Genomic DNA, 62216 nt, shown 5'->3' with positions numbered 1-62216 from the left:
AAGCTATCCAATTTTACTTTATGTTCTTGCCACATCACAACATCTCATTTGTGTTCATATGAATTATCAAGTAGATTTGGTTCAACATATTGTTAATTGTTTCCATTTGAGTCTGATTTGGATTGACTGGCCACGTAAGAAGAAAGCAACTCGCCACTTGAATTAAAATACACCCTATCCTACGGCCCTTACCCCGCCAAAACTTTTTTTTGATTTAAGGTTGATTGATGCAGATCTTTTATCGTTAATATTTTGTATAATTAAGTTAAGAAATATAATTAATAGGAGACTTTGTCATATTAAATTTCCTTTTTTATATCATTTTTTTATAAGATATAACATTTTCAAATCTTTTCTGACAACTTAAAACCATAAAAAAGTAAGTGTTTGGTTAGAAATGATAGAGTATAAATCTATTCCTGGGGTTTCAACCACTAGCTTAAGCTTTTGGTTGAGTTGGTCCTTTGATATGGTATCAGAGCCAGCGTGACAAAAAGGTCACGGGTTCGAATCTCATCTACCCCTCCTTTCTCAGTGGAATATTTATGAGGGAGACCTGTGCTGCATCCACACCTCAAGCCCAAAGGGCTCTTGCGTGAGGGGGCGTGATAGAGTATAAATCTATTCCTGGGGTTTCAACCACTAGCTTAAGCTTTTGGTTGAGTTGGTCCTTTGATAAGAAACAATTAGGGATTGCAGTGAGTCTAGGATCCGACCCGCTTTTAAGGATTTGGTTTCATTTTTTTGGACCAATGGGTACAAGTCAGATCTGAATCTAACAACTTATGGGTCAAATTCGGGTCCCGTTATCTCAGACCCAGACCCACCTTAGATTCGAATAATGGGCTCGTCTAAAATCTTTAAAAATAAAAAGTAAGTTATACTTAAAACTAAATTTGTAGAACTATATGATATTGTTAATAGTCAACTGTCTTTATTATAAAAGAGTCCAAACTACTCCTCTCTTCCTTCCACGACTACTATAGTACTACTCCTCCCATTTTGTCGTAACCACGCATATTCCAGTAGTCCTCGCAGAATCGCCTCTTTGTTTTAAACCCAATGGGTCTGGGGCGGGGTCTAGATCCATTTTAGAAATTTTGAATATGGGCCTAATTGGATCCACCTCATATAGGATAGCAATATAAAATGCATATCCAATAACCTGATTCATCTTATTTACAAAAGAGGATGAAAATCCAAAATAAACAGATGAAATGTGGGTAATGGATTGGGTCGGATCCACCCGTTAGTCACGCAATCCACCCGATTCACATGCGGATGATGGATGGACAAATATGGATGATGGATTATGCGGGTAATTGATAGATCGAGTGGGACGAATGGAAACAGGTGATAGATGCGGGTGAAGCTCCATCAGATTTGAACCCGATCCATCTACATCCTTCGCCCATATGTGACCCATTGCCGCCCCTAAACAATCACTTTCAGATATTAACTAAGTCTTATCAAAATAATGAATGCACAAAAGAGGAGAACTTCACTACATAAATTAAAGAAGAACAATGAATGCTTATTGTTTAAATGGTTGTTCATTGAAATTCTGCACTTTAATGATGCGTAAAAGTGGCCTAAGGCGCAATATTAAGGTCTTAAATTGCCAAAATAAATTAAAAAAAAAGTTTGTCGCAAAAAGCGACATATAAAAAGTTTGTTGTAATAAATTTTTCAATATAAATTCATATTTTAAAATTTTATGTCTCAACAGATACTATATTCCATATTACAAACTACTTGGCTTTTGATTTCTCAAAAATCGAAGCTTTTAAATCCCGTGTGTGGCCCTTGTTATAATATAAAGAATAAAAATATATTTATCGCAATAATTATATTATAATTGAATTTATATTGTATATCATGTTTCTTGTAATATTATTTTCCTACATTGTTATGAATTTCGGCTGGTGAAATGGTTAATAATGAGAATATTTAATTTTCTTTTAGGTCTATGTAAACTTTTTTATCAAAAAAAAAAAACTTTCAACACAATTACTCAAAATTTTGGACTTAAGAAATAGAGGGAGCGTTATTTCGTAGATGTAAAATCAGAGAAAATGGTTAATGATTCTATCAAGTACTCTTTTAAAACAAGGATTTTAACAACTAGCAAAAAAAATTCTCTATTATATAGGAAAAGGGGGAAGACTATGGTGTACATCATGATTTTCTAAAACTTAAAATATACCCTTTAATATCCACAACATACATTAAGTAACTTAAAAAAAAAAAAACTATCCTGAATTTTTTTTTCTACAAATCAATTCAAAAAGTCAAAACTAATAGGAATTAGCCCAAAAATATAGAAGGTATCTTAAAACCATAAATTGATTAAAATATTTGTAATAAAAATGAAGAAATAAAAACAAATCAACTTGAAAAAGAAACTAATAAAATAAAATTCAAACTTAAGAAATTGGCGTGCTTAGTTTTGTTTTTTAAATGATATATTTATTGTAAGTTCAGATACTTTGTTTATTGCATTGAAAAATAATTGTCAACTTATACTTTTATAAAAAGTTTTCGCTGCACATGTAATATATGCGCATAAAGTTAGTTATTTGAGAACATAAAAGTCCGACCAGAAAAAATATTATCATACGTATCGCATGCATAAAAAGCTAGTAGTAAAAGATGCTAGACCAAAAGATTGTAGATAATCGTAAGTCTTGACTCTTGAGTCTTGAGTATCCAATATCAGTGTAACCAGGGCAGAGCACTGCTGCGTGCCTAAGCATGGGCCAACCCAAAAGCCTAGTAACCCTTTGTTCGTGGATCTCAAGCAAAACTCTCTTGGACCTACTGGGCTTTTTAATCTGATTGAACTTGCTTGTAAGGATCAATTGCTAAGTGCTATACTCGTAGATATATGGCCATATAGGTTTTATAATCGATTTACTGCTAGACAAATGATCATCATAACGTATTTAGATTTTAGTAGAGGTATAAGCGGAATGTAAAGAGTACATAATTCAATCTAGTCCAGTCTAAACTTATCGGATTGAATTGGGCTGAAATTTTTTTTGGACGGGATTCAATCTTAAAATTTTCGAGTCCAAATATTTTTGGACTGGATTTGGACTCATCTCTTTGGAGTGCAATAAGTCCAGTCCAAAAAGAAAATTATATATATATATATATATATATATAAAAGATGTACGTGACTTATTTATTGAATGGATATATTAAGCTTAATTTTTCAAATTGAATTATGAGAAAACGTTGTGAATCATTGAATCTAAATCGCGGAAAAAGTAATATAATAATCAGACTGGACTAAATTCGGACTCAAGAAAAAAATTATCAGACTGGACTGAATTGGACTAAACTCAAAAAATATTTGAACCGGACTTGGACTCAATTTCTCGAGTCCAAAAAATTTTGGACTGGATTTGGAATTGGCAAAGTCCAATCCAGTCTAATTCGTTCACCCTTAGATTTTAGGGTGTATTTAGCGATAGAGGCAGTAAAAGTTGGCACGACCCACTAACCCGACCCAAAAATAGCGGATTTGGGTCAATATTTCAACCCATTCAAGTAGTTGAGTTGATCCGACATGACCCATTTATTAAACGGGGTGGGTTAACGTTGAACATTTTAACCCGAATCTGATACGAGAACCTGTTTAACTACTATTCTACTATCAATATTATTCGTTGGGCTTGAAATAATTTGAATATATTTCATTAACACATAAAATTTATTCTCTGGTTGTCCGTTTTGATTTATTTAGGTAAGATATTAGTATACAAGGTGTGGGTTAAGAAATATATGGCATACATTTGATTAGTTTATGTGTATATGTGCTCTTCATAAACAAGTCAATAAACAAGTTAGGTAGCCCGTTTAATAAACGGGCCAGGTTAGGGTTGAGTGTTGTTGACCTGTTTAATAAATGGGTCAGGTTATGATCGATGGTGTTCAACCCGTTTACAGATGGATCCGACACAATCCGTTTACCAGATGTGTTTAGTGGAAAGGAAAGTGTTTTTTTTGAAAAATTAAACTATATTTCATATTTCTTTTGTTTGGTAATGGATCGGATTTGAGAAGGGAAAATATGGGTCAAACTTTATTTTTCAAGGGAATAACTTTAATTCCCTTGTGACACACGAGAACCCACACTTTCTATCATTATCAAAAGTTTCATCCATCTCATTTGACAAAAATACTATCCATCTCTTCAACGAGCTTATATAGACCACTCATCGTGAGAGGCCAAAATGGCCTCTAAGGGGCACGTTTGACATTTCGCGCAAAAAGAGAAAAACACAGACGCTGAAATTGGTACCAACTTATATCAAAGTTCTGTAAAATTGGTACCAATACCAAAATAATTTATATTTTGGTACCTAGTGTAAGTGAACTTTGGCATCAACTTTGAGTTTTGGTACCTAACCCCCCTAAACCTAACCAGCCCTCCCCAGCACCACCACCTGACCCCCACCAACCCCCCCTCCCCCTTAGACCCGCCTCCCCCCTCCCGCGACCCCTACACACAGCAGCACCCTCGCCGGAAAAATGCACGCTATCTCTCTCCTCTGTTTTTTGCGGGAAAATTGCACCTCCACATACACTCTCTATCTCCTCTATTTCGTCGGCCCTCTGTATTTCGAAGGGGAGGGGTCTGCGAGATTCGAACGGGAGGGGGATGCCGGCTGGGGGTGGTAGGAAGGGGGAGGCGTGGCAGGCTGGGGAGGGGGTGAGGCAGGTTGGGCGTGGTGGGGAGGGGGAGGTGTTGCAGGCTGGGAATGCTTATGTGGCACTAAAGTTACATTAAATTGTAAAAAAATATCTTTTTTTTAACACAAAAGATCGCATAAATTTAAAACATCAGTTAGTTACAGCTTCTAAACTAAACATCCACCATAACCACAAGATTACAACCTTAGATAAAGATGGAGAAACCTTCCTACATACAATAAAACAAGACAGCCACCGATAAAACACAGCTAAGCCATGGGATTGACCAATTCCTGCATGTAATCTTTCATCATACATTGAGGAGGAGAAGTATGAGTAGTCTTGTCCACCTCCATATCCATCCCGAATCTAGCAAGCTTATGGGCTACCATATTCGCGTTGCGTTTTGCATGGAGGAAAACTACCACCCAGTTGGTTTTGAGAAGCTTAACAATATCACAAATGATGGCGCTCAACTGGTGATGGGGAAGCTGCTCAGCTCTGTCAAGCATTATCTTGAGGGCTTGCGCATCAGTTTCAACCTCAAGTCTAGAGATGTTATGATCTTTAGCGAGAGAAAGACCTTCCCTTATGGTTATTAACTCTGCTGCAGCCGGGTTAACGGCTCCAAACTTGATGGAGAAACCCATGAACCAAGAACCATCAGTTCTTCTAATCACCCCTCCACCGCTAGCTTTGTCATTTGCCTTCCAAGAACCATCTGTGTTTAACTTCAAATAGCCATGAACAGGGGGTTTCCAAGCAATTGGGTGCTGAGGATTAGTATTCATCCTGCCCTGATTCTGAAAAACAGTGCGGTTATGAATGTAATCAAGAAAGAAGTGATTATATTGGGAAGAAGGTCTAGCCATGGCGCCTTCAAACACCACCCTGTTACGATTTTTCCAAATATGCCATAAAGCAATAACAAACATTTCTAACCAATCAAGGGATTGCTTGAGATTAAAAGTAATCCAATCGTCCCAATCAAAATTGAAAAAACAGTGAACATCTAAGGCTTTAGCTAAATGGCAATTTTGAAAAATTCCTTTCCAAAGAATAGCAGCATGAAAACAGTTCCGAAATAGATGCAAATGAGTTTCCGGATCTTGAACACAACACTGACAGGTAGCATCAAAACCTTGAATTTTTTTTTGAAGGTTAGAAGCAGTAGGTAAAATTTCATGAGCAACATTCCAGAACAGCATTTTATATTTAAAAGGAACTTTAATCTTCCATAATTTTGGCCAGAAGTTAGGAATTTGAGAAGGTGCATGAAGATTTGGGTTGAGTTTTCGATAGGCAGATTTAATAGAGAAGTCACCATCCGATGAGAAAACCCATCTTAACCCATCCTGGACGGAAGATATTGTAGACAAGGGAATAGCTTTGATTTCCTTGATAATCTCATGGGGTAATAAATAGGCAATCTGATCAAGAGACCAAGTTCTATTTTTAATTATATGAGCTACCCTCCAATGAGCTATTGAATCCGGAATAACAATGTCAGTACACTTATAAAGAGGTTCCCTCCCAACCCAATGATGATACCAAAGTGAAATATCCTCCCCATTCCCAACATTCATGATAATACCCTGAGCAAGTAAATCCCTCCCTTTTAAAATATCTCGCCAAATAGTAGACTGAGAGGCATTGGGAATGACATCCATGAAGTTAGTTCCTTTACAATATTTGTTGTTTAGAATTTTAACCCAAAGTTTCGAAGGTTGAGTCAGGAATTTCCAGCCTAATTTAGCCATAAAGCAAAGATTCCAGTGACGCAAATCTCTAATCCCAAGCCCTCCTTCCATCATTGGTCTGCAGACATGATCCCAGGAGGTATGAGAGATATAATGTCTTTGACCAACTTTGTTCCATAAGAAACGTTTAATATTCTTTTTGAGGTCATTAAGAATACCAATGGGCAAGAGATTAGTTTGCATTACGTGCAAGGGGTAAGAGTTTAGAACAGATTTTATTAGAGTACATCTTCCCGCCATATTTAAAAGCTTTGTTTGCCAACCCCTTATTTTATCAGTAGTTTTATCTAGTAAATCTAAGTAGTCCAACTTTCGAAGTTTATTAGGAGAAATATGAACCCCTAGATACTTCCCAAAATTAGAAGAGACATGCAAACCACTAAAAGAATTTAGAGATTGTCTAAAATTATGGTCCATTTTTTTTGGGACAATGATAGTAGATTTAAGCTTATTAAGAAACAAACCTGAGAGAGCGCCAAAATCATTAAGGACTTCCATCATTAGGCTCAGATTATCCCAAGAAGCTTTCCCAAATAAGAAAACATCATCCGCATAAAATAAATGAGATAAGCCTATATCACGAGTGATCATAAGAGGTTTCCAAGTTTTAATGTCCAATTTTTGTTGTATGAGAAGGGAAAGGCGCTCCATACAAAGAACAAAGATATAGGGAGATAATGGATCCCCTTGCCTAATACCTCTCGAAGGACAAAAATCCGGAGTTACCTCTCCATTCCAAAGAACAGAAATGGTAGGGGAAGTAACAACACTCATGATCAGGTCAACCAGGTGCTTTGGGAAATTAAAACCAACAAGAGTTTCTCTAATAAAAGACCATTCAAGACTATCAAAGGCTTTCGTAAGGTCAATTTTCAGGGCCATAATACTCTTATTTCTTTTAGCACGATTAAACAAGTGGGCTACTTCTTTTAAAATAATAATGTTTTCGTCAATGGTTCTACCCTTTATAAAACTAGATTGGAGTGGACTAGTCAGATTTGGCATGAGGGTTCTTAAGCGAGTGGCAATGGTTTTTGTTAAAATTTTTAAAATAGTGTTACACAAACCAATAGGCCGAAAATCACCAATTGTAGAGGGAGCACTTTTCTTAGGAATCAAGCAAAGATAAGACCTATTAATACTTTCAGGAATACAACCCTCAACAAGACATTTATTCACAAAGGAAACAATAGGCTCATGGAGATCCTCCCAATACTGTTGATAAAAAACAGGTTGAATTCCATCAGGACCTGGACTCTTGATCGGGGACATTGACTTAACCACATGACTAAGCTCCTCTAGAGAGACTAGCTTACCTAAACTTAAAGCGTCTTCCGAAGCAAGAGCAACAGGAGAAACAAAAGAGGAATTAAGCAAGCTAGAAGAGTGCTTAGTTGAGAGAATGTCCATGAAGGCTAGGCGAGCCATATTTTTTAGGATTAAATCGTCATACACCCAAACCCCCCTTGAATCCTGAAGAGCATGAATCTTCCCTTTTGATTTTTTAATTTTCGCAAGCACATGGAAATAACGGGTATTAAGATCTCCTGAACAACGCCAATCAAACCCCGCCTTTTGGGCCCAAACCCGCGTTTATAAGATGGATTTCATTAAGATCATTGAGCAATTGAATTTCCAGATTAGAAAGAAAGGAACACTACTACAAAATAGGGAAAAGATAACACATCTATAATAACGAGTATTATAATAACTGTTATCTTTAATAAAAATTAACATTTTAATCGAAGGAGCGTTATCTAAAGTTGGAAAATCGTCAATATAAAAGAAAAGACTTAACCCTTTATAAATTAGGCATTATCTTTTATCCCCATTCATAACTTTATATTCTCTAACATAACATTTACTATAATACACCGTTATCTTTGCTATTTTTTTTTAGAAAAAATTTAATTCCCTAAAAAAACAAAACAAAATTAATAGGCTTCCCGCTAGTTTGTACTTATCTAAAACCGCACTAAGTAACTATTCAGTTCTCGTTAATCCTTCACTTAGCAGTTATTTCTTAGGGTTACATCGCCCCAAACATAAACACAATAACTTAGTAAGCAGCTTCATTGTCCTTCTCACCGGCGTCGAGAGAAGCAGTTAGGAGGAGGCCGGCGATTGTTGGAGAAGCGGTGGTAATTGCCATGCGGTGGAACAGATGGCTGCTTCATCGATGAAAACGAAAGTTGCAGCTTTATTCAGATGTTGTTGTTGTTGTGGCTGCTGCTGCGATTGCTGGTTTGTCGACATTAGACTAGATCGATCTTCTCTTCTATTCTATTGTTAGAGTTTTTGTTTTGTGATGTTGTGTTTTTGATTTGTTTTTTTCAGGCATTTAAGCAACTGAGAAATTCGAAGATTAGCTGATATTATGGTTCAATTGGGCAAAGATGTAAGTATATGAGCCTCAAATGTTAGTACACTTTGAAATTTTCGATTTTTCAAATTTATTCTTAATTAATAGCTTATTTAATTTTAAAATGAGTTTTAGGATGCATCTGAGTTTGGTGGATTAATTTTTTTTTTATTCCATATACTTTGTTAGTAGTTGGTTCATTGATATTGGCCTATTGGGGGCATAAATAGCGTGGCTGGCATTCGTGGCTTTGGTGCTTATCGAACACAAGTGTGTTTCTTTTACAATTTCATTAATTTATTTTAATTGTATTTTTGTATGATTTTTCGGAAATTTATTTGAAGTTCTGATTATTATAGATGATAGGAAGGAAAACCTCTTGTGTTGAATGTTGTTAGAAAAGCTGAGCAAAAATTATTAATGATCCGTAAGTGTTGTTGTAATTAGGTGATTATTTGGATTTCGGTACCACATTTGATTGTTGTGTGTTTATTTGTGAGAATTGATTCATTTGTGGTTCAAATTATTTGAAGGTCACGTATGAAGGAGTATCTTCCGATTCTCGGATTGGTGGGCTTCTATAAGTTGTCTGCTAAACTCACTCTTGGTGCTGACAGGTGAACCTTTTAAACTTTTTTTTGTTGATTGTTGTAGTTTTATTTGATTGTTGTAGCATCTGTCATTGAGCTGACAAAGAAGAGTTACCACTTACCACAACATAAGTGCAGAAGGTACGGCAAGTCTAAGAAACTCAGGAATACCATGAAAAGCCTCCTTCGAGATACCAGTCCATGTCTCTTTACAAGTAGGAGACACCCTCACATAGACAGCTAGCAACAACAGATTAATCCAATATGATATAGCATTCGACAATGCTGCGCCTTTGTAGCCTAAACTAGACTTAAACACCATTAACCAACAACAAGTATATGCAGCAGAGTTATAAATCCAGTAGTAAGCATCACAGGAACAACATTGTTTTGTGCTTGAAGAAATCCAATGTGAGATTGAAGGAGACCATATGCAAATATGCTAGGAATCATGTAATGAGCATAGATTCCTGCTTCAGCTGAGATTTCAGGATCTTGTCCTAAAAATGCAAGAATTTGACCTGTATTTACCCATATAAAGGCAAGGGGAATGCTGATGCAGATGAGAACTACCATTGCTCGTTGCTTGTGTATGCCTAGCATGTGGTACTGCTTTGCTCCGTAGGATAGACCACAAAATGTGTCCAAAGCATTTCCCATTCCTTTCTATCAATCGCAGGTGTTAGTTCAGAGATATTTTAGTCATCTTACAGTTTACATCAACATAAAAAAGAACAGGCATTCCCATAACAAGAAAAAGAATAAAAAGGAACATGCACAACAACTTTCCGATAAAGAGACTAGTCGGATTGATGTCTGATTTGTTGCGTGTTTTACATCTGGGTATTGTTGGTTAATTGTTATTACTTCTATTAGTTTGTGAAAACAAGAAATTTCATGAATCTTTTGAGATTTATTAATGGTGGATGAGGTCTTTTAATGGTGTATTCTCATGAATCTCAATATCATTGCGTAGGTTGGTTGGGATGAGTCATCTGCTTGAGAAAGGTGGCATAGGGTTTCTGTTTGGGAGATTGAACCTGTAACACCTCCATTTTTCATATGCCCTCCACCATTCCTCAGACCAAAGCATCGAAGGATACCAGGAATGCCAGGTACAATCAATATACTTCCGCAGTTAACAACCTCCATTTATAATGGTTCACACGATAACTAGTATTAAACTCAAATATGATTTTCTTTTCTATGGATCGAGGAGTACTTTGTAGTACTGGTATGGTGCTTTCTTGAACCTTAATAGCGTGTTGTGAAAATTAACTTGGAGGGAAAGGGGATGGGGTGAGTAGGAAGATCTATTTTCCCTTATTTGGACACAAGATGGTGAACATGAATGGAAAAGTTATTGAAGGGGATATATTTTTCTCCCTTTTTGATTACACCAAATCCTACCATAGATTATAAGTACACATTTATGTCATTCTCTGATACTTTTTCTAGCCAGCTTGAGTAGAAGAACCCTACTTTCTTTTAGAAAGTTCGTTAATTGATACAGTACCATTTTACAAGCATTAACCCAGACTTACAAGTATGACACTCAAGCCTGTGATGTGGTAGGGTGAGTAGATATACGCTGTTACTCATAAATTGAAGTGGTAAGCCTTCAAAAGATTTTCACAGCTCAAGACAAATCATAGCAGAACAGAAAAGGGCCAATAAGACATGTTGTTGTTGTTACAGTCCACTTTGTCTGAATATTTTCAAATGTTAGATATACTTTGTGGTACCAGTATTGAGGTTGTTCTTATTCAACCTTTCTTAAAGTGGTTATGATTTAGTCTTCGTCTGTGATAGATGATGACCCTGATGCTGACAAGCTATTGTGGTTCTAGCTTCTGCTCATAACCTCTGATTTAGTGGAGTTTCTCAATACTTTTCTTGCAATTGATGACTGCTTGATGGTAACCGACTTGCATTTAAATTCGCATGTTTGCTCCTGTATGGATACTTAAAAGCTCCAGCTATTTAACTGCTTTGGTTGGTTATCCTAGTCCACAATTGTTAATTTGTTTGACTAGACTTTTTATTCCGTAGATTCTTAAAGAAGAAGTGCGAGATTTACTGGATTCTTCGCTATCGACGAAATCAGAAACTGCTCAGTAAATGTACCTGGAAAACCACCAATCCAGATACGTGAATCGTCTAATGGTGTTATTACTCTAGCGGGATCTACTGAAGTAGAGGTCAGATCTTTGAAAGAGATGGCATCGTGTCTTGAACAAGGATCTCTTTGTCGCGCTACTGGGAGTACGAACATGAACAACCAATCCAGGTGTATATCTAGACATTATCAGAATGAACTTTATATCTTCATGAGTTTCTATATTGATTCAATATACACCCCACCATGTACTGCAAATAAATATTTTCATTTTGGAGTATGCCATCAAACTTGATATTGGATTATTCTGAAAAATGCGGTACAAAGAAAATGAGAAACAAGATTCTACAATCTACATTGATATAAGAATACTCATTGTGAGATAACATGATAATGCGTCTTGGAAATTGTTTCTCAGGCACCATGCCGTATGTAGAAGCCTCATGAAAGTATGTTATATTCTGGAATAATTGAAATAATCTTTAGGGAAGCTGAATCAGTAATTGCTATGGCAATTTTTTCATATTTGTATTGCAAATTGCAATTGACTAATCATGGAAGCTGTATTCTGCTTGTTGTATGTTGTGAAGCAGTTACGTCAAGGGCCTAAGTTACAGAAAGACTGACTATGCAATTCTCTCGATAGATTGTTATTTTTGACCTGTTGTCAGCAAGGCCGTCTTGAAAACTTTCACAGCTCAAGACAAATCATAGCTGAACAGAAAAGGGCCAATAAGACATGTTGTTGTTACAGTCCACTTTGTGTGAATATTTTCAAATGTTAGATATACTTTGTGGTACCAGTATTGAGGTTGTTCTTATTCAACCTTTTCTTAAAGTGGTTATGATTTAGTCTTCGTCTGTGATAGATGATGACCCTGATGCTGACAATCCATTCAAGAGGACAATACCATGGCTTGGATATGATCCAAATGCTTTGACAGGCTTGAACTTAATGCAGTGGATGAACATGCCACAAAATTCATCTTTGGCTAATTCGATGCAGGCAAATTTTATGAACATGCCACTTATGTCTTGAGTAATCTACTCTTTCTTATTTCTACCAGTTTCTATTTCATGCATTTGGGATGTTGCATCTTCTTAAGCTAAGGGATCTTCCAAGGTTGATAACCCATCGATTAATTTGCAGCTCATTAACTTATTTATTAGTTGATATCGGCTTTATGACCTAGTTAGTTAGCCTTTCCTAATTTTTTCTTATGTAAAATCATCCTTCTATTGCAGCAAGTAGCAGCTTCACAGGTGCTGCTGCAGGCGGGCAATCGACTTTGACTGATGATATTCCATCATGTTCTACTTGACCTTCGACAAACAATGATCCTAATGGCCCTCAAACAATCATGAACAGCAGGGGTCATCGAAGCTTTGCCTTGGGAGAGGGTATAAATCAACCTTCTGCTAATCTTATGAGTTGTAATGGTTTGGAAGCTATGGATGCTTAAAACTCATTCAAAGAATTGCATCAGAAAGCTGACATCAGAAAGCTATGGAAGCTTTGCCTTGGGAGAGGATATTATGTGTGTCGCTACATGCTTGAGACGGTACAGTTGAGACGACTAGTCATTCCAGATAAGGTACTTAAACATTAGTTATAATTTGGCTTTTTTTAATTTCTATATGATTATTACGAATCTTTTAGACTGTAGATTTGTATCTATATTATATTAGAGAGATGAAGAGTAGTTTGGGTAAATTAGTTTAAAACACTTGATTATTATTTTATATCTGAATGATCTTGCTACAACTATGATAAATTAATTTGTGCATGATTGATTATTAAGTTTAATAACTTTCCAAGTTTTTATATATGAATACTTATATTGTAATTACCTTTATTGTAGTACTATCAAGGCTTTCGTCCAACCTATTCTCAAGAGAAAATTGATGAACTCGATGAGTTGTGGATAACATATGTCAGAGATCAACACGAAGCACAAATGATGAATTAGTTCTAATTTTCCACCTAATTTTTTTTTTATCTTAATCCACTTTTGGACATACATTATAATTTTGGATTTGGATATTGATATCATGTGGATGTGGCGTGTTTGATCTTTGTTTATGATTTAGATTAATATTGATATGTATATATAGTAGTTTTTTTAGAAGTTTAGAATTATGAATATTAGTTGAATTATTTTTGTGATATAAAGAATTTTGGAAGTTTAGAATATCATATTCAATTTTTTGATTGTAAGATCTTATGGGTTGAATATTAATTATACAACAGATATAGGTATTGTACTGTCCTATTAAAGAATTGTATTGTATGACATTGTTATGATGCGTACTACAATGCCTACGGCCAATAATATATGCGTGAAATGATAATTTGATTTTTTTTTTTTAAAATATCATAGATAATAGTTATAGGTAATATATGTTATATATATTATAGGAAAACATAACAGTTATTCAAGAGAAGTGTTAAATTTTCCTTCTTTCAATTTGTCATATACATAGTAAACATAACACTTATTTACAAAATGTGTTATCTAGCGGTATAACATGTATTATAAATGATTGTTATGTTTTCTCTGGCAAACATAACACTTCAATCAGGTGTTATGTTTACTTTACATTACATTGACTTGGATAACACCTCAAAACTGTTATGTAAAGCCTTATTTAACAGTTATCTTTGCCCTTTTTTGTAGTAGTGGAAGAATTACAACGAGCTAAAGCAATTTGAATGCCATTTAACCTAGCATAGATGTGTTTTTTCTTTTGAAAAAGGTTCCCAAAAATGTGGCAATCCCAAGATTTAATATTATTTAGGAAATTATCTCTACCAACTAAAAAATCAACAGTAGGGTTAAACCAATTATTGATGAAAAAAATTTTAAAGTCCGGATGAGCTAACCAAACTTCTTTGCAACGGAAGGGATACATCTTTTGGTTTGAGGGAGAAGAAAGATTAAGATTAACACAAACCGGGCAATGGTCCGAATAGGACCTATGAAGGTGACTTACCTGTGTTCCTGGAAATTCAGAGATCCAGGTATGATTAGCCAAGGCCCGATCGAGTCTCTCTCTGATAAGAGCAACCCCTTCCCTTGCATTAGTCCAAGTGAACGGGTTACCATCAAACCCGAGGTCAACCAAGCAAGCAGCATCCATGAAGGAATTTAAAGCCTTACACTGAGAATTACGGAACGCCCTACCTCCGGACTTTTCTGCCTGAGTTCTAACCTCATTTAGATCCCCGACAACCATCCATGGGGTCTGATCCGGCGGAAGATTTTGCTCCATGTTCTTCCAAAGCTCATGACGTTCTCTAGCCGTGCTAGGAGCATGCATGCCCGTGATAAGAGCTTCCGAGTGATTAGGGCTGAACTTTGATAGGTTGTCGTACACCCGTCAAAAATAATTCCTGCAAAACCTTCTAACAATGTAGTAGGGTAAGTAGGGTCGAATCCACAGAGAGATGGTCGTTTTAATCTAGCTTCTAAGATATGGAGAAACTAAACAAGATTAAAGATATTTGAATTAAAGTTTTAAACTAATTAAACTACGAAAATCAAACTAAAAAGGATCTAGGGTAATGGTTCACCATGTTTATAACTATAATTTATCAGAATATCATCAATAGTTCAATCAATCAGATATCTAGAGCACAGGTTAATCCTTGGTCAGGCATTAACGCTCTCAAATCAACATATGCTAGTACGGTCGCTCAACATAATCAGAATTGCTAATTGTAGGTAAGTCTCTAAAGAGTACTATCTCTCGATCTATGACTCGATATTAACAATATTTAATCAAACAATTGATCAGATTGCAAAATTAACAAGAAAACACTAATCAATTAGAGAAATCAATAACTAATCAAACCATGAATAAATATCAATCAAATCATAGCATATAAACATGGATTCCCAAAACCCTATAAATAAAAACTACTCTAACATGAAATAAAGAATAAAAACTACATCTCGAAAGAGAAAGGAAAACATAATTAAAAGAAATCAATGAAAGAGAGAGAATGAAATAATAAAACTAATGAATTAAAGAAGAACATGAAAAACTAGGGTTTAAACTAAAGACTAGAGAGGAAAAAAAGAGAGAAAACTAAACTAAACCCTAAAACTAAAAATAACGTGAAAGGGGAGGAGGAGAGAGAAAAAGAATCAAAACTAATCTAAATAATATCTTTAACCTAATATGACTAGGAAAGTAATTTACAAGATAAGGAAAGTCTTAATAAATCATTAATAGGCGGATTAGTCATCCGCGCGTACGCGTGACAGATTCCAGCAAACAGTGCAATCTTCCGAAAGATAACCTTGACTAAAAGTCTCCTCGGGGCGTGCCACCTATCGTTGGAAAGCTCTTCAAGTCTAGTTTCCAAATCTGCTGGAATTACTCATTTTAAGAAGTACATCAAAAGTTATGATCAGAAGAGTAGACATGACTCTTTTTTCACATTTCTTCTAATGATTTTCCTGCTTCGTTTTTGCTCAAACTCGTACTATGACATATCCATACGATCCTTATTCATTGTAGCTTCTTTCCAAGTGCTCCTAATCCTCAAGTTTAGCTAATCATACTCCAAATACGTTATCAATGCCTGAAATTCATCAAAAACAAGAAAACATACCGAATAGGAGTAGAAAATCATAACTTAAGAATATAATGCAATAATGAACCTAAATATGAAACTAAATGCTCTAAAATGCAAAATGAATGAACCTAAAAACTATATATAAATATGACTTATCAAACTCCCCCAAGCTAAACCATTGCTTGTCCTCAAGCAATAAGACATAGACACGGAAAAGTTAAACAACCTACAATATAGGACTACAACAGGGCTAAATACTCAATTGAGAACACGAGAGATATAATCACTACATAAACCAAGCATCGAAACAATCTCGGACAAAGCCGCATAGCATATCATGTATCGCAATCGACTCTCCAATCATACCACAAACCATCTCTCCCAAACTGGATTTAACCAAACCTGACAGACCTCACTATAGTTATGTGCACTCAAATCTCTCACGTGTTTAAGGGTTAAATAATGACTCTCAACCTACATCAGTCGACTAGATGAAGCAAATACTCTTTAACTTTGACTTTTTGACTCACTTAATACTCAACAATACAATACATAATGATCAAGAGGACTTTTAAGGGTTGTAATGGGGCTGAGGTTAAAGGTATGGAAAATAATTTGGGAATTGTGGTGGAAAAACCAAGAAGGGGGAGCATCATATAACTGAAAACATAACCATAAAAGGTCATAACAACTCCATGCAACAACCAACAATCTCCAAATCTAATCAACAACCTTTTTCACTTAAGAAATTCAATCATAACCCTTTTTATTTCACTTTATTCACAACTTTTTTTTCACTTCTTTTTCATTTCATTTTTCTCTTTTTTTTTTCTTTTATGTTTCTTTTTCACACTTTCAATTCAATTTCAAAGCTCACTAAACATACTTTTCCATTCTTCTAACCACAAATAGAGCACTTCAATTCAACACAAACCAAAACAAAACTAATACTCGCTCCCCCAAGCTAGGCTTGGGACAAGAATCAAATGAGTCAAGGTTGTAATTAGGTACAATCAACAAAGTCAGAAAAGGCTCAGCGGGGCTAGAGAAGGATAATATGGAAACAAGAATAACTCTGGAGCTAAGATCATCAAATGAAACGCCTCAATCATATCAAAATGTATGCACTATCAAATATCAAGGAGTACCAAGTCAAAGTCAAGATCAATGCAACAACGAGGAACTAATCACGCATGAAAAAACAGAACTGACACAAATACGTCAGTTTATAGGCACAGAAGCTCACTTAGGTTAGGTGTCTGCATAGTAATGTTAAATCGAGTCAGAGATAGATCAATCAATCTTACCACAAACAATCAGTTGCGAAACAATCATGCTATGAAGTATCATGAACAAGATGAGTGACACTTAACAAATGTAGTAAAATATCAACAAGGTTCTCAAGAAGTCTTAGCAGTATTCCCATAGATGCAACTAAAATGAGATGAAATCTAATATGAGATGAAATATGCTAATGCAACTAAGAGAGCAGTACAATTTTTTTGGTTACACGTAAACTCCCACTCCTAATAAGCGGTACAAACCGTGCAACATCCTATGAAAGCAATGAAATCTACACTAAAAAGCAATAAATGATAGAATATTCCTCCCCCAAGCTAGAATTTGCAGTGTCCTCACTGCATAAACCAGTTCAGAAAAAGAACGAAAACCAACCCCTGGATCACCAAAGTCGCCCACCAAAAGCCACAACACCACAAAAACCACACACAAATCTCGACAATCCGACGAACTAATAATTCAATCAATGTATAAGATTCTCAACAAGATGGCATCAAAACAAAGATTCAAGCAACAATCTGAGATGAACATTAACAACAATTGTAAGTGAGAAAAGATGCTTACTACCCAATTAATTGGGGAGAAGAATCAAAGATGCTCAAAAAGTATGTCATAATGCTTCACGAAGGCGAACTTGGATCAGTTTGTGGCCTATTTGAGAGAACCCTATAAAAACCATTAATAATAAAAATTAGAAATCCATTGGAAAAACAAATATACTAACAAAAGAAAATAAACACAAAAAAAAAGGAAAAAGAAATAGAAAAGGAAAAGAAAATCAGAAAAATAAAAAATAACAGGAAAAGAGAAAGAAGAAAGAAACGAAAGAAAAGAAAGGGAGAGGTGCGACTGTGGTTTGATAGTGGTGCGGAGCAGCGGCAAGAAGCCGTAAGAGGCGAAGCTGATTGATGGTGATGTAGCGTAGGTGTGGTGGACAGAATGGGGGTGATGATGGCGGTGTAGTGGGCGGTGACGGTTCGGTGGGTCGCGACTGGCGCGGTACTGGGCAGAGGGCAAGAGCCGGCGATGTGGGAGAGCGCTGGGTTGCTGCACAGACCAGGAGGTTGTCGCAAAGAGATCGTGGGGTGCCGGCGAGGAAAACCGTGGTCGGTGCTCTGTGATGAGAGGGGAAGAAAGCGTGAAGCAGAGTAGCATGAGGACGAAGGAAACAAACAGGGGAAAGGGGATTTTGCTGGGTTTCCGTTGTTTTTCTGAAAGTTCACCTCGCCCGGTCAAGCACAAAAATCCGCCCGGTCAGGGACTTCGCCCGGTTGACCGGGCAAGCAATACCTGGCCAATTTTTTTGTAAAAATCTTCAGCCTCATAAATTGCTTGCGCGCCCGGATAGGGCAAAATCCGCCCGGTGGGGGAAAATCTGCCCGGTCTGACAAGTCTCTTCTTTTTTTTTTTTTTTTTTTTATTTTTTTAAACCCGTTCTACCTACAACAAATACACAAAACACACCATAATCAGTAAAATCACTCAAAAAAAAATGATGAAACAAAGATAAAAATCAAAATAAAAAATAAAGAAAATAAGAGACAAAATAAGTTAAAACTCGGGTTGCCTCCCGAGAAGCGCTAATTTCAAGTCTTGCATGACCGTTGAAGATTAGTAGATCACTCATAATAATTCAATGCTCTAAGAAGCTTATCATATGCTCCTGCAGACATCTCAGAGCATATTATATAAGAGTGAAAAGGAAAAATGAAAAAAGTTAATACTAAAGAATTATTAAAACTACAAAAAGAAAAATCAAAGGAAAAATTATATTTACAAGAAGGAGAAAAAGAAAAATCGTTAGTCTTTTTACATGACTCAAAAGAAGATAAAGAAACTAAATGTACATTATTTACGTTATCACGCGAGACATTCAAAGGGGGAGAAAGAAGGAACGATGGAGGATATAATATAGGAGAAGAAGGAATAAGGCCAAATGGTTGTGAAAAGGGAACATGAGACTCAAAAACAGTATACGGCGTCGATAAAGACTCATAAATCACCTCACTCTCAACTTGACTTTCCTCCGAAGAGGAAATTTCAACCATGATTTCTTCCTCCTGCAAAACATCCATCACATTAGCACTTCTCTCAATCTTATCATCATCCAAATAGCTCTCATTAAAAATCCACCCCTCAGTATCATCATAAATAAATGGGTTGGGGTTAGAATCTTGAGCAGATTGACATTCAAATTGGAAAGAAGGGTCAAAACCATCTACTGATGGTGGTGTCATGTAAGTTTGGGGTAAAAGAGCAGATGAAGACATCTCCCACTCATAAGTATCCCTAGCCAACCACACAATTAAATCCCAACAATAATCAGGTGATTGGAATAGAAATCCTCTATTACACATAGATTCTACCACCATCCTAGTTTCTTCATTTAACCCCTCATAAATCACTAGGCACATATCCCACAGTTCAATTCCATGATTAGGACCAATAAAATCACCAAGCCTATGATAATACTTCCAAAACACTTCATTCTCATACTGAGGAAAAGAAAAAATTGCTCTAGAATTACTACCATGCACATTGGGTTCACATAACATATGAGGTAATTCAGGGGAACTCATGTAAAAATTGGGAGTATTTTGATATGATGCATCAAAACTGTAAACATGAGAATTCCAAGAATTATTACTATGTTGCCTAGCAAAATAATTATCCCTATCATCAAAATAGCATGACTCCATGATACAAAAAAAAAATAAAAAATAAAAATATTCACAAAAAGGGAAAAAAAAAAATATATACAATTTAGTTTCACCAACAATAAAGACTAAATAAAACAATACCGTCTCCCCGGCAACGGCGCCAAAATTTGATAGGTTGTCGTACACCCGTCAAAAATAATTCCTGCAAAACCTTCTAACAATGTAGTAGGGTAAGTAGGGTCGAATCCACAGAGAGATGGTCGTTTTAATCTAGCTTCTAAGATATGGAGAAACTAAACAAGATTAAAGATATTTGAATTAAAGTTTTAAACTAATTAAACTACGAAAATCAAACTAAAAAGGATCTAGGGTAATGGTTCACCATGTTCATAACTATAATCTATCAGAATATCATCAATAGTTCAATCAATCAGATATCTAGAGCACAGGTTAATCCTTGGTCAGGCATTAACGCTCTCAAATCAACATATGCTAGTACGGTCGCTCAACATAATCAAGATTGCTAATTGTAGGTAGTCTCTAAAGAGTACTATCTCTCGATCTATGACTCGATATTAACAATATTTAATCAAACAATTGATCAGATTGCAAAATTAACAAGAAAAACACTAATCAATTAGAGAAATCAATAACTAATCAAACCATGAATAAATATCAATCAATCATAGCATATAAACATGGATTCCCAAAACCCTAGAAATAAAAACTACTCTAACATGAAATAAAGAATAAAAACTACATCTCGAAAGAGAAAGGAAAACATAATTAAAAGAAATCAATGAAAGAGAGAGAATGAAATAATAAAACTAATGAATTAAAGAAGAACATGAAAAACTAGGGTTTAAACTAAAGACTAGAGAGGAAAAAAAGAGAGAAAACTAAACTAAACCCTAAAACTAAAAATAACGTGAAAGGGGAGGAGGAGAGAGAAAAAGAATCAAAACTAATCTAAATAATATCTTTTAACCTAATATGACTAGGAAAGTAATTTACAAGATAAGGAAAGTCTTAATTAAATCATTAATAGGCGGATTAGTCATCCGCGCGTACGCGTGGCAGATTCCAGCAGAAACAGTGCAATCTTCCGGAAAGTATAACTCCTTGACTAAAAGTCTCCTCGGGGCGTGCCACCTATCGTTGGAAAGCTCTTCAAGTCTAGTTTCCAAATCTGCTGGAATTACTCGATTTTAAGAAGTACATCAAAAGTTATGATCAGAAGAGTAGACATGACTCTGTTTTTCACATTTCTTCTAATGATTTTCTGCTTCGTTTTTGCTCAAACTCGTACTATGACATATTCATACGATCCTTATTCATTGTAGCTTCTTTCCAGGTGCTCCTAATCCTCAAGTTTAGCTAATCATACTCCAAATACGTTATCAATGCCTGAAATTCATCAAAAACAAGAAAACATACCGAATAGGAGTAGAAAATCATAACTTAAGAATATAATGCAATAATGAACCTAAATATGAAACTAAATGCTCTAAAATGCAAAATGAATGAACCTAAAAACTATATATAAATATGACTTATCAAACTTAAAGAGAGAATGAAAATAGTAGGGAGATACCTCACTCCAACTCACTAGATCAACCGAATTTTTCCACATTAACCATATCCCTCCTTTCAGGCCATGAGGAGGTATGGCTTTGAAGTCATCAAACCCAAGTAACCTAGTAACTTGACGAGCCCGACATTCCTCGGCCTTGGCTTCGAAAATAATAAAAATGGAGGGTTTATTCAACCTGACTACATCCCATGCCTGAGGTACAAAAGTATTATTCGAGGCTCCCCGAACATTCCATACGATAATCTTCATGTTTGAGTTAGGTAAGGGTGATAGAGTACCAGAGCTATTTTGAACTATCTCCTTCCCTTTCCTCGACATTTGAGGCACAAAATGTTCCCAATCTTTCCAAATCTGCGACATTCCCAAGCTCCATGTGTCCGTTAAGCTGATCGGAGTTATCATCGCATTTATCTCCAACTTTTCTTTCACAAACAAGGAGTGTCGAGTTTCTAATTGAATTCCCACTACCTCTCTTTGAATGTGGAACATAATGATGTTGAATTTGGTCGACTCTAGGTCTAGCCCGTGGCTTTTTAATAACAAGAGAAAGGTTGGAATGTTTAAAGGGGGGGGGGTTGCATGGCTCTTAAACCTACTGCTGGAGGACTCGGAGACCTCGCAAGAGAGAGAAAGGATGGGTTTGAGGGGCACATGGATTTGAGGGAGGATAACATCATTTCCATCTTGGATGATGTGAGAGGAGACTCGATGGAGCTCCAGAGAAGAGGTTGAGGGTGAGCCGGAAAAAGATTGAGGAGTTTCGGAGGAGATGGGCAAGGGGTTTTCAGAGCAGTGGGAGGAGGGGGGGAAGTGCGAGAACGGTTGGCGGAATGCTAGTGGTCGGAGAACAGGAGGAGATGAGAGAGAAATTGGGGGTTGGGGAGGTGCAAGAGACACACTGGATGGAAGTACTGGGTTCAACGAAGAGGTTGACGGACGACAGTTGGACGGAGTTTTCTCTGAAGATGAGCTCTTTTCCATTGGAGAGAGAAGACAAAGGAGGAGAATTTTCAGTGGAAGATGAAGAATTTTGCATGTGAATATCTTGTGCAGTGGGGGATATATTATCAACTGAAGAATTAGATTTCTCAACTGCCATGTGGAGGGTCTGGGTAGGGTGGCTGCTGCTGGGAATTGAACAAGAGAGGAAAGACCGAAGAGGAATAGGTACTGGAGAAGTATTAGAAGCCTCGATATTTGAATAATCAGCATTGATTCCCTCAAAATCTTTCTGAGAAGCATTATTGCCTTTGTCTAAAACTCTCCAAAAATTATTAGTGGAGACGCCATTGGAAGATGAAGGGTTATTTGTTTTTTTCGGGCTTCGGACGAAACAGGAGAGAGAGTAGAAGTGGGAAGTTTCCCTTTATTAGATTTTTTTTGTTTTTGGGCTTGAGAGTTGAAATTAGAAGATCTTTTACGGGTGTGAGACCATGGTCCATGGCCCAAATTCCTCCCCTAAACTTTTCTTAGTAGAAACTTTCAGTGGGCTAGGAGAATTCCTAGTTGGACTTTGCAACCCCTGATTATTTGAGACAAATGTCCCCCCATCATCTTTTGCATTTGAGACACCTGTATCAATATTCTGAGAAGGATACAACTGAGAGCCATCTGTCCCTTCCCCACTTTCTGACTCAAGCTGAACCATGACAGTTTTCCCTTTGGATTCAGTGCACTGGTTTTTCTGATGACCAATCCTACCGCAAACAAAACATAGAGAATGAAGGTTTTCATATAGGATCACTTGCCATTGATTTCCAATCCAAATTTTAGAGGTAATGGGCTTTGAAAGATTAATTTCGATACAAATACGAGCATATCTGGCTCTTGTGAGATGATTGGTAGCATAGTCAACACGAATTGGCTTACCCAATTTACTTGCTATGGTGAATAGAGCTTCTTTGTCGTAATACTCAACAGGTAACTCTGGAAGGTGAATCCAAACTGCCATAGAACTAAAAGGATTATGAGTTGGTATGAAATTTGGTTGCCATTGAGTAACCATTAAGTAGTGATCTAACACATACCATGGACCACCAAATAAGGCTCTCTCATAATCATCTTGAAGACTGAACCTAAAAAGATATGTATCCTTGCCTAAATCAATGACTTCGAGAGTACCACGAGGTTTCCACATCAACCTCACTCTTTGAGTGATAAAGGAGGGCCTTACTAAAATGCCCAGACATTTCCCCATCAAAGTTAAACCCCATGGCTTACGAAGCTGGGATAACTTTTCTTTCGAAAATTGGACAACATTAACACCAGTTGGAGCTTCTAATTCCGGCTCATCCCATTCCATGGAGCTGAGGTAAACAGCTTTAGCTTCGGGGAACCATTGGGATGAGCTAGAAACTACTTCTTTGAACGATATTTTGTCAGAACTAATCCCTGAACCAACCACTTGAGATTTAACTCCTTCCATATCTTGAATATCAGATATATCATGAGAATCATCTGGAGGAACCTTATCTTGGATGCTGCTTGAATGCATGGGCTAAACAACGGAAATCTCTAAAAAATTGACTCCCAAGGCCTCTAGGTCAAAGACCTAAAGATAATCCCCAGTGATCAATATTTTTAGAGAGAGAGGCTCTAAATCTAGAGAGAGAAATTTTTAAAATGTCAAAAAATATCTTAATTGTTCGAAATTTTGTGAGAGAAAACCTTGTAGCATAGATTATTTTGTGAAAAGAACCTTATATAATTTATTTTGTGAAAATACACCTTATATGACTCACTTATTTAAATTGAAGCCAATGGCATTTAATTTCCTAAAACTAAAATGTTCTGTTGTACTGTGTAGATTAGTGATATAACTATACAAGTGTATATTAAACTAATACTTCCTCCGTTTTTTATTGTAACAATTATATTTTAGGTAGTTTCACCTCTATTGCAACAATTTTACTTTTGGTATAAAAAACAACTTTATTTGACATTATTCTCCTTACTTTATCTTATTAAAACGCTCATTAATTATTCACAAACCCACCTTTTATTGTTAAGTACTTTTACTCTATTAAGTGATCATTTTTCTCTTCTACGTACTCTAGTAAATTAAAGGGTATATTTATACTTATTTACCCACCTTTTTCATATATATATACAAATATATTAAAAAGTGTTCCTATCAAAGGAATGGTGCCATATGACTTACCAAGATTTGAACACATGACCATTGAAATAAAATGTGAGAGTTTAACCACTAATCTAATACAATTTCAATGCTCAATATTTCAAAGTAAAACATAATAAAGTCTCATAATTATATGTAATTATCAAAAACATGTAGACAAACTTTTTAACCCTTTTATTAAGTAATAACTTTTGCTTACCCAAATTACATTGAAATAGTTATTTTTTATCCTCCATTCCTTAACAGTATTTTTTGAACAATTTATCATGCCATAACGATCCATTTTCCAGTTTCATAATAGACAGAATATTACGAAAAATTGATAAAATCAATTATGAAATTTATGAGTAATATATTAGGTAAAAGCTAACAGACGTCCCGGGGGCGCTAGATAAGAAATATATTGTTCTATTTAATTACTCATATTTATATAAAATAATATAATAATGTATAATTCCAATACAATGCATTTAAATGTTTTGCATTTGAATTAAATGTTTTTCCCTTTCCTTTTGAAAAACATTAAATGCTTTGCATTGGAATTATACATTATTCTATTATTTTATATAAATATGAGTAATTAAGTACAACAATATATTTCTTATCTAGCGCCCTGGAGCGTCCGTTAGCAAGATCCTTAATAATTATAACTGACCTAAAACATTTCCCGAGATGAAATACTAGTTTCTTTAAAAATCGTGTCCAAACATATTCTTGCAATACAAAAAGAATGGAATTACTATTATAGAGCAGAGACATAGAACATGGTAATGGGCCAGCATTTGGGTGGGGAGAAGAAAAGATAACCTTTGCATTAAGAGATGAAACATGCAAATGCATACAGATTTTGGAATTATTGGGTCCCATTTATATTCTATTATCATCTGCTTTCAAAAGAAGCGTAGATATGTTTGTGCTTTGAACTTTTTGTTAAATCTTATACGCGTTTCCGGATAATCAGAATCACCTACACTCCTGTGGACTATGCTCACCGCATTCTTCATTTTCTATGATCCGGGTTGTCTCCATTGATCTAAAGAAACCTATACCGTTACAAGCAACGTACAATATGACTATATATATTATATAGAGCTGGCAATCACAAGTTCTTGTGTTTATATTTAGTCTTGTATTGATTTAGATTGTTCGTAAATTAGAGTTTGTCTTGTAAGAGATCGCCTACTTTTAATGATAAGTCCAATTTTAAAAGAGAATTAACTCAATAGTGACTAGGTTAATTTCTTCCGATTACTAGTTTAATCCATTTAGTGACTGGATCTACTTTATATCAAAAAACTATCTATAATGTAATATAATTGTATATTGTGACAAATTAATTGAATCGGGGGTGTTTTAAGTTGATTTTGTACTCATATCGTGTCATGGTCAATTACTGTTAGCAACTTCATGTTCGTGTCATAGAGGTGTTAAATTTTCGATGGTGTTGTTTTGTATAAGATGTTTGATAAATCGTAAATTTTACTTCCTACTCTTATTTGGTAGGTAACAAACCACTTCGTCTGTTTTAAATAGATGCTCAAATTTAACTTTTGAACTATTCACATACTCTACTAGAACTATCTTTTTCAACTTATTTATATATAAGATATTGAATTCGTTTCGACATATATTTTCAAAATAAAGATTTTTGTAGTTTTTTTAGTAATGTATAATTAGAGATATAAATGATTAAAGTCGTGTGTTGGTAAATATAATAATTATGAAAGTCAAAATAAAATATTTATATAAAAACGAATGGAGTAATTTTTAACGCAATATATAGATTTGTAATAGATCATTTCACCCGGCCAATACTTGCTCCTCTCATCTGCTTCTATGTTCTAACACAATATCAGCCGCCTATAAAACGTGTTCCACTCTCCAGCCTCTCTCTAAAATAACTACCCAAACCCTAAAACATCAACCCTAAGTACACTTGTCGGCCGCCGCCTTTGAAGGCTCGCCGGTGGGCCGACATCGTTCCACCGGTCGCCGGCGAGCCTCCCTTGTACGTCGTATTCCCTCCTTTGTTTTGTAGTCACCGTTTTCCCTCCCCCTCCCCTGCTTTCGATGTCGTTTTCCCTCCCCCTCCCCCGTTCTTCGTCGCCGGTTTTCTTCCCCTCCCCTGAGTCTTGTCGTCTTCTACTCGTCGTTTTTCAATCCCCTCCTCCCTTGTCCGTCCGTCGTCATTTCCTCCCCTTCCCCCTTGTTCGTCCGTCGTCGCTTTACAGTCGCGACGTGGTCTTCCCCTCCCCTGTGTCGAGTCTCCCCCCTCCCCTGTTTTTCGGTTCCCTTTCCCTCATGGCTGGTACAGTCGCTTGGTCCATTAGTTTTTTCCTAGTTTGGGCTTTTTGGTTTTGTGCTTTAGGTGTGTTAAGTTTGTGTGCTGTTAGTCGGGCGTTCCTATGGTGATCGTGTTCCTAGGGTCGTTGCTATCGGTTTGCTTGTGATGCAGGTTTCCGTCCCCGTTATTCGTCCTCTTGTCCTGTATGACCATTCTAGTAGTTCAGGTTGTAGGTTTGGGCTTCCCATCCCCTTCCCCAAAGTTAGTGTCGGGATTCCCTTTCCCCTTCCCTCATTTAGTGTCGGGTTCCCCTTTTCCTTTCCCCCCTGTTAGTGTCGGGTTTCCCCTTCCCTTCCCCCCCGAATGGAATTTTCGAATAGTTAAGACAAGTTTTTTCTTCAACAGTGGTTTAAATCTCCGAATAAACGGAGTGCGTCGTTATCGAGCCACTAAAGTTATTTTCGGTGGTTGGTTGTGGTCATCGGAACAAATTAGTCAAGTGGGTCAAGATTGGTGGTTCAAAGTAATCATAGTGGAGTATGTCGGTGTTTTGGCATATGTGTTGAGGGTCAAGGTGACTCACGATGTTCGTGAGCAAGGACGAGGTGATGTTAGGCTTTTATGGTTGGGACATTTATTTGCCGGTTTTGAAAACCGGAGGGATACTCGAGAGCTCAACTTGTTTGGCTCTCCTTTTAGCTTGGCATTGATCTTTATGGTCTTTGCCCTGAAAACTTCAAATCTGCAGGCGGCACCCCAGTTCAATCTGGGGGTTTACAGCATGCCCATTTATCAGCGTTTCTCTTTCATCAAAGAGAAACCTGACATACTCTCGGTCGAGAGTAGTGAGTCACATAGGAATGTGACTCCTTACATGGTCATGAGCTTAGAATTCCAAGTGAGGAAAGATCATTGGGATTGCTCGTACGGCGAGACGCGATGCTCGTCGTTGGCTATTCGTCGTCCAAATCGTGTTTGTCAATCGCTTCGTCAGCCTCTTCCATCAGCCAGCCGAGGTTTGCATCCACCATCATCAGCATTGACCAGCGACGCGCCCCTTTCTACGCGCTTTTATTTCGTTGTTATTTACTTATGTATTAGATGGCTTGTACGAGCTTTTAAAGCTCCTTTAAGTTTATGTATTTGTTTTTGTTTGGATTGTATTAGCATTAGGTTGTACTTCCTCTTTTAATTAATGTACGATTTCCCGATGTCATAAAAAAAAAATTGTTCCTTTTCACCTTTTATAAGTGGTAGACTGTTAGTTATGATGAATTTGTACATTATATTAAAAAAAAAAGTTAAGAACCTAGAAGTTCCTTCAAGTTTAATATACTTCAAAGATTGGTCTTGTTTATAATTAACAAGTTTTAAGATTTATGTATAATACTACAATTCCTTTTTTATTATATAGTTTTACCATTTTAACCCTCTTCTCACATACAACTAACCTAAAAATATATAATATCTACAATAATGTTGGAGTATAAATCATTACTGCTACTTACGCTAGAAAACATAACTAGGGTTTTTTTTGTAGCGTGTTACATCAATTGATGTGTCAAACCATTTAAGGGGCGTTTGGTTCATATAGTGGTATGGGTTTGGAATTAGGAATGAGACCAAGGTGGTATAGGTTTGGAACTTGATACCTAATACCATGTGTTTGGTTTTTATTTGGGAATGAAATTTTTTCTTCTATTTAATACCTAGAGGTATTGGTATGAGCCAAACCCACCTCCCCCCTTGGGTTTCTAAACCCCATACCTTATGGGTTTGAGGTATGGGTTTTAAATCTATCAAATAGTTAAACAAACACTAGGTATGGGTTTTGCTCATTCTAAACCCATAATTGATACCAGAATCATGTGAACCAAACACTCCCTAAAACTATCTTCATTTTGCATCATCTTAATTAACTAGGGCTAGCAAAAGTTGACCCAATTTGATAACCCGTCCTGAAAATTCCGGGTTTGGGTTGAGATTTTCAACCTGAAATAAAAACTAGGTCGATCCAACCCAACCTAAAAATATGATGGGTTAGGTTTGGGTCGGCATTCTGAACCTGAAAATAACCTGAATAACCCGATTTTAGAAGTCGGACTATTTTCAGGTCGGGTCAACCTAAAATTACCCCGACTTTCATAACTTATACAACCTATCTCTTGTTATTCTTATTTGTATTGGGACAAGCCCATTTCTTGGATCATCTAAATTTCATTTCAGGTTATTAACCCATACTTAGAGGTGATCATGGGCCGGGCCGGGCCGCGGCCAAAAAAATTTGCCCATTGGCCGGGCCGGGCCTAAATTCGGGCCGAATTTTTGTGTCCAAAGCCCGCTATTTCGGGCCGGGCTTAGCGGGCTTTTGCGGGCCAAAACGGCCGGGCCAAAAAATAGACTAAAAAGTCGTTTTTAGCTTGCCCAAAGCCCGCCCAAACAAAAAAAAAAATGATGGGCCGGGCCCGGCCCGGCCCGCGGGCCGAAAAATTCTGCCCAAACCCGGCCCAAAAACGGGCCGGGCCATGTTTGATCACCTCTACGGCCATACTTTTATAACTTAGCATATATAGTTCAATTTCATTTCAAGTCATTTTAGGTCGGTTTCGGATCAGCCTGAAATCGATAAGGTCGGATATGTGTTATGATTGTCGGGCCTGGTTAGGGGTAAATGACCTAAAATCTAAGTCTGATCAACCTGAAAATGACCCAACCCGACCTGATTGTCAGCCCTAATCTTAACTAAATAAAAGAAAATCATAACTAGAAATTAAAATATCAAGTATAGAATCATGTAGCTACTACGAGTCCATGACACTATGAGTCTACGACTCATAATATAAATATATACTATGGGAGTTACAGTAAATCATATACTTCATTAGAAAAACATATACTCCAACTTTATAGCTCTATATATACACAAAAATAGATGTGAGGTTAGACCAAAAATCAGGTTTGATCATCCCTCCATTAAATTTCTTCACCTGCCATCTTGCCTTCCTCAGACCTTTTAATGCACCCATTACCATTAGTGAGGGGAAGTGCTATATATATATTCATTCTTTGCTCTTTCCTAGCTTAAACTTCTCTTTCCAGTAGTTGTACTTAAAAAAGCAAACTACACAATAATGGGGAAACTAATTAGGGTCCCAAATCATGATTCTCATAAATCAAAGGTGGTGATTTTATTGTTGATGTTGATTATGATGAAATCCCAAGCATTATCTGATGAAGATTTCATAAGGGAGGAGTGTTTAAATGTTCCAGCATCTGTTTTTGCTGATACTTTGAAGACTACCATTGATGTGGTGCTTAAGGTTTCTTCAATTGTTGCTAAATTTGGTGGTGTTTTTGGTGAATTTAGAGTTTCTAATGCTATTTCTGATTGTCTTGATTTGCTTGAATTGTCCTCTGATGAGTTGAGTTGGACTCTCTCTGCTTCTCAACATGGTACACTCTCTCTTTCTGTCCCTCTTCTCTTTATCTCTGTTTTTTTTATTTACTAATTATATTTTCCAATACATAGAAGTTTTTAGTTTTATGTATATGGATGTTAATTAACTTAAGGGTAATGACACATACAACGCAACCCTTAGGGTTGTATATAAGCACTAAATATATTTCCTAAAATTGTATTAAGTTGTGAATTTATGTCACAATCATGCGTCAATCGATGTAATTAATGTTTGAATATTCCTTAGAATTTCCTCTTTTAATTAGGTTCTTAAATGCAGTCCTTAGGGTTGTATTAGGTGGTAAGGTTTACTAGGCGATATGATGAATAGAGATGCAATTTGATTTGCATTACTATATTTGAACTACTAGTTAATTGCTTAGTGTAATAGTTATAGTGTATCATATGTATTCGGTTGTATCGTCTATATGGTTTATCAAAACTATATACTTCCTCTGTTTCTAAATAAGTGCAACACTTCTTGTTTTCACATTTGCCAATGCATTATTTTAACCGTTAATATCTTCAATTATCAATAAGTAAAAATTATAAAAAGTTGATATTAAAAAAATTCACATTCAGACGAATCTAACAAGATCCCACATGACTATGTTTTCCTAAAATGTAAATCACCAAAGCTAATTAAAGTTTAAACTGTGAATAGTAAATACTATGCAAATGTTGCACTTATTTTGAAACGGAGGAAGTATATTCTTGCTCATTTTACTCATTTGGTGAGTTTCATTTAAGCAATAAAGTAGAGAGTTCCAAATGAACGAATGAACACATGATAATCTTGCATGTATAGTAAAAAAGATTGGTTACAATAGTTCGAGTATCTCACAACTCTTTAACAAAGGGTTTGATGAATAGAAAATAATTTGAAGATTTCGATTGCGGTGGATATATATGTCAATGGTACCTTGCAATTCTGTTTAATCTAAATACTTCAATTATGATATTGCTCACATGCTTTACTTTAAATATCATGATGATTTATAAGTAAGGAAAATATAATTATCTGGTTAGTTTCGCCCCATTTTATGCTTCAATATGACTTTCATAATTAGTTCTTATTATTAACTAATTAAATCATAAATTGTACTACTTAATTATCAAAGTTCTGTTACAGCATAGGTAAAAGTAAAAATTGTTTGAGATGAATAAGAAAGGGACATAGTACATTAGTACCTACTACACATACAAACGTTGCACTTTATATTTTTATAGTTACAATAATTTTATAAGGTGGCTCGGAGTGAAATTAGATGTCGGTGAAGCTAAGACATAGGTCAAAGCTAATTATAAATTTTTGGATTTTTTAACATGATTAATACAAAGTTTTTTCCGTTCTCTCATAATAATACAATTTTTTATCAAAATTCCTCCAATAGGACAATAATGATTGTTAACATATTATAGGAGGTCAACAAGCTAACAAGGCATTCTTTAGGACACGTATCGCTTTTTTATTGCTTGATTTTGTAAATTTTTATTTAAATTTGAAAAACAAAAAAAAAATTTCAAGGGGTGGGTGTGGGGGTTGTTTCAGATTTCCAATTGGTTGGCTAGGGGAGAAAAAGAGATTTTGGAATTTTTTTAAAAAAAATTACCTGTTTTACAGGTTAACGGTCAACTTGACCTACTGGATAAATTTTGATTTAAACTTTGTATTATTACATAATAATCAAAAGTTTGTATTATTGCGAGAAAATGTCCAAAAAATTTTATTATTATTGTTAAAAAATCTTAAATTTTTTGATCAAAAACTAATACTATCACACATCTTTTATCTTTATTATATCCAAAGGATTTTAGGAAATTTGGACCGTAGAGTTCTTGCCACCAATCTTCCTTATTCTTTTTAGTTTTATCATGCATGGACATATTTCCCCCCTTTTCTTTGTTTTTTTTCCTTTACATTTTCGTATTATTCTTATTTGGCTTTAGGTGCTAGATTCGGACGTGCGCACTGTAAACATGAAAAGAGAAAATCTCTAGAACTACTTTTTCTTTTTCTTTTTTGGTTATGTCATTTTATGATGTCTATTTCAAAAGTTTTAGGAGTAATAATTGAATGATGGAATTATACGAAATCATATCTCTACGTATCTTAGAGCTTGTCTTGGCAACCAACCGTTTGAGTCTTTTAGGGGACTCAAACGGGAGTAATTTGGTCATTTTATGCGTTGGAAGATTTCACGCGCGTGTGGCTGACATTTGCTTGGTACCAATGCTAGGTTATAATGGTACCATTCTCCGAAAATATTGATACCTTGGTACCAGTCCTGATAACAATTTGATACCAATGTCAGGTTATAATGGTACCATTGTGTTTTATTTTGGGTGTTTGAGTCTTTTTTGGACTCAAACCGTTGGTTACCAAGCCTTTCTCACGTATCTTAGGAGTTCGCTAGACAAATATAGTAGGTTGTAGGCGTTTATTATTGTTATTTTTCCCTAAAAAAAAGGTCCTGTCTATGCAATTTTATGCAGGTCTAATAATTAATATTGCTCCAAGTTTATAAATTGTCCTTTAATTAACCATAAAGTGTCTGAAAGATCAATTACTAATATATATATATACATTCAGTATATATAATTTTACAAGTTCTTAGGTGTTTCCAGGAGTATCTAAAATTGTGTGCTCTCAAGTGTACTTTCTTGTACATTTTTCAACTATTTTATTCAGATGAGCAAAATATAAAATTTGTAAAAAAAAAAAAAAACTGAGATATAACTAACACCTAGTTGTAGCACTATGGAAGATTTGATACTAGTTTAGACTTCAGAGAGATAATAAGTTATAAGTTGTGCATATTTCAAAAACACCGTGTGTTATTTTTGTGTTTATAAGGGTTTTCTGAATATGTGAAAAGAATAGAGGGTATTCATAAGAGTACTTTTCTAATGTTTGTGATAAATACGAAAATTCATATATTTTGGTATGTAATTGACATTTTCCATGTATTTCAGTTGTAAACAAACACTTATGTAGTGAATTGATTTTTCGCCATATCCCCGACTAATTTTGTTTTTCACAATATATATATCTTCCAACTCTTTAAAATTCACTATATACCCCTCAATTTTCCTAAAAAATTTTCACCTTATGCCATCAATGACTAACGATCGAGTTTATCAGTAGCCTCTAATTATGTTACCAAACCCTAATTGACCTCTATTTATTGATTCATCAATCTTAATCGATTACCACTAATAAAGCACCATATATAACACTTTTATGTCTCTTACTCCACAACTCTCTTCCCTCTTCTTTAGTCTTAAGTGGTGTTTCGATGGTGGTATATTAGAGTAAATGGGTCAAATAGGAGTTAATTAGGTTGTAGTAACAAAATCAAGGATTAGTGATAAAAAAAGCTTATGGTTATTAGACAGTAAGAGCATCATGTGATGAATTTTAGAGACATTAAAGAATATATGGTAAATTTTGAAATTTTGGAGGGTATATGGTGAAAAAAAAAGTTTCTCAGGGAGTATATAGTGAAAAATCTTCCAGAGAATTTGATATAAATGTTCATGTATGAAAGGCCCGATAAACCTAGGCTCTGGTACCAAGCTAAATTTGATAGAAGATATAATATTACAATATATTTACAATATTGAAAATATATATATATATATATATATATATATATATATATATATATATTATATATATATATATATATATATATATATAATATATATAATATATATATATATATATAATACATTAAGTAAAACATAATAGTACGTATAAATTAAATAACGGTCATCAATGGTTAACCGAAAAACCGTACCGAAAAAAAAATGCTTAACCGCTTAAGCAGTAACCGTCTAAACGGTTACGGTCACGACGGTTCGTAAAAAAGAGCGAATCGAACTTCCGGTTACCAAATCGAAATGTTGTTTCGAGACGGTTAAACACCCCTAATTGAAAATAACAAGTATATACACACTATTTAATGATCCTATTATAAAATTAGCTTCTTGTATTTTATGACATTCGCATGTTAGTGAGTTATGATTCTTATGAATAAGTTCAAATGTCTTGCTCCCTTAGAAAATTCAAACATATATATGCCGACAATGTACGTGAATATGATTGATATTTGACCGTGCTTTGAACTTATGCAATGCAAATAGGTAAAGGAAATGGGACAGGTGACATGGCTTCAGATTTGAAAACTTGGCTAAGTGCTGCCTTGAGCAATCAAGAGACTTGTCTAGAAGGATTTGATGGAACAGGCAACATAGTGAAAACAATAGTCTCAGGCAGTATTAACCAACTCTCCTCATTGATAAAAAACATCCTCCATATGGTGCACCTAGCCCCTCGCCCTATACACGGTTCGAATTCGCGTGCTAATGGTGCTCGGCCTGGTGGTGGCGGGAGGCGATTGATGGCTAAAAATGATGATGAACATGAGTTTCCTAGTTGGATTAGATCGAAAGATCGAAAGTTATTACAAACCACTGGAGTTTTGACTCCAAATGTGGTTGTAGCTCAAGATGGGAGTGGGAATTTTAGTCGAATTATGGATGCAATTGAAGCTGCTCCTAGCCACAATACGGATCGATTTGTGATTTATGTAAAGAAAGGGGTGTATGAAGAAAATGTGGAGATCAAGAGAAAGAAGACCAATATTATGATGTATGGTGATGGTATGGATGTCACAATTATAACTAGTAATCACAGTGTCGTTGATGGTTGGACTACTTACCGAAGCGCCACATTTGGTAAGCATATGAGAACATTTTATTTATTTACCACTAGTATCTATAAAAATGACGAGAGTTGAAGTTTATAATATGTTGTCAAATATAAGGAAAACTTATAAGCAAGATATCTACTTAAGTACTTAGAGTTTTAAGTTTAATTTCAAAGCAATATAGTTGTTCATATTGTATCATTATTGAGTACTCCCTCCGTTTCGTTTTAATTTATTCACTTCACTTTGGGGGAGAATCAAGGATGAATTACAAAAGTATGAGAGAGAAACTGAAAAGGTGAAGAGAGAAATTGAAAAGTGTGAGAGAGAAACAAAAAAGTGGGTTAAAATATTAAAAAGTGAATGACATGGTGGGAAAAGAGGACAAAGTAGATGTGATATGTTGCCAAAAATAGAAAAAGCAACAGTTTGTAGATTAGAAAGAAACGGACTAAAAAGGAAAGTGTGTAGATTAAAAAGAAACGGTGGAAGTATAAGCTAATGTTTCTAGAATAAAAAGAGCAACATTCATAAAAAGACCTATAAAATGAGACAATTTGATCAAAACCTAGATAGGTTTTGATCAGGTTACTTTTGGTTTGCATCAAATATTGCATGTTTAAAACTTTGATCCAACATGTTAAAAGATGTTAGGATACTTGGTGTATTTCCATTTCCAATGCGATACACATATATTTTCTCTAACTCCTAATAGATGAATCCGACCATACAAATGATATTTAATTATAAAGAAAAACCTTGTTATATACTATAATATCAAATGTCAATAACGCGAGAAATTTTATATAGCAAAGTTCTTATAAACTCATAATGATCTTTACATAAAATGTTATGGTGTTTGGGTTAGCTCGAGTCTAAATGGACCTAGTTGTTCGACTTCAAGTAATAATATTGGATTTGGGTTGCAGATTTTTTTTACTATGATCCAATTTTTTCTCCTCGTTTTTCTGCCTAAGTCCATGTTTTACCGCAAATCACAAAGATAAATCTACTATTCAGTATTCCAAAACCATGCATGCGTAGAGACTAGAGACCCCAGGCCCCATTGACCATTGTTGAAGTGTAACATCAAATTGGAACCTTCATTTTTGTGTGTGGCGAGATAACAACATATTTTGCTTGGTTATTGTGTTTAACTTCACTTTTGACCACTGCTTTTTTTGCTTGGCCACTTAAAGGAAATACACAAACATCTAAAGACCTCTATTTTGGTGCCTTAAATTCCACAACCCATGTTTTTCCTAGATCCTAACAAAAGATCAGAGCACATACTCGTAAAGACTTTCTCTACTCCAATAAAAAAGAAAGAAAGAGAGAGAGACATAAAATAAATGAGGCACATGGATATCGCACATCAATACATGAACCTAAATCATTAGTAATACCAATATGTATAAATCACTGCGAAGCTAGCTCCTTTCTATGACAATTGACAAGAAGTAACTTCCCAATTACATTGAGAAATGAATGGAGACTAGCGATAATATGATTCCAATTTAAATTGTGGGCGTTTGATTAAATGCAGCTGTTACTGGAGCTGGATTTATAGCACGAGATATGACATTTCAAAACACAGCTGGACCAGAAAAACACCAAGCAGTGGCTTTTCGATCAGACTCTGACCTATCAGCCCTCTATCGATGTGCCTTTCGAGGATACCAAGACACGCTCTATGCACACGCTAACAGACAGTTTTTTCGAGAATGCACAATCACAGGCACTGTGGACTTCATTTTCGGTGATGGGGTTGCCGTGTTTCAAAACTGTCAAATCCAAGCTAGAAAAGGACTCACAAACCAAAAGAACACTATCACAGCCCAAGGTCGTAAGGACCCTGGTGAAAACACCGGGTTCTCGATCCAATTTTGCAACATTACCGGTGACTCTAGCCTTAGCACGACTAATACCACGACCAATTCAACCACCACGTACACATATTTGGGTCGTCCTTGGAAGGCATATTCAAGAACAATCATCATGGAGTCCTATATAAGTGGTGTTGTAAGGCCAGAAGGGTGGTTGGAGTGGAGTGGTAATGTGTCTTTGGACACACTTTATTATGCCGAGTACATGAATTATGGGCCTGGAGCTTCTCTTACATCCAGGGTTAAATGGCCCGGATATCACATTTTTAATAGTTCAGCCCAAGCACTTAACTATACTGTGGCCCAGTTTCTTGATGGAGATTTGTGGTTGCCAACAACTGGTATCCGATTTGCAAGTGGACTTTCTACAGTTTAAGAGAGTATGTATATAAATTAATTTTTTTATGTTGAATTTTGTGTGTTGGATGAAATTGGGAAGAGGGGCGAGTTGCCTAAATTAACACCACCTCCTTGTTCCAAAATTATACTTACTCCGACTTTAATCTATTATAATAATATCTTTTCATGGTCGAATTTGACAAATTTTGATCATATATTTATCAAAGAATGTAATTATAATTAATTATCTAATGAAATATTATTAGATTTGTTATAGTGATTCTCTATCTATCAATTTTTTATAATTTTTACTCATACGTAAGTAACGTTGGTAATAATCAAAGTTTACCTTGGAGTCTGTAAACAAGATACAATTGAAAAAGACTCAAAAAAGCAATTTGTATAAGGAAAATGATCAGAATCGTTTATATAATATGTTGTGAGAGGGTTCCATAATTTTCTTGATATTATGATTGAATAATAAAATCTTTTTCCTTTGAACTGCAAGAAATTGAAAGAATCAAACTACGAGAAACTAAATTGAAAATAATAAATCTAAAAAACAAGGCTCAGTTGTTTTTTATTGTTTTATTTTGGTGGACAAAAGCAAAGATTGAGTTGTTGCCAAAAATCATGCAGAAGTAAACCGATAATGGCGATAGGATACTTAAAAAAAATAGGAAACCAAGAAGAAGAGGAAATACTATAATCCACCGCCAAAAGAATTGGACAGGTGCTTGATGATAGTAGAACTCTTGCTCAGGTCTTCAGGCGTAAGATTCACATGTGTTGTCCCTATCTCATTCATTCAATTTACTTAACTATGTTTTTTTGTCGTATTTTTATCACAAGATTATGGCAATTTCAGTCTTTGTTCAGTTGTTGGCTATCTTCAACTTTCTTTGATCTTCCTCTTCATCCACCCTCTCAAAATCGGGGAACTGACATTATTTGTCCATCAGATTAGTTTATACATCAGCATCAGCCATCAGCCGACAAATTTTTACTATCTTATTGGAACCATTAGTTATATAGCTAACAACAGGAATATTGACAAAAAGCGTTACATAGATTGAACTTTGATGGGGTTTGTCTAGTTCATTTTGTTTTTGACGTGGTAACAGTAGTTGTGGTTGTAGCTTTTAGCTGTGAGAGTTGTTATTAACTGTGTTGGTAGCTATTAGTGATTGGTGTGTAGCGGTTAGCTGTTCAAGTAGCTGTCTAAGAATAACAAGTTAAAAACTCAAATAAAACCTTAACATATACTCCCTCCGAATTCTAAAGATCTTCCCACTTACTGTTCCTACAGATACCAAGGAAAATCAAGTTGTGTGGGGCTTGGTGTGAGTAAGGTAGGAGAGAGAAAGGGGTTAAGATAAATAAAAAATGAAAAGGGATTAAAGTAGGAGAGCGAAAGGGAGTAAAATTGAATTAATAATGTAATGGTGGACCATATGATAGTGACATGAGAGGGTAAATAGGGAAATTTGTTTTGCCAAATAAGGAATAAAGCAAAAGAGGGAAGATCTTTTGGAAACACCTTTAAACGGAAAGAGGGAAGATCTTTAGGAAACGGAGGGAGTAATTTATACACCACTAAAAGCTACCCAAAAGCTACAAATTATAGCTTTTGACAAACACTACTAAAACACTACTTGTATCACTAAAAGCACACCACTACCTTGCCAACACTATTATTTTTTCTAATTAGTGTTTTTGACCGAGTCAAGACACTAAAAGCTACTTAAAAAACTTGTGCCGAACACGTCCTTAGGCTCCGTTTGATAAGGCATAAAATATTTTCTTGAAATTGTTTCCTAAAGATCTTCCCTCTTTCCGTTTAAAGGTGTTTCCAAAAGATCTTCCCACTTTTGCTTTATTCCTTATTTGGCAAAACAAATTTCCCTATTTACCCTCTCATGTCACTATCATATGGTCCACCATTACATTATTAATTCAATTTTACTCACTTTCTCTCTCCTACTTTAACCCCTTTTTATTTGTTTATTTATCTTAACCCCTTTCTCTCTCCTACTTTACTCACACCATGCCCCACACAACTTGATTTTCCTTGGGTATTTGTAGGAACAGTAAGTGGGAAGATCTTTAGGAAACGGAGGGAGTATTAGTTTGTTTATTATAGCTTTACTCATTGTTATTACTATTATTATTAGGAGTATTCACATCTGGCACTTTGATTGTCTTTGGTGATTTATATTTTAGGAAAAACATAGTCATATGAGATCTTGTTAGATTCGTCTTGATGTATATTATTTTAATATCAATTTTTTTTTAATTTTTACTTATTGATAATTAGAGATATTAATGTTTGAAATAATACGTTGGCAAATGTGAAAATATGAAATGTGCAACTATTTCTAAACAGAGGAAGTATGTACATTAAGAAAAATATAATTCTATATCGATCTTAAATAACAATTAATAATTAACTGAAAAACCGCACCGAAAAAACGGTTAATTGCTTTGGCGGTAACTGACGTAAACGGTTACGTTTACAAATTGCAGAAAGAGCGAACCAGAACTTCCGATTGCCAAACGACATATTGTTTCGGGACAATATTTAACCTCCCATGAGGCCATGAACACCCTAACGACAGAGTACCTACCCTCTCCAATCCTCCATTAACTATTCACTATTCACTATTCACGTGGTCAATGTTAAAGTCTTAAAGACCGTATGTGGTAGTTGATATATATGAAAATTATTATCATGGAAGATTTTGTTGAATATGTGACAATGCACATTTCTGTAATTTTATTTTTTTTCAATAATTTTGACTATTGTATAATAAAAGATATTCTCTTTGTTTTTTTTTTCTTATTCCTACTTTAATTGTGCGCATTTGTTAATATACTTTTTGACCTTAAATATATTCATTACATATTAGTAAAAATTATAATAATTGAATATTATTAAAGTACTAAGTAAAATGAATCAAAGAAAACCCGACATGAATATTATTTATCTTGTAAATTGACAAAAACTTTAGAAGATTCTAAGAACAAAACATTACGAAGGGGTATTAATGGTCAAATGAGTGCAATGGATACCACGTAAATCACAACTGAGAGGATCTTTAGGAAATATAGGGAGTACAAGCTAAGATAACTATATGACGTGTATGTCTTTAAATTCTTTTTTTTTCCTCCAATTTTCATTGTTACGTATTTTAATTATAAAACATTCTATATACAACAAAACTCAAGTTATTTTTATTTGTATGTGTTACTTGGAATTTTTTCCTTGGATAATGCAAAAGTGGGTTTTAATTCCCAATGCAAAATATGGCCAAAAAATTAAAAATTTCCTGCGTACCGTCCACGTAGGACGGCACGCGAGATATTTTTTTTCGTCCAACTTAAGTAAAACCGCTACTTGAAGTAGCGGTTTACAAGTGTCAAGAATTTTTTTTTTTTCAACTTAAGTAAAACCGCTACTTGAAATAGCGGTTTACAAAAAAAAAAAAAATTGTTGTTGTTGTTGTTATTGTGTAAACCGCTACTTCAAGTAGCGGTTCATTAATCAAGTTGTGCTTGCAACATTTTTCCCAGGTAAACCGCTACTTGAGATAGCGGTTTATATTTATAAACCGCTACTCACAGTAGCAGTTTATTTTAAAATAAACCCCTACTTTGAGTAGCGGTTTTCGTGGGATAAAAAAAAAAAACAGTTTCTCGTGTGCCGTCTTATGTGGACGGTACGTAGGGAATTTTTATTTTTTTGAGCATATTTTGGGAATTAAAACCCACTTTTGTATTATCCAAGAAAAAAATTCGTGTTATTTGTATCAGATTAGTGATTAACATTAGGGGTGAGCAGAAATTCCGGGTTCCCAGACCCAGACCCGGATCCGGACCCAGTATGGACCCGTCGGGTCCGGACCTGGTCCCGGTCCAACTGGGTCCGGGTCTGGGTCCAAAAAATTGGACCCAGTTGCATCCGGTTCCAATTCTGGGTAGAATTTTTTCGGACCCAGTACCTGGTGGGTACCCAGTTTGACCGGTTCCAGCTCTAGGTACCCGATTGGAGCGTGTCTAGGTCCGGTTACTCGGTATTTAGAATTGTTTTTTTTCATATACTCATATAGAATTGGTAATAGGATAATAGTTGTTAAGTAAAAAGTTAGTACTTAGTGGGCCTTTAGGCCCATTTAATTTTTTGAAAAATTTTTATAGCTCAATTGGCCCATCTTAGTATGTTGTTAAACTTACAACTGGGTACCCGGTTCTGGACCTGGTACCCACCGGGTCCGGGTTTTGGTCCAAAAATTTAGGATCCGATTTGACCAATTCCAATTCCAATTCTAGATTTTTAATATCCACTGGATCCGGATCTGGGTCCGGGTCTATAAAATTTTATTAAGTACCCGGTTTTGCTCACCCCTACTCTGTATGATCTCCTGAATTTGGCATATGGTTGTGGGCATGTGGCACTATGAAATAAATTCCTTTGAAGCCAAATGGTCGGTTGCTGACAAAATTTTGCTTACCGAGGTTCTTAAATTTCACTTATTTAGATTCCATCCTTCGGGTTTTTCATAGATGTTTAAATATTACATGAAATTTCTAAAATATTTGAATATACTCCATATATAATAATAATAATAATAATAATAATAATAATAATAATAATAATAATAATGATAATAATAATAATAATGATAATAATAATAATACTCCCTCCGTCCCATAATATAGTGCTCACTTCTCATTTTTCACAAGAATTAAGGAAAATGGGAGGAGTTTTAGGATTTCACAAAAACATATATTTAAGTAAATGTTTTTGGGTACTTTTGTCTTGGAACTAGTTTTTTTTTCTTTTTCCTTTAGAATAAAATGAAAGAGCAATAAATGTTCCTTGGAATGATGTAATTATGTAAAACAATAAATAGGGACACATATTTTAAAATAAAGGTAAGGGTATTTTGGAAAGTTTTATGTATAAATGAAGGATAATTTAGTCCGAACAAATTGATAAAAAGGAAAATAAGCACAACATTTTGGGACACTCGAAAAGAAATGCAAGCACTATATTATGGGATGGAGGGAGTAATAATGTAATTAGTATTGTTATTATTGTTGTTGTTTGTTTTTTTGGTAGAGATAGTACATATAACGAAATAGGGGGGGGATTAGACAACAGGGGGTTTATATCTCTATAATATAAGGAAAGGGGGGAGCTATGGTGTCCTCTTTTGAACTGATTATTTTGCCCCCCTCCCCTTTCTAAATTACAAAAGGAATCTCATAATTAAAATCAAGACTCAAAAAAAACTACGGAAAATTAATTTACAACACTCACTCACAAATCACTTAAAAGAAGAAACTTTACAAATCACTCATACAATTAAGAAAATCATGTTGCAAATCATTCAAATAATCAAAAAACTTTATTAAAACTTAAAATTAACATACAAAGTAAAACTAATAATCTAGAACATCAATACATAAAAAAACATTTACTACAAAAATTTACTTACAAATCACTGTTCTCAAGAACCATTCACAACTACTCACAAAAGTTACCTATAAACACAAATTTCATAAAAACATAAGATTTTGACGGTGATATCACACATTCATCCATCGGCATAATTTGCGAGCTTCCAAATTATTTCACATTAGTTGAAATAAACAATATGAAATTAGTTGACTGTTATGTAGTTAAAAAAATGGAGATGACAACAATAAGTTCAAAAGGACTTTTATACAATCAGACTTAATTTTAATTCATTTTCATATAAAACAAATTTAGTTTTTTCTTAAAAAAATGCCAATTTTAAAATTTTTGCCCAAAACTTTTGCAAAAAATCCATGTTCAGAAATAAATTTTGAAAAACAAAACAATATCAAACTTTTTGCAAACAATTTTTCGCAAAAATCCATTTTCAGAAAAAAAAAATTAATTTGTAAAAAGTAACGATTTTTGTTTTTCTAAAAAAGATTCCAATATCAAATTGTGTATGAAAAAATCAAAATTTCATTTCAAATATAATTGCAGCTAAAAGTGTTAAAATTTAGAAAAGGACCAAATTTGAAATGATGAAAAATTTTAAATATCAATGTGTGCAAACAAAATTTAGAAGTTAGACAAGGAAAAAAAAACTGAGGTGTATTTGTAGTGAAATTATAATTTAGAAGTTAGACGAGGAAAAAAAATTATTTACTTTTCATAGTGTTTCCTATATATAATGAAACTCTTACATATATTTGGACCTATCTCTTTCTATTATATTATAGCGATTAATTATCAAGGTAAAAAGGTTTATGTAAAATATCATTCAAGAATTAAAGTACAACATATCTCTATTATATAAGGAAAAGGAGAGCTATGGTGTCCCCGAATGAAGAGACTATTTTATCTGTTCAGAAATAAATTTCGAAAAACAAAACAATATCAAACTTTTTGCAAAAATCCATTTTCAGAAAAAAAAACTAAATTAATTTGCAAAAAGTAACGATTTTTGTTTTTCTAAAAAAAAATTCCAATATCAAATTGTGTATGAAAAAAATCAAAATTTCATTTCAAATATAATTGAAGCTAAAAGTGTTAAAATTTAGAAAAGGACCAAATTTGAAATGATGGAAATTTTTAAATATCAAGTGTGCCAACAAAATTTAGAAGTTAGACAAGGAAAAAAAACGAGGTGTATTTGTAGTGAAATTATAATTTAGAAGTTAGACGAGGAAAAAAATTTATTTACTTTTTCATAGTGTTTCCTATATATAATGAAATCTTACATATATTTGGACCTATCTCTTTCTATTATATTATAGCGATTAATTATCAAGGTAAAAAGGTTTATGTAAAATATCATTCAAGAATTAAAGTACAACATATCTCTATTATATAAGGGAAGGGGGGACTATGGTGTCCCCGAATGAAGAGACTATTTTATCCCTTTTCCTTTCTAAATTACAAATCCACTTACAAACCAAAGGGAATTCAAATAAAAATATTGGAAATAAAATTATAACAATCACTCACAAGTCAACTAAAATCATAGAATTGTATAATTTACAATATACAAATCACTCAAATGATGAAACTAACAAAAACCAAAAGATTAACTTACAAACTACAACCAATACACTACAACGTTAATACATACTCACAAAAATTTGACTTGAAATCCAAGTGTCCACTTTCTTCATAATATATGAATTATGAAGTAGTGTACTTAATTCTAAAATCAACTAAAAAATTATAATATTAGAAATCAGAGATAAATTCAATAAAATTTCTATTTTGTTCATAGAATTTTGACCTTGAAAAGTAAAAAAAAAAAAAAAAAAGACTGGTGAGAGATTAAGTGACAAGACTAAACCAATTAAATTTTGTAAATAAAAACAATTATACTTTGTATGTCTAATGTTCAAATTTTGACTTTTACATACGTCGAAAAAAATTGAGTTTCTGTTTTGAAAAAAATCCAAGCACGCATCGCGCGCAAAAAATGCTAGTATTACTTAGAGCAAAACCAATGGTTAGACCAATTTTAGGGGTTGCCAATTATTTTATTACTTTCTCTTTCCTCCACCTCATTTATGCCCAATTTACCCAAAAACCCTTGTTTTTTTTTTTTACTTTCAATGATTAGACTGATTTAAAGGATTATTAAACTCTTTCTCCTACTATTTACCATACCCCAAAAAATCAAAACTAGATTATCTAACCCAATGTACTCTTGCCACATATCCACCTTTATATAACTTTGGCTGACAAGTTTATGGACGGTCCATCCCACTGCCCAGTTTATCTTCTTCTCTCTCCTCTTTATACTCTCTCTCCTATTTTTTATTATTACTTTTTCTCCTCTCTCTCCTCATGAACTCCCAAGAGTTCAACCATTGTATATGCTTTACGATCAGTGAAACTATTTTGTTGGATTGTCTGAGCCTAGGTTGCACATAGACGGGTACGATACGGGTTCAGATACGGATACGGGTTCAGATATAGGGACAAAAAGGTAAGATTTTGAAATTTTAGGAATGGATACGCGTACCCATACATGATACGTATCGTATTGGGCACGAGTACGTGGCCTAGAAGAAGTACCCGTACTACATACTTTGAACCACTAGATTCAAAAAAATCTAAAACAAAGTATCTCCTTATCTCTCCCTTCTCAATACTAGTCTTCTTTGCACGCGATGCGTGCATGGATAATTTTGGCGATTATCATTAAATTCTATCTAAATGTAATTTTGAAGAATGGAATTTAAAATCATAATTAGTTCTAATTAAATATCATGTAGTGTAAATACATAATATAAAAATTACTTGATGAAACAGTTATTTTCTAGGTATTTGTATTACTTGTTAATGGATGTTGGTATTATTATTGCATTATAAAGTTTATGTAAAATTAAAATTTTATATCTTTGGTTTTGTAACTGATTTGAATATTGCTTTAGTTATGTTAATTTATTCTTCAATCATAAATTTTTTTTCTTTCATTACACATATTTTTATGAATGTTTATTTTAGCTACTTTGAACTTCTTTTGATATACATATTTTAAATTAGGAAGAGCTATGATTAAGGAAAATCTCAAAATCTTAATTAATAGGTAAGTATTTTTATTGAATGAGGGGTTAAAAAGTCTTTTCAAAGGGGACATTGTAACTCCCTCCTTGACTTATATAATAGAGATAATGCTTTTAAATTTCACACCTCATACTCCCTTCTAATTCTACAGACATGTAAACACAAATTTTAAGTATGCAAAAATAGAACGAAAATATGTAAACAAAATAATATTTTATTGATATTTATATTTGGGTTACAATCTTCAAATATTTTGATCATCTAATTCGATCTTCACGTGCACTTGAGCTTGCAAATTACGTATGACTTTTATTCAAGTTTGAATAAGGGTCTTTGGACTTGACATTGTTCAAGGATGTTGATGTAAAATAGAACAACGCATCAGTTTTGTATACTTATTGTTCTTCTTCTACTGAAAGGATTTGATATTGATTTGTTGTTGCTCACAAACAAATATAATCTTTTTGAATAATGATATTCGAGTTTGATCTCGGCCAAGGTTGATCTCTATTATATAAGCTGGGGGGGAGCAATAGTGTCTCCTTATAAGAATTCACTTAATTGCCCTCCACAACATAAATATTACATTCCAAATTTTCAAATACAACCTCTAGCAGTTAATCAAAACCAATTTCGTGCATAAACTTGCTAAAAAAATCAATCAAATCTCTATTAAATCCAATCAACTCATATAATACTCAATCGCATAAACTTGCCAATAAAAATTCAACCAAGTCTGTATTAAATCCAATCAACTCATATAATGCACAATAACATAAACTTGCCAATAAAAAAGATTCAATCAAATAAAAAGATTCATAATCAAGAATTTGCCGCACATTAATACCACATACAATAACAAAAAAAAAAAAAAAATACACGACATTCTCATTAGAGAGACACACTTAAATTCAAACTCAAATAAATTTTTCCATAACACAAGCTCAATAAAAACACAAACTTTAAACCCGAAAAAAAAAATTAAGTTCTCTTCATAGATTGGAGCTTCACAACATTTTTAAATACGACATTCTCAAATTTGCGGATACTTTACTGTTAATCAGGCACACAATTTGTTATTGAAAATAAAAGTATGTGTAATATTCTATGTTCGGTAAATCTTAAGAATATGTAATATGTTCAAGTAAATTTAAACTCAAATAACAAGAAATGTTACAAATATGTGCTGTGTTAGAATTTTTTATTATAGTTTATTTAAATTTTCATTCAAATATAGTTGAAATTCAAATTAAAATTACATCAGAAATTATTGGGGAAAAAAATCAAATTTCGTCAAAATATATCTTCAAATTTGTACCCAGATATTAAAAAAATTGAGACAAAAATACTTCCACACAAATTATTTTTGTGCCCAAATATTAAAAAAGAATTTGAGAAAAAAAAAACTTCAACACATGTTAAAATCAAAAAATTGTGCCCATAATCGAATTTCATCCCATCAACTCGATATTCAAAAATTCCTTATTGACGATATGAATAACATCTTCATAACTGCCAAAGCTAGCTCAAATGATGACGAAATCATAATTGAAGGTCTCGGGAGAGTGAACTCGGGCGACTCGGGAGTTGAACTCGGCGAGAACTCACTGAGAAACTCAATGTTTCCCTTCGAAGTCTGATCCACAAAAGCAGAGATTGAGAGGTTTAGCCAAGAATGAGGAGAAATCGAGTGTGTGGTTTGATTTGGGGGAAATTAAGGAAAATGATAAAAAGGAGAGAAAGATTAAAGTGATGACTGCATTGTTTTAATTAAATAGAAAGGGAAAAAGAATTGCGTGAATCGAGAGATAGGTTTGGGAATTGGGAGAGTAGCTAAGAACTGAAGAGAGGGAAAAATGACTGCATTATTTTTGTCTCTTTTTGTCATGGTTCATGGGTTTGTTTAGAGCTTTGACAAAAAACATTAGTTAGAGATGCAATTTCATTACTTATATTTATTTATTAATGTGTTTTTAAATACTATCTGTAAGTATTTTAATCTTTCTTATTTACAAAATGGAGGTGCAATTAAATACTCCCTCTGTCCCATAATATAGTGCTCACTTCTCATTTTTCACAAGAATTAAGGAAAATGGAAGGAGTTTTAGGATTTCACAAAAATATATATTTAAATAAATGTTTATTGGTATTTTTGTCTTGGAACTAGTTTTTTCTCCTTTTTCCTTTAAAATTAAATGAAAGAGCAATAAATATTCCTTGGAATGGTGTAAAACAATAAATTGGGGCACATATTTTAAAGAAAGTAGGGGTATTTTGGAAAGCTTTATGTAGAAATGAAGGACAATTTAGTCCAAACAAATTGATAAAAGAGAAATAGGCACAACATTTTGGGACCCAAAGAGGAATGCAAGCACTATATTATGGGACGGATGGAGTATAAACTTTCGTTTTTTGGTTTGTTTTACTACTATGTAATAGTTATTCCCTAAATGTCGCCGCACGCATAACATGCATAAAAAAGCTAGTTTTCTATATTGGAACGATACATTTTCTTGAATGCTTATTGTCCTTCTTCAATATAGACCAAATTCGAAGATAGGCCCACATTAATTAATCTTATTCACTCCCTCCCTTTCAAAATACTAGTTACATATGCACGCGATGCGTGCGTAGACGATTTTATGTAGTTATATACAAGTGGACATGTTTTTTTATCTAAATTTTTTTGATAGTGATGTAAATTATTGAGTTTCTTTTGTAGATGTTATTATCTTTTTAATTTACTTTTCAACGACTTTAGAATTTTTTAACAATTATAAATGTTAATAAACCATATTGTTTAAACTTTGTAAATATGAAATATTATTTTATCACGATATGTTTGCTAACTATTTTTGGTTGAAGATTCTAATTGATTTTGTGAATTGATTGTGTCATTCTAGTCGTCAAGTCATTAATGGTATTGCATATTCCATTCATATGGCAAGTTAAATTATTAAAGGGTATTTTAGTCACTTCAAAAGAGGACACCACACCTCCTCCCTTGGCTTATATAATAGAGATAAGGCACGCACGATGTTCGAGGTCGAACTTTGATCGTTAATTACTCTCAATTTATGTTAATAGAAAATTTTAAAAAATAATGTTAATATAGTACTTTTCAAGATGAATTCAACGATATAATTTTTATAATTTGTATTTATCGTATTTGAGAGATATTTGTGGTCAAAGCAAATTTTCGTAAAGCGTGGTGTTTTATATTTTGAAATAAAGAGAGTACCATTTTTATAAAAGTTAACATTTGACTTGAAGGGACGAAAATAATAACATAATATTTAATAATATTTTCATGCCCTACAATACCTAAAGCAAATGAGTAACATAGAGGAATAATCAGTTAATCACATCTTACCCGGATTAGAATACTGATCAAAATGCCAAGAAAAAAACAAGCCTTCTTCACGGGTTTCCTATTGCACCTGAATACCACTATACCAGTAGGCGCTCAGCTAACTTCACCCCCAGTTTTGCATCTCTATAATGCATTGCTATTGCCTATTACCATCATACACTCCCTCTACCATTTAGCATGGGTTCATCTACACCAAGTACTATTTGCAATGTCAATGATTCCATATTCTACCTTTTGTCCTTACTATCTCAACACACTAAATGACACCAATTAATGCACAACTTGCACAACTTTTAAAGAAAAAAATAGTTGCATAACTTTTTGTGACTTCCATTTATCCATATATAGTTTCAAAAGATGCTCATTATTACTTGAAATTTACACCAAATCTATATATCTACTAAATTTGATGCAAAACTTTACCTTTCCAAAGCCATAATTAACTTATAACCAATCCTATAAGTTATATATATTTCTCCCAACATTATTCCACTTCTAACTTCATCTTCTTCTATAATGGCTTTCTCCCTCTCAAAACCTCATATTTTTCTTCTAATTTTGTTTATAACCTTAATTAGTTTCATGTCATTTGCTAACTCTTTGAATGATCAGATTATATCTCCTAAATCAGAATTATCATCTTTGTGTAAAACCTCACCATACCCAGATGTTTGTTTCAATACCCTAAAACTTACACTTTCCTTAAACCTACCTTTAAACCTCCTTAATTTCCTCCTTCAATCACTTCAAAATGCACTAATTGAAGTTAACAAACTATCACAAATATTTGCTACTACAACACATTATAATCTCATAGAAACACAAAGAGGAGCACTCCAAGATTGTAAGGAACTTCACCAAATCTCACTACTTTCCCTTAGAAAATCAGTCTCTAAGGTCAAGTCATCAAACTTAACTGATGCTAGAATTTTCCTTAGCGCAGCCCTTACTAACAAGGAAACTTGCCTAGAAGGTCTTGCATCGGCTTCCGGCCCTCGAAAGCCACTCCTATTAAGCTCCATTATTAACACTTATAAGCATGTAAGTAACTCATTGTCTATACTAGCCAACCCGTCTCAAGGGGTCCCACCAATGGCCGCGACACTGGTGGGACCCCATAAATCGTTGAATCGTAAGATCGTAGATGATTATGATGATGGTGGCGAGTATGATGGATATGATCCAAGTGTGAGGATCATAGTTGCAGCTGATGGAAGTGGGAATTTTACAAGTGTACAAGAAGCTGTGAATTTTGCACCAAATAATAGTGAGTATAGGACTTTTATATATGTAAAACAGGGGATTTATGAGGAAAATGTGGAGATTCCAAGTAATAAGGCTAACATTGTTTTACTTGGTGATGGAAGTGATGTTACTGTGATTACTGGTAAAAGGAGTGTGGCTGATGGTTGGACTACTTTCAGATCAGCTACTGTTGGTAATTTTCTCTTATTTTAACCTCTTTTTTTTTTTTTTAAGTTTCTTCAATTATTTTAGCATGGAATATTAGAATGGAGCTTGCTTAATTAATATCCCACATGGCCACATGCAAATAGTTCATATATTGGTGGCCTTCTTTTCTTAATTTTGGAGAAATGGACTTACGTTTTGGGTATTTCCCCAAAAAAATTGGGTCCGATTGAGATTTTGTTTTCACAAAATTGCCAAAATCGACACCAAGATATGCAAATTGCGCATATATCAGGGAAAAAGGTGGTAGCTCAGTGGAGTATCACCTCGAATTTCAAGACATTGTTCAGGGTTCGAATCCTCATCCTAGGTTAATAACCTAGTAGGAGTTAGTTTTCGTACTAATTATTTTTCCTAATAAAAATTAAATATTGTGCATATATAAGATATAAATTTATAGTTTCTCCTAGTACCATCTACCCCTACACAGCCAAATAAATGGGTAATTTTGATAAAAATATGTTGATTTGATTAGGAGATGGCAATGTAATATTCTACTTGAATGAGCTAAGTATGTGGAAGCTACACCTTTTTAATAGTGGAAAAAAGATCTATTAATAATAGTGGGTCTTTAAAGTGTATATTGGGAAGGATGAAAAAACAAAATTTAAAGAGTTTTATGAGACGGGGACCTCAGTCCTCATACATATCACATATCCATCAACTTCCATGCTTCCAAGGGAACTACTACTAGCTACAAATTTTATTACCATCTGCAAGGAAAAAAAAAAAAAACTTTAATATAATAGTTTGACTTTCATGAAAATAGCACTAGGCATTTGCGAGCAATGATCATTTGTCGTATTGCCATAAACGTTTAAGCTTTTGTTAAACTGGTTCACCTCTTCGACAAAAATTGATGTCAACTAGCTTAGTTGGTTAAAGTGTTGGAAGGTGGGGATCAAACTTGGAATCGAATCTTCTCTACATCTTTCGTCCTTGTGGCGCTCAAATAAAAAAAAGAAAACAAAAATTTTTGCCACTAAAAAACATTGTATTATGAAAATAAAAGTTGTTACAAGACCAGTCTCATACTTGTATAATTTCATTGAATTTGTAAAATAGCTAGTTAAAATTATAAATTGTTGTAATGTTGTCTCACATTATAGTTATTCTCCTATATAATACCATCCTAACAAGCATAGTCACACAATGCAGCGGTATCCGGAGAAGGATTCTTAGCACGGGACATAACATTCGAGAACACAGCAGGTCCAGAAAATCACCAAGCAGTCGCGCTTAGAATAAATGCAGACTTATCAGCCGTCTACAGATGCACCATATTAGGATACCAAGACACGCTCTATGTCCACTCCTTTCGACAATTCTACCGGGAGTGTGACATTTATGGTACCGTAGACTACATATTTGGCAATGCCGCAGTTGTCTTCCAAGGATGTAGCATAGTTTCGCGGATGCCACTCCCTGGGCAATACACGGTTATCACTGCTCAATCTCGTGTCATGCCCGAGGAAAATACAGGCATAGTGATCCAAAATTGCACTGTTTTGGCCACGGAAGATTTATATGGAAATAAGACTAAAGTTAAGAGTTACCTAGGGAGGCCATGGAGGCAATACTCTAGGACAGTGTACATCGAATCGTACATCGATGATCATGTTGATCCAAAAGGGTGGATAAAATGGTCAAATGATGATAATGAAGGGTTGTTGGATAGTTTGTATTATGGAGAATTTGATAATAGAGGGTCGGGTGCTTTGACGGATGGTAGAGTTAATTGGGGTGGATATCATGTTATGGATTATTATGATGCAATTAATTTTACAGTTTCTCAGTTTATTGTAGGGGCAGAATGGTTAGATTCTACTTCATTTCCTTATGATGAAGGGATTTGATGATTTAGGTAAATTGTAATTTGTAAGTGTTTGTGTTTACTGGCGAGTAGGGAAAAAACTTTATCTACTCAGTGGGTCAACAGCCCACTATTAATAGAAATAAATAAATAATGAAATCCAACTCATCACTTCTAATAGTTTTTTAATACTCTATTTCTAGTGGGTTAACTACCCACCGGGTAGATGTAGCATTGCCCAGTGAGTAGTGGCCTATTGGGTATGATTTGGATGTACAATGCTTGGTGATCGAAATGTCTATACAAATGGTGAAAGGCAGAGTTGCGTGATAAATTTTAGTAATGTACCTCATCTCCTATTCGGAAATAAGTGAAACACTTCTTGTAAAAAGTTCTCACATAAAATAGAGAAGTATTTCGCTTATTTTAGAACAGAGGAAGTATATTATTTACCGTTTATGATACTATGACAAAGACCATCCATGGTACAATGACAAATCATTTCCTATAACTTATGTCATAGTAAAATTTGATATAAAAGAACAAGTTGCTTTTAAAGAAGCCATATAATTGAGTACATGAACTATAGAGGGTGAGCTTCAAGAGAATGAGTTGAAGTTCTTCTAAGGAATAAATTATAATTTCTTATTTATTATCGATTTCTTATAGTTAGTAATAAATAAACCTTGCATCAGAGGTGCATGTTTTGGCCAGGTATTAGCATTTTTGTAAAACCAATTAGTTCTTGTCCCGGACGATACATCCCGAATTACTTACCAACGTGCATTAATTTGAAATCTTCAAAAATAGAAATAGTATCTTGTGTTTAAATGATTTTTTTCCCTCACAAAGACCAACATGAATATTGTAGCGTAGTTGGTCAGTGCATTAGTATATCAAATGAGAGGTCATGAATTCGAGTCTTGAAACACACATTTTTATTACTTAATGTTTCATCTGATTGTGTGAGGGAGGGGAGAGTACATGTGGCAGCATGCCATTTATTTGTCTTGGATTTTAGATATATATATATACTTCCTCATTTTTTTTTTATATGTTACACTTTCCTTAAACGGAATGGTGCAAAATACATGTTACACTTTCCTTAAACGGAATGGTGCAAAATACATGTTACACTTTTTTTCTTTCCCAAATTGGTAAGTTTTGACCTGTTAAACTACCAACTTACCCTTACTTATAACAATTAACCAAAATTAAACCTACATAATTTAACCTAATTTAACCCAAATTAACAATTAACCACCACCCCTCTTCCACCCACCCAGCAGCCCAACCCCTTCCCCACCACCGCAACAGCCCCCCTCCCCACCATCGCACCCTACCCAACCCGCTGAAACACCACCCCACCCGTCGAAAACCCCACCCATCCGCTGTAAACCCCACACAGCCCCCCAAAACCTCACTCCACCCGCCAAAAAACCCCACCTAGCCCTCGAAAACCCCACCTGTCGAAAACCCCATATACCCCTTGAAAACCCCACCCGCCGAAAACCCCACCCCACCCCTCGAAAACCCCACCCCACCCGCTGAAAACCCCACCCTAGCTCTCGAAAGGGTCTGTTGGTTGCGCGACTACAAGGGAAGGAGAAGGGGAGGGGGTTACGCGTTCAACAGGGGAAAGGGAGGAGGAGGGTGTCGATGGTCGATTTGGTGGTGTGTTGTGTCGGATAGTTGGTGTTAATTGGTTGTGGTGGTCCCAGCGGTGGCTCATTAGTGATACATTTGGTGGCGGTGGCTCACTGGTACTCCCCACTCTTTAATCCCCCACCCTTCCTTTTACTTAATCCCAAATTAAATGTTTACCTAGGTAATCACAATTTTCAAAAGTGTAACATGTAAAAAAACGGAGCAAGTATATAGATTTGTAATACATAGACTTATGCATGCAGGAGCCTGGGTCTAGTCAACCTATCTTGAATACTAAAAGCTGGCATGATCATTCACAAACCAAAATAGGTAATAAGAGGCAAAATAGGGATACATTTCCTATATGCGCTAGTTTGAGACCGGATTCGGTACGTGATAATTTCTCGTATATCTCCTGCCAAATGACCGTATTTTACTTCCTCCATCTTTTGTTTTACTTATTATATTTTTTTCTCAATAGATATTTATTTTTACTTGCTATATTTTCTTATTTGATAATCATGACTCATTAAAAAGAATCAATATTTCCTCTTATATTTGTCATCCGCCTACATTTAACTCTCAAATATTATTTGTCGTTTTCTAATAAAGTTATTTATTGTGTCAATTACACCTTTTTTTCTCTCCTAAATACTTATGCGCACAACAATAACAAATAATTTTGCAATAGTATTATACTACTATGCTACTTTCCAATAGTCATGGATAATATTTTTTTGCTAAATTAGTTTGACTTCTTTGTAAGACAAGAGGATCACTTGGTCTCCCTAACTACTAGGGGTTTGAAAATCTCACCTATGCAAAGTGAAGAGGATCAGTGGACAAAATATCCGCGGGAAAATCGGTTAGAAGGATGCCCTGCATCATCCATTTCCCTCCCAAATGTTTAACTAACTTTTAATTTGAAACAAAATATTCCCAATAATAACTAACTAATTCTTCTCCCATTTTTTTTGTATAACACACCTAAAACTTCTCCAATCCAGATCTCTAGCTATTTTTCTCTCCTTCAAGAGAAATTAGAGAATGAAATAATCATAAAAGTAAGGAAAACAAAACACTAAAAATAAGCCTATTTTTCTTAAAAGAATTGAACAAAAATAATGAGTACAGGTTGGGAGGAGGAAATAGAGAGAGGCAAAAACTATTCCTGCCTTAGCTAGGGGAAGGCTAGCTAAAACAACGGCAGAAGGCCTCTCTCTTTCTCGAACTCCTCCTCCGCCTCCCACCATTTTTGTTTCTCTTATTCTAATACAAACATGGCCTTTGAGGAGTTTGGCCAACTATCAAAACGTAGGAGGGAAGAACGCGCACAGAAATACAAGAAGAAGATATTAATCGCGGTCTTATGTACTCTCTTGTTCCTCCTTTGTATAGCTGGTGGTGTTTTCGCCTTCTTTCATTTTACAAGCAAGAAAAACAGTGCTTCTTCCAAATATGTTGGTGCCTCTTCTTCGCCACCTCAAGGAGAGCAAACAAAAACTTCTAGTAAGATTATAGAATTGTTATGTGATCCTACAGATTATAAGAAGAAATGTGCTGATACCTTGGTTAAAGTGGTTCATACGGATACCTCTAACCCTTCTATTGCCCCTAGATTGATTGTTAAGGCCGCCATCTCTGCAGCCGCGGATGAGGTTGTTAAGGCTATTAATAAAACAGAGAAATTTAAGTTTGATAAGTCTCATGATAAGGCTGCATATGAAGTTTGCAAGAAGGTTTTTCAGGTTAGAAATTGTTTATTACATGATTCAATCCTCAATTTTGATAATACTATATGTATGATCATTTTTATAAGATAAATTAGTTAGCAAACACCCCCGATGAATTGAAAATTTGTACTACATTCATTATTCATCCAAAGATAACAGGGCACATGATTTGTGTTTAATTCATTATTCATCCAAAAATAGTAAGACATTTTCTTATGTATATATGATGAAGATTGAAATTTGTCTAGGATGAAGGATAGTTAATGTAATCTAGCTAAAGGAAATCTGAAATCAAGTGTGGCATATTATATTATTATGAAAGGAGTATTATTATCATCATCAAGAATTTTAATGTGCATTGAGTTGTATAAATGTGACATAGTGATGGCCATTGGTGCGGGCTGGACCGTGGATTTCACGGCCCAGGACCGGACCATGAAATTCATGGGTTGGACGGGCTGGTCCGCAGGTTGAAAAATCTTGGCCCACACCGATGTGTTACCTGTTTTTACAGTTCGGAAAGTGGTTTTGGTGGTTTGGGTGGGTCTGGTGGGCTGGACCAGGCTGGCGGCCCTGCATGAGAATTTTTTTCAAAATTATTTAATCATTGAAATTATTCATTATTGTTACATAAAATCTTTAAAATGAATTAAAATATATATAATTATTAATATTAAAGAATAATTTCTTTATTCTAAAATATGATTGATTTATAATATATGCAATTTGATTAAAATATATACAATTTGATTAAAATATACACAATTTGGTTCAATATTTACTTGGACTGGGCTGGTCGGTTCATGGGTCGAGCTGGACCAGTTTCGGTTTTTGTAGCGGGCGGTTTTAGTAGCGGGCTTTAGTGGGCTGAGCTCAAGAAATCTAACCCACAACCCACCCACCAATTTCACGGTTCGAGCTGAGCTGGATTGGGCTTTTTACGTGCCCGACCCACATGGCCCACGAGGTGGGCTGGACTGACCCGCACTGTTGGCCATCTCTAATGTCGCATATGTTTGCTGCACAAAACCTGATCACTACACAAATTGTGGATTAACTATAGCTCAAATATGAGATAATTGAATACTAATGCTGCATTATTTACATGATTTAATTACATGAAAGATGTAACTATCACATACACAATAATAATAATACAAATTTTACAAACCATTTTTTGCAAAATTTAATCTAATGAATAACTATCCCCTAACACCGTAACACGTACAGGATTCGGTAGACGAGTTGGCTGAGTCCCTCAATCATGCAGGACAAGAGGCTAAAAACTACCATGACAAGATTAGCGACCTTAAAACATGGTTAAGCGCGGTATACTCCTACCAAGAAACATGTATTGATGCTTTTGATGATGGAGATATGAAGAAAAAAATAAAGGATGCAGTGAATGCTTCTAAAGAGTATGTTAGTAACTCCCTTGCACTTGTTGCACAAATTTCTACTATCCTTGAGAAATTCGCTGCGGCCGAAGAGTCTATAAAGCCTCCTGCTCGTCACCTCCTAGAACATGGTTCATCGCCACCCGTTGATAACCAGGGGTTCCCTGAGTGGGTTGGCCACGAGGAACGGAATCTTGCAGTTAAGGCGACGACTAACTTGGTTGCCAACATCACTGTGGCTAAAGATGGAAGTGGAAATTTTACTACCATCAATGATTGTTTGAAATCCTTGCCTGAGAATCGCACTGAAAGGTAATTGTGGAAAAACAAATCTAGCAAATGTATTCTCTATCAATATACTTTCTATTAGAATTATATTGATAGAATATAGATCTATTCCTGGGGCCTCAACCATCCGCTTAAACTTTTGGTTGAGTTGGTCCTTTGACACATATGTTACAAGTTTTAGCCTGAAATTCGGAAACATGGCTTATGAAAAAATGCTAAAAGTTGTTGCATGTTGTATGTGGTACTTGAGCAGAATATATATCTATATCAAAGGAGGATTTTATGAAGAGTACGTGACAGTAACCAAGAAGATGAAGAACATAACAATGTTTGGAGAAGGATCACAAAAGAGCGTAATCACAGGCAACAAAAATTTTGTAGATGGAGTTCGTACATATGAAACTGCCACTTTTGGTAATAGACTATACTTTTTTCTACCTTGAACTTTTTAGTTTTGTAAGTTATGCACCATTACTGAACAAATTCACTGAAACTTTCTCAAACATTGTTACTTTCAGTTTTCAGTAATCTATTGTCAGTTTTCAAAATTGACATGTTCAGTACAAGTATGACTAATTTTAAGTTTCTAATACTCGACTTTTACATTCATACAACTAAAAGCTGCAAACTGATACTGATGCCGAAATTTCTTTGTTTGCTTATTGTTCAGCTGTGATGGGAGACGGATTTGTTGGCATTGCATTAGGATTCAATAACACAGCAGGACCAGAAAAGCACCAGGCAGTCGCCTTAAGAGTACAAGCAGATCGTTCAATCTTCCTCAACTGTCGAATGGAAGCATATCAAGACACCCTATACGCACAAACACATAGACAGTTCTACCGCAGTTGTTACATCGCAGGTACAATCGACTTCATATTTGGTGACGCATCCGCCATTTTCCAAAACTGCATGATTATAGTCAGGAAACCAATGGAGAATCAGCAGAACATAGTGACGGCCCAAGGGCGAGCCGACAAGCACGAAAACACAGGGATAATACTTCATAACTGTCGTATATATCCTGATAAAGAATTGTTTCCTGTAAAACACAAGTATAAGACATACTTAGGGAGACCTTGGAAGCAATATTCGAGGACGATTGTGATGGAAAGTACAATTGGAGAGTTGATTGCACCTGAAGGATGGATGCCATGGCAAGGAGATTTTGCATTGAAAACTTTGTATTATGCAGAGTATAACAATCATGGACCTGGTTCAGATACTTCAAAGCGTGTTAAATGGGGTGGTTATAAGAAGTCTATTAGTAAACAAGAGGCACAAAATTTTACTGTTACTCCATTTTTGCAGGGTTCTTGGATTCGTGATAGTGATCCTACTGTGCAAGTTCATTATGGGTTGTATAAGTAATTCAAGATTTGATGTATCAATTAAAAGATGTGTAATATTGATTTGTTTTTACAAGGATGGGTTTCATGTTGGGTTTTATTTTATTGAAAGAGTTATAATTTAGAAATACTTTTAGAATGAATGAGTGTTGCTTTTTTCCCCTTTAATGATAGATTTAGTCTAATAATGTACTCCCTCCGTCCCAATTTATTTGCTACATTTTGCCATTTAGGTGTGTCCCAATTTATTTGCTACATTTGCAGCTATTTCCATATATAGTACATAGGTCCCACACTTTATTTACAAATTTGCCATCACTCCCTCCTTGGTTTTTGTAAATATTTCCATATATAGTACATAGGTCCCACAATTTACCTATTTGCTTTTTTGTTAATTCTTGTTATGGCAATGGTCCCCACTCCCTCCTTGGTCTTTGTGATAAAGCAAATGTAGCAAATAATTTGGGACGGAGGGAGTATATGACATGCTTTTGTGCGATTGTTTTTTTTTTTGTTGTTGTTGCAGAATAGGGGCTAAGTCTAGGGATTGTAGTGAGATGGGTCAAGTAGGAGACCCGCCCCATCCTCACGGGAATGGTCTAGGTTTGAGAGGGATAGGAATTTAAATCGCACACACAATGGATGCTATACCCGTCTCACCCCTGCCTCCCCCGTATATTTATTATCAAAATTCTATTTATATACTATTATTATTAATCATTTCATCTTGCAAAATATAAATTTGTGGGAATGACGTGGGTACGAAGCGGGTGCGGGTACCCATGCAGATTCTGAGATGGGAATGAGTTTAAATACGTACCCGGTGTAACAGGCCCAAGGGCTAACCCATACCAAGGCTACTAGCCTTGTAGGAACTACTAGCACATTGGCTGGTAATGCATGCAAAGCATGCTAAGAAAATACCCCAACATAATGCTGGGGGTAAGGATCGAACCCCTGATGTAACACCCCCAAAATCCACGCGCGCCTACAACTGCTGCGTCGCGTCGACCTCGGGGGCGTTACCGCCGCGATGGAACGCAAGGCATAATAAGGGTTAACGATAACTTAAAACATTAACTTGAAAACTAAAATGCAGCGGAATTAAAATATAAATACAACTCGGGAATCATCAATGACCCCTTTCATTCAAACCACAAACCATATATAAGTCTTAGAAAAACCAATAATACTTATTTCAAAATGCTTTAAATGTAAATACCCAAGCCTAGTCCCCGTATGCTCGAGATTATGCAGCAGCACCAGCACACCTAGTCTGCTCCCCATTGTGGCATCAATGGTTCATCGCAGTTCATCAAACACATAATAACACACAATCAGCTATGCTGAGTACGTAATGAACCATTGAATACATGTAAACATAAATGATGCACACATGAACAATCTTAAGCATGATGCTACACTATGTTACATCCTTTATCCTTTAACCTTTAATCTTTAATCTTTAATTGGCGTCGAACGGGCACCGTCATCTTACTAGAATCATACGGGCTACTGAATCCTTAACAGACACTAGGTCTGTTAGATGAAATGCAAATACGGTTTTGTTCCGTCTCACACCCATCACCTTAGTATGCATACCCCCAAGATCGAACGGAACCTTCCGCCTACTTGAGTGTCAAAATATAAGGACACTACTGTCGTCACAGTAGGCCTGCGTAGGAGCGTAGGACAAGTCCCACACTCCCCCCATTGTTCATCACTTGTAGGGAGTCCAACTACAAGATATTGCCATAATTCATTTTAATATTAACCATTCATTTCATAACCACATATAGTCATTTACCTTTTTCTCTTAGTTACAATGCTCAAATCGTATCTCTTGTAACACTCTTGTTACACTATGGATACATAGAATCAATTACCTGTTCTCTTCATTAAAATGCTCAAATCGTATCTCTTGTAACACTCTTGTTACACTATGGATACATAGAATCATTTACCTTTCCTCTTAGTTACAATGCTCGAATCATATCTCTTGTAACAACCTTGTTACACTATGGATAGATTAAAAATGCTCTTGTTTATACTACGATAGAATTACGCATTCCAATGCAACATATCAATTTCAATTACAAATGTCTAACCAGACAATCTCAATCAATCAAACATTCCCTATCATGCTTCTAGGTTCCAATAACATAGATTGCAACCTAATCATGATACTAATACTTGGGATTAAACTGGTACGCATACGTACCTTGTAACGGAGAATTTTCGCTGTCTTAATCGAACGTTCCGCTTATGAAATTGGGACCTAAATCGTTAAATAAAAGCTTTAGTGCTACGTCGTTGGTAACGTTAACAACTACTGTTACACTTTGTGATCAATGAGAGAACCGGATATCCACTCCAAGGCACGGAAACTACGCTTTCCTATTAGTTTAATTTCGCCCCTCTAGGATCACCGGGTTAACACGAAATAACTAATGAGATACAATGGAGAGAACAATCCACTTAGATGATCTTCTAAGTGAATCAAACAAGAACTTGTGTTTTGTGTTTGTGAAGAACACTCAAGAGAAGATTGCAAGTTTTCTCTTAAGCTAAGCAAGAAGTATTTGAGAGAGTATAGAATAGAAAATTCTGATTTTCTTCCAACCCTCACTCATAGGAATCCCAAGGTTTATATAGGAAAATAAACCTTTCATTGACTAGAGTATCTAAAATAACCCCCATTTTAATCACCCATCAAAGGCCTTTAATCAGCTGATTTAAGACCTTAAAGGTCATTAAAATGAGGCCATAACATCACAACGGACATAAAACCGTCAAGGCATCTTTTCGCATTCCAAGGCAGAAGACACGTCGCGACTCGCGAAGAAGCTCGCGAGTCGCGAGGCGCTGGTCGCGACCGCGACGCCTGTCGCGACTCGCGACGGGCCACTGGTCGCGACTCGCGACGGTTGTCGCGACTCGCGGCCAGTCTTCTGTCTCCCTTGGTTTATCAATGCGTTTTGCCACTTGATGCACTCTAGCCTTTTGCATACTAGACCTCCTCCTCTTCTAGTACATACCCTTATGAGTTTCAAACCCATTACCCTATAAATGTTCCAACAATCC

At 35.0% G+C, this 62216-nt stretch overlaps 4 protein-coding genes and 1 long non-coding RNA gene across 13 annotated transcripts; 4 read left to right on the top strand and 1 right to left on the bottom strand.

The window, feature by feature from the left end:
- The first annotated feature begins 8353 nt into the window (after window positions 1-8353).
- LOC125492468 (uncharacterized) lies at window positions 8354-13750 on the top strand. 9 transcript variants are annotated; one of them, XR_007269072.2, is made up of 9 exons: window positions 8356-8705; window positions 8799-8859; window positions 9016-9093; window positions 9183-9250; window positions 9357-9440; window positions 10390-10528; window positions 11466-11703; window positions 12402-13127; window positions 13395-13750. It is a non-coding gene; the product is annotated as an uncharacterized LOC125492468 (long non-coding RNA). The 9 variants fall into 9 exon arrangements; XR_007269069.2 differs by having other exon boundaries at window positions 8357-8705; window positions 9013-9093; XR_007269073.2 differs by lacking the exons at window positions 9016-9093; window positions 9183-9250 and adding an exon at window positions 11226-11332 and having other exon boundaries at window positions 8355-8705.
- A 9337-nt stretch (window positions 13751-23087) lies between these two features.
- On the bottom strand, window positions 23088-24164 carry LOC125492689 (uncharacterized). Its single transcript, XM_048635398.1, has one exon. The coding sequence runs from the start codon at window positions 24162-24164 to the stop codon at window positions 23088-23090; it is 1077 nt and encodes a 358-aa protein (XP_048491355.1).
- Window positions 24165-29958: 5794 nt separating this feature from the next.
- Window positions 29959-37766, top strand: LOC104901699 (pectinesterase/pectinesterase inhibitor PPE8B). Its single transcript, XM_010689297.4, has 3 exons — window positions 29959-30546; window positions 34700-35293; window positions 36812-37766. Exons 1-3 carry the CDS (start codon window positions 30225-30227, stop codon window positions 37525-37527), a joined length of 1632 nt encoding a protein of 543 aa, XP_010687599.2. The 5' UTR covers window positions 29959-30224; the 3' UTR covers window positions 37528-37766.
- Window positions 37767-49811: 12045 nt separating this feature from the next.
- Window positions 49812-52886, top strand: LOC104901698 (probable pectinesterase/pectinesterase inhibitor 12). The gene is made up of 2 exons (XM_010689296.4): window positions 49812-50873; window positions 52064-52886. The coding sequence occupies exons 1-2, from the start codon at window positions 49952-49954 to the stop codon at window positions 52759-52761; spliced, it is 1620 nt and encodes a 539-aa protein (XP_010687598.2). The 5' UTR covers window positions 49812-49951; the 3' UTR covers window positions 52762-52886.
- Window positions 52887-55645: 2759 nt separating this feature from the next.
- Window positions 55646-59154, top strand: LOC104901697 (pectinesterase). Its single transcript, XM_010689295.3, has 4 exons — window positions 55646-56113; window positions 57329-57807; window positions 58037-58197; window positions 58454-59154. Exons 1-4 carry the CDS (start codon window positions 55646-55648, stop codon window positions 59152-59154), a joined length of 1809 nt encoding a protein of 602 aa, XP_010687597.2.
- Window positions 59155-62216: the final 3062 nt, after the last annotated feature.

The sequence above is a fragment of the Beta vulgaris genome, chromosome 8 (genome assembly GCF_026745355.1).
Source record: "Beta vulgaris subsp. vulgaris cultivar EL10 chromosome 8, EL10.2, whole genome shotgun sequence".
Lineage (NCBI taxonomy): Eukaryota > Viridiplantae > Streptophyta > Magnoliopsida > Caryophyllales > Amaranthaceae > Beta > Beta vulgaris.
This window is presented reverse-complemented; position numbering and strand designations above follow the sequence as displayed.

Excerpts from the sequence above, each read along its gene's own strand:
- LOC125492689 (XM_048635398.1), bottom strand. The coding sequence starts at position 24,164 with ATGCATTCAAGCAGCATCCAAGATAAGGTTCCTCCAGATGATTCTCAT.
- LOC104901699 (XM_010689297.4), top strand. The coding sequence starts at position 30,225 with ATGGGGAAACTAATTAGGGTCCCAAATCATGATTCTCATAAATCAAAG. Across the intron at positions 30,547-34,699 it reads TCTCTCTGCTTCTCAACATG|GTAAAGGAAATGGGACAGGT; the intron begins GTACACTCTCTC and ends CAATGCAAATAG. Across the intron at positions 35,294-36,811 it reads TTACCGAAGCGCCACATTTG|CTGTTACTGGAGCTGGATTT; the intron begins GTAAGCATATGA and ends GATTAAATGCAG.
- LOC104901698 (XM_010689296.4), top strand. The coding sequence starts at position 49,952 with ATGGCTTTCTCCCTCTCAAAACCTCATATTTTTCTTCTAATTTTGTTT. Across the intron at positions 50,874-52,063 it reads TTTCAGATCAGCTACTGTTG|CGGTATCCGGAGAAGGATTC; the intron begins GTAATTTTCTCT and ends CACACAATGCAG.
- LOC104901697 (XM_010689295.3), top strand. The coding sequence starts at position 55,646 with ATGGCCTTTGAGGAGTTTGGCCAACTATCAAAACGTAGGAGGGAAGAA. Across the intron at positions 56,114-57,328 it reads TTTGCAAGAAGGTTTTTCAG|GATTCGGTAGACGAGTTGGC; the intron begins GTTAGAAATTGT and ends TAACACGTACAG. Across the intron at positions 58,198-58,453 it reads ATATGAAACTGCCACTTTTG|CTGTGATGGGAGACGGATTT; the intron begins GTAATAGACTAT and ends CTTATTGTTCAG.